Source organism: Phragmites australis, chromosome 7 (genome assembly GCF_958298935.1).
Source record: "Phragmites australis chromosome 7, lpPhrAust1.1, whole genome shotgun sequence".
NCBI classification, from domain to species: Eukaryota; Viridiplantae; Streptophyta; class Magnoliopsida; order Poales; family Poaceae; genus Phragmites; species Phragmites australis.
Window position 1 is genome coordinate 24,580,222 of NC_084927.1, and position 69,095 is coordinate 24,649,316.

A 69,095-nucleotide genomic window follows, 5' to 3' on the forward strand; every position below is an offset into this window, starting at 1 on the left:
TAGTGAATATTCTTAGGTTAATTAATTTGCATGCTGTTCGCAGCCCCCCCCCCCCGGGCCATATGTGGTGGTTGCAGCCTTGACCTCCCTCTCTAATCTTGATAAATTGAGCGTAGATGCTTATATGCGAGTTAAGGAGAGATAATATAGCAATATCAAGCGCCATACAAATGTACTTCTCTCCAATGCTAGCACCTCTTGCATGGGGGCGAAGCTGGTAGCACGTTCTATTAATCAGTGGTAGTTACATGAGTGAGCACCTGTTAATCATTTGCATTCGGATATTATCAGGCGTCGGCGATACAGGACAAGTACGCTCTCCATCTCCTACATGGCAAGAAGAGCAGTTTTCTTTTGTTAAGTGCATGCACTGGAGAAGGCATGTGATCTTCCTTTTTGTTTAATTAGGGTGCTCTGAGGGAAAGAAAATAGCAAATTTTCAGATGCACAGGAATCCAGTTCATTGTGAAAACAGTCCTGAATTAATTTATCAGTAGTGCTACTATGCCTCATATCCAGCTATCCTAGAATAGTAATCCAGGTTAACCATATGAAGATCAAAGGTTTCCATACTTTTGAAAAACGAAAGCAACGGTTGAACCATTTGTGGTAGTAGATTAGGGGGCACAGAGTTCAACTTTTCCAGATGAGCTGACTTGTGTTTATCAGTACTATTTTGGACATGAGAAGCATATCCCTTGTAGATCAGGTGGAGTGCACGGTGTGCCAATCTGGTTTTGTTCAGAAATGACACGATCGACATTCAATTTAGCTACTGGATTCGTGATGTCTTTGACAGAGATAGCCTTAGTATGATGCGTTAACGGTTATGGCATATGCTTTCCGGGCAATAGGAAATAATATACAACTCATGGTTACTCTTTATGCACGTCGTTTGGGTGCTCGATTATCGTTGGAATAGTTTCATATTAATTATGTTGAAATAGTTTATATTAGTTATAGAAGAATAATATCGTTTAATTTAAAAGTGAGGGCCCCTCACCTCATTAGGTAGTTTTTAAAATCGAGAAATACTCTTTCATCCTACAATCATGTACACATTTCACTGCAGCTCTGCCCTCTTACTCCCAAGTCAACAAATATAAGGTGAAATCTGTTTTTTTATCACTAACTTAACTGGAGCTTTGTCCTCTTATTCTCTTTTGCTATTTGATTGAATTATTCATGGTAGGATCCTCCAGTGAGTCGCTAGAGCAACACACAATTGTCCGACGAACTAGGCAAAAAATTTATCCGTTGCGTTTATATATTGTCCTTTCTCTTTATATTCAGCAGTAAAGGATCAAGGTGCTGCAGAAGAAGAGGAAGTACCGGAGAAGATCAAGGCGGCGGCGGCACAATGCATATGACAATCAGGGACAAAAGTAGCCATGGATGGGCGATTGGGGAGTAGGGCTCGAAAATTCGACGGTAATCGAGTAAAAATCGTGATAATCGGCTATCTCGATCCGGCTCGGTTTCAGAAACCGAACGGTAACCAAATTTAACTTTAAAAAATTCAAAAAATCAAAAAAAAATCTTTAAAACAATTATATACAATTCTAAGACCTTCTGTGAAATTTTTTTTTTCAAAAATAATGTCGTTTGCATCATATTCTATAGAGAGGAAGTTTGAAAAAAATGAAAAAAGTTGAAGCATGCGGCTCAGTTATTAACTCATATTAAGAAAAAGTTTAACATGTAAACACATATTTTTATTGTGTATAATGTATCTTAATAGGATCATTAAAATGATTTCGCTTTATTTAGAGTTTTATTAATTTCTCTATGATTTTTACAAAGTTCACAAGCATAAAGTGAATATGTTAAGAAACAGTATTGCAATTAACTTTTTCATATCTACTATTATTTTTCCTACATAAATCATAGTATAAATAAACTAATAAAAGTGGTTTCACTAATTTTTGAGGTGTGATGGATCAGTTATGAATTAATCTAGTCACAACACATTTACATAATCCTGCATGTTACAATAACTAATTCATGAGTTCATATATTTTTAAAAGACATAGGATCATGTAAGAAGACTAAAAAAACTAGTTTCATGATTTTTGGATTAGCAAAGAGTAAACTATGCATTTAACTTGGTTTAAAAAATACATTTTCTCACAGAAAATTTTGAAATTTTTTATGAGTATAAATACTTTTATCATGTAGATCATATTACAAGAAAACCAACAAAATTTGTTTCATTTGATTTGAAGATCAGATGAATTAGTTATTGATTTTACAAGATTGAGATGATTTTTAAATGTTTTTTTTGTTGAACTTCACTTAAAATCAAGAAAACCGCTCGATAAATCGAGAAAGCCAAGTGGTTACCGATAAAACTGAGCGGTTACCGACAATACGGAAAATTAAAAAACCCGCTCGGTAACTGGTCCAATTCGACCGGTTACTCGCAATTTTTTCCTCAAATTTCAAATTTATTCAAATAAATTTTGTTTGATTTTTTTGAAAATTCGAGCGGTTACCGTGGTAATCGCGCTTTTTCGGTTACATCCGGAGCTCAATAACGTAAACCTTATTGGGGAGACATGGAGAGAGAGGGAGAGGGGATGAATCACCCTCGAAAGACGCTGATGATCCTCCTCTTCCACCCGTAAAAATGGCAGCGTTTTCACAATCTGGGTCCGTTTATACAAATATTTTTGCAAAAAACTGACTGGAACTGATTAGCGTGACGTATCAAGGTTGCTGGTAATTTTCAGATGTTAAGTTGGCACTCGGCAATCTGCATTTTTTTTTTTTTGTTGATGATCGTTGAATCGTCAATTTTATGAATTTATAAAGTAAAAAAAATGTCTTGAGTAGACAAACCATAGGAGAATATAAAAATATTTTATATAGGTTTAGGTCTTCTGAGGATAATAACTATACGTCATATTTATCTTATATTGAGTTGAGCATGTTACAAAGAGTGTGTGTGACTAGTTTAGATAAATCTAAATCTAGTCCATGATTTTTTTCTCGGCTTCAGTTATCTTTTAGCTTGTAATGATTTGTTCAACTTGTACAATGTCTAATGGTTTGTTCTAGTTGTTCATGCTTGTTCTTTACAGGGGCTCTATGCTCTGTATATATAAGGAGACTTGTATGTTCTTTGGAGTCTTCATTTTCATTATTGGAGATAAATTTTTCTATTTACAAAATACCATGTGTATCTACGGATAGTTTTCTTTTATTTAAAAAATTATCTTTCTAGAAATAGAGATATGTCTCAAGAATTGCAAAAAATCCTAGGATGTTCGAATATGGTAGCTATCCAGTAGTATATTCCATAAATCTAGAGAGAAGACAAGACATCCGTTGATAGCGTCTTGCTTGGTTCCAGTAGCCTTGGATATTTTTCCCACGGGAGTCAGGGATCGGTCTTGATTTGATCGATGTCAGGACGTCCCCCGATAGGATTGTCGAGGGGTAGACAAAGCCCCTTTGGAGGTCCTCGACCGTCTTCGTCGACCACAATGACCTCACGCAAGTTGTTGATCGGATGACATTTGGTTAGCGAGGCTTGACAACGGTTATTCGTCGGATTGTCATCCCGACAAGCCTTGTTCTAGAGGCTACGCCTCTCTGAGTCTGATACATTATATGATGGGGATTACATGATCTACCCTGGTTAGTGCTGTTTCCGGCTAGGGCTAGATGAGAATTTTTGACCTGGATGATGATCTCTTTCGTCAAGTCGGTCACTGAGTTCATCCAATCCTTATCGGCTGGGGTCACCAGATTTGTGGTCGGAGGACACCTGAGGGCCTCTTGTAGAAGAAGGATCCTCTTAGCGGTCGCAGATATGAGGCATCAGCCCCCTGCTGATGCTAGTGAGATGGTCAAACTGGTGCTCCATTAAGGTTCTAGGGAGGTGTACTCATCAGGTGCTGACCATCACCCACACCCGGAGCCGGAGGACCTTGTCCGTTTGTAGGATCATTGTCATAATTACCTATACCATCACTCCTGTCTCCGATGGCGAAGACTTCTTAGAGGTAATCTTCACTAGAGGAAGTATCCAGACCCATCATGAATTTTTCATTGGATTGCTTCAGCTTGATGTTTTGACAATCCATATTGTCAGAAGTTATGGGTGTAGATCTCGACTTGTTGTGAATTGGGCATTCACGATTGTTTTGGCAGCCGAGTAGTTCAGACTCAATGTCGTAATTTTTGGTGTATTGATCCATAAAACAACTTACCTCATTGCTTGAATCATCATCGGAAGGTTCTTCATCAAAATTCCCCCAATCGATCACCGGCTCGCTGGGAAGAGGGGTAAAGTTGTCATAGAACCCCTCATCCAAGAAACCGGTTCTCAACGAAGGCTTGTTCCCGTTGTTCGTGCTTGTCCTCCGTAGGGCCCCCAGGCTCCGTATATATATAAGGGCATCATACGTCCTTTAGAGTCTTCTTTCTCATTCTTAAAGATAAACTTCTCTATTTATGGGATACCTTAGGTACCTACATATATTTTTCTTTCATTCAAGGATCCTCCTCACGAAAATAGAGATATGATCTAAGAATTACGAAAAACTCTGAAATGTTCGGATATGATAATTATCCAATAGTGATCGTCACTTTGCTACTCTAACTTTACTCTATAAGTATTCTGTTTATTGAGGGCCACCCTGTAATGGCACATGAGCTAGACCACAACTGGTGTGTGTAAACACAAGAATCGATACTTCAACTAATCAAATTTAGTCGATGTGTTTTCTAAAATTTACATGCTGGTTAGCCCAACGAACAAATGTGCAAAGCTCCCAATGGCCCAACTCAACGCATATGCATATGACTCCTAATGGCCTAACGCCCAAACCCAGACTCCTAGAGACGTAAAGGCGCACATATAAGTCACAACGCTCAGTGGAGTGGAGGCGACGCTCAATGGTCGGGCAGAGGGCAACGACGCGGCCGTGACGAGGCACGACTGCAAGACTGAGACGGGTTAGTGTGGCACGACCGAGGTGGCACGGGACGGGACGAGGCTGCATGACTACAGTGAGCATCAGTTTCTCGACACAATAGTCCGATTGCTCACTGCTTAGTATCTTGAATGCATGTTTTCCTCTGGAAAATGAGTGTTATGCAAATTGTAAAATCTCATAAATCAAGAGAAAGACTATTGATTCCGAAAGACGATGAACTGATTGTAAGAGCAACTTCACAGTTGAGCTAGCTGCTAGCTCTTATTTTATCATCTTATCACCACATCATCCAAAAGATAGTATAAAAGACCATTACTCTAACAGTTTAGCTCATACACTCTCCAAAATAAATGTTAGCCCCACATGGTTAGATTTTATTAATCCTCCTCCTCTCTCTTCCACATCCCACAGCTAGGACTCACGAGCTTGCCGCGGTATGACTGAGTCTAGCTCTTCAAGAGCTAGCACACTCTCCGTCCGCTAGCTAAAAAACCAACGTGGAGTTGCTATCGCTAGCTGAGGTGGCTTCGTTGGAGCTGCTCTAAGTTCGATTCTTGTTTTATAGTTCCTTTATATTGAGTGTTGAAATTGTTATAAAAAAATTGTACTTCAAATCTTTTCATTGTTATCAAACAATTTTTCAATTATATACGCCAATTGTTAAAATGATAGCACGCCACTGCCTGCGCGGAAGTCTCTGCTCGGCAGCTCCGCCTCCTTTCCGCCCCACGCATAGCACGCATGCAACACATGTGCGCGGTGCGGCCGAGCCGAGCCGAGCCGAGCTCAGCTCAGCTCGTTGGTGGTGGGCGCGGCTATATATGGTGCTGCTCCCACTGCGAGAAAGGTAGCGGGCGCAAGCAGAGACCGGTCCAAGAACCGGAGGGAGTGAGAACAATCGTTTCCACCATCCCGCGAGAGCGAGCTGTTTTGACCCGGATTTCTTCTTCTTCTTTTGGTCCTGCGCCAATTTTAACTGCTACGATCGATTCGAGGGGAAGATTCCAATTCTGGTCATGGCGTCGTCGATGGAGCTGCTGGGGAGATCTTTCTTGCCGGGCTCTGCAGGCGTGGCGGCGGCGGTTCGGGAGCGGGGAGGCGGGCTCTGCTTCGCCGCGGTTGGGAGACAGGGGAGGAGGAGGCAGCTGAGGTCGACGGCGCCGGTGGGGGCCCTGGCCGAGCGGGCCGTCGTGACTCCGGCGCCGGCGGAGAGGCCCGGGGCCGCGCCGCCGGAGTCGCACCCGCAGAGCGTGGCGGCGCGGGCCGTGGTGACGGTGCGGCGGAGGCGGAAGGAGGACGCCAAGCAGCGGGTCGTCGAGCAACTGGACGCGTACGCCGACAGGGTCGGCCGGAGCGTCCTCCTCGAGCTCGTCAGCACGGAGACCGACCCAAGTAAGGCTTCCACCATCCCATCCCCGCCGCCGACGCGCGAAGCTTCACGACGCCTTGGACTTCCATGGCTACCGCGTCGCGCCGCATCTTTGAATTGTACTAGCACGATTTACTCCTCTTTTTCTTCCCTTTTTCTCCTCTCCTCGCTTTCCGACCGCTGCTTCAGCTTCATGGAGAATATTCCAGGTGGTGCGGTGCGTCTTGGCCTCGGGGCCTTGTCTCCGACTCATCTTTTCCAAATGGACCATCACGTGGAGCACCCACCATCTCTGTCTCTTGATCTTGATTTGTTTCAGCTGCGATTTTTACTCTCTCCATCTGTATTGTACGGATGCATCGAAATCAAATCGAATGATGCAAAAGCAGAGCATTTAGCTGACTGAATCTTTGCCGGCGTGTTGGCAGGAAAAGGGGGCCCCAAGAAGAGCAAGCGGTCCCGGCTGGTGGGCTGGTTCGAGAAGAAGGACGTCAAGGCGGAGCGGGTGGTATACACGGCTGAGTTCTCCATCGACGCGTCCTTCGGCGAGCCGGGCGCGGTGACCGTGCTCAACCGGCACACGCGCGAGTTCTTCATCGAGAGCATCGTCGTCGAGGGCTTCCCGTCCGGGCCCGCGCAATTCACCTGCAACTCGTGGGTCCAGCCCACCCGCGTGGACCGCAACCCGCGCGTGTTCTTCACCAACAAGCCGTACCTGCCGTCCGAGACGCCGCCGGGGCTGCAGGGGCTCCGGCGGCAGGAGCTCACCGACCTGAGGGGCGACGGCACCGGCGAGCGCAGGACCACAGACCGGGTGTACGACTACGACGTGTACAACGACCTCGGCCACCCGGACAAGGGCGCAGAGTTCGCCCGTCCCGTCCTCGGCGGCGAGCTACTGCCGTACCCGCGGCGGATGCGGACGGGCCGGCCCAGCACCGCCACAGGCAAGCTTCGCTTTCCCTCTCACTTGTCGCCACCATCGTCTACTGTCAAATAAATTCCCCGACAGTAACAGTGGCCTCCCTGACATGGCGGGAGGGCGCCATCGCCGTCGCGCGTAGCTTTCGTATCCAAACCAGCCGATCGCGCCGACGTTGACCGTCGCTAACGTTTCGCGACCGCTGCGACTTGTGTGCAGACGAGCGCGCGGAGAGCAGGGTGGAGTACCCGGAGCCCATCTACGTGTCGCGGGACGAGGAGTTCGAGGAAGGCAAGAACGAGATGCTGTCGGAGGGCGCGCTCAAGGCGCTGCTCCACAACTTCATGCCGCTGCTGGTGAGCTCCGTCTCGCCGGACATCCAGGACTTCGCCGGCTTCCACGACGTGGACAACCTCTTCAAGGAGGGCCTCCGGATGAAGCAGGCGCTGCAGGACCAGCTGTTCCAGAAGATCCCCTTCGTGCGCAAGATCCAGGAGAACAGCGAGGGCCTCCTCCGCTACGACACCCCCGACATCATCAAGAGTAAGCGAGCAAACCATGCATTAACGCTACGTCGATGATTCATGTCGTGTAGATTCGACACGGTAAGATACGGTGCACGGCGTTGTGTTGTACTGACGCTGTCGTTCGTTTTTCTCCCCCTTTCCGTGTGGCAGAGGACAAGTTTGCGTGGCTGCGCGACGACGAGTTCGCGCGTCAGGCGCTGGCTGGCATCAACCCCGTCAACATCGAGCGTCTTCGGGTAACCTGTCCCTGTCACTGCCGAACCCCAGAGCTCAGCGGCCCCTGTCCGTGAAGCGGAGACGAAAGACGCACCGGTGCTTACTCGTTCGATTTCATGTGTCGTCCAGGCATTCCCGCTGGTGAGCAAGCTGGACCCGGTCGTGTACGGCCCGCCGGAGTCAGCCATCACGGAGGAGCACATCATCGGGCAGCTTGACGGAATGTCTGTGCAGCAGGCGCTGCAGGACAACAGGCTCTACATGCTGGACTTCCACGACATCTTCCTCCCGTTCCTGGATCAGATCAACGCGCAGGACGGGCGGAAGGCCTACGGCACGCGCACGCTCTTCTTCCTGACGGCCTCGGGCACGCTGAAGCCCATCGCGATCGAGCTGTGCCTGCCGCCGATGACCGACGCCTGCAAGCGCGCCAAGCGGGTGTTCACGCCCCCCGCCGACGCCACCAGCAACTGGCTGTGGCAGCTTGCCAAGGCGCACGTGTGCTCCAACGACGCCGGCGTTCACCAGCTCGTCAACCACTGGTACGCCTCCGAACACGACGACCCTGTCAGTCCTGTACGCGCCTGCATTTCCATAAGCTGCTGTTGGTGCATAGGAACTCAGCTGTTCGATCGATGTGCTGCTACACAGGCTGAGGACGCACGCGTGCATGGAGCCGTTCATCATCGCGGCGCACCGGCAGATGAGCGCGATGCACCCGATCTTCAAGCTGCTCAAGCCGCACATGCGGTACACGCTCAAGATCAACGCACTGGCGCGGCAGATCCTCATCAATGGCGACGGCGTCATCGAGTCGGGGTTCACCCCCGGCCGCTACTGCATGGAGATGAGCGCGTTCGCGTACCGGGAGCTCTGGCGGTTCGACCAGGAGGGACTCCCCGCCGATCTCCTCAGAAGGTAAGCACATTAAACTGTTCAGTGCATCACCTGAGAGTGAAATGTCTCTGTTATTGCCACTTGCAGTATCTGCAACAGAAATGGGCTGGGTTCCTTAATTCATTTGGTTTTTTTGGTTGTCACAGAGGCATGGCCGTGGAGGACCCGACCCAGCCGCACGGCCTCCGGCTGCTCATCGAGGACTACCCGTACGCCACGGACGGGCTGCTCCTCTGGTCGGCCATCTCGCGGTGGTGCGACACGTACGTGGCGTTCTACTACCCGTCCGACGAGGCCGTGCAGAGCGACAACGAGCTGCAGTCGTGGTACGCCGAGGCCGTGCAGACGGGGCACGAGGACAAGCGCGACGCGCCGTGGTGGCCGCGCCTGTCGACGCCCTCCGACCTCGCGTCCCTGCTCACCACTCTGCTGTGGCTCACCTCGGCGCAGCACGCGGCGCTCAACTTCGGGCAGTACCCGCTGGGCGGGTACATCCCGAACCGGCCGCCGCTGATGCGCCGGCTGGTTCCCGCGGCGGGCGACCCGGAGTACGCGCACCTGGTCGCGGACCCGCACCGGTTCTTCCTGTCGGCGCTGCCCAGCCTGACGCAGACGACCACGTTCATGACGGTCATCGACACGCTGTCCACGCACTCCGCCGACGAGGAGTACCTCGGGGAGCGCCCCGACGAGGCGTGGACGGCGGACCCGGCCGCGCTGGCGGCGGCTCGTGAGTTCGCGGCCGACGTGGGCCAGGCTGAGGAGGAGATCGAGCGGCGCAACGCCGACACCGCCAGGCGCAACCGGTGCGGCGCCGGCGTGCTGCCGTATGAGCTCATGGCGCCGTCGTCCGAGCCGGGCATCACCTGCCGTGGCATACCCAACAGCGTCACCATTTAGTCTCAGCCCAGCCATGGCCAGATAACGAGATGATTTATACGGGAATTTTTCCTGACATTTCACTCGGGCTTAGAGAAATATAGGCAGAAACAAAAAAACAAAAAATCTGCTTTGGTCCTCCACCATAGCCAAATTGCCATTGATTTGGGTCCGAATTGGAGGAACTTGGATTTTTGACAAGGGGAGGAAGGAATCGTACTGTAGAATGGGTGTGAATAACTTGTTTATAGAAAAGCAATTAATGGAGCATTATCATTGAGTATAATCATACTGTAGAAAGGTGTATAATCGTATACAGTTCTCTAGAGATCATGTGTTAAGCATCTTTAAACGGAAGCAGCGTTTAATCTTTTAAACTGCCGGCATGCTTATGATGATGAAGCTCGAACTGTTGTAGACAATCTGTGGCATTCTTGTGTGAAATAGAACAATTTTGTTATGTTGGCATGGTTAGTTACTCATTTGATGGTATTATATCAGCAGATACAGTTTATCAAGAACTGAAGATCGAACAGAGCACCAGCGGGTACTGGTCCCAGACGCCCTCATAGGAGCTGCGTTTGGTGCAGCAGCACATTATTTCCAGTTTTCACCGTTCTTCTCCCTCCAGTTTCAGCAGTCAGTCCACAAGACAGATTCTTGCTGTCTTGAGTAAAAATACGAATTTGTACAATATATATGTGAACGTATTTAATAAAATAAATACTTTTTATATTTATAATTTTAGTATCGGTATTCAACGCAAAGTGGGTTAAAAATAATTTTTTAACACAGTGTAAAAAAAAGTTATTTTTAACACACCGTAAATCAAAGTACCAAAAATTATGTATATTCGGCATACAATATGCCAAAATACGCTTTTTCTATTCGCAGCATGTCGACCAACGTATTTAAAAAAATAGATAGTAAATACACTCAGATATACTATACAAATTCATATTTTTGCTTGTCTTGTAGCAGAACTTGCAACCTTGTTAATTGGCATTATGAACCTGTTGATACTGTTAAGTAACAGATTTCTGCTGTTTTGCGAAGCATAAAGTTCTGGACAAGAATCAACGGCGAAAAAACGAAAGCGAACAGAACCAGGAAACAGAAATATAAATCTGAAGCGAATACGGGAAGAGAAGATGCGTCTTCAGAGGAAAAGACGACGGAAATAGCAGATGAGAGAACTGTGTGGACAAGCTGAATGCGACAAGCCATACAAGAGGATGGCAAGCGCCAGAATCTTAGCCCGATCACTCTCGGCAACGTACAGCGCTGAAAACGCTACTGAAAGAAGCGCATCAGAGACTCTAATTTATTGCCACAAAACTAGAAACCCAGAAACAAAAAAGAGGGAAGACACAAAAACCAGACCGATGACTGGACGAGATTGCACTAGACTCAAGAAAGCTTCGTGCGATCAACACAGGGCATGATTGATTCAGAGTTTGGTGCTCTGAATCAAAGGACCGAAGAAGCTAGATCCAATGAACAGAAAACCCAGGCGAGGAAAGCAGCCGCGGCATTTGAAGCAGGCGGAAAAGAAGGGCGGCGGCAGGCGATGAACTAGAGTGACAGGCGCGCGCTTTATAGAGAGCGGCTACCGCCGGGGGCTTCGAGCCCTAGCGACTGTGAATTTACTAGTTTGCCCTTGCGGATTGGGTCGCGAGTTCCGCCGCTGCGGGTTCGGCTTCCCTGCTGCCATCGCGACCCTTTTGGGTCGTTGGATCGAAGTCGAACGTTCCGATCCGTTTCTAACTTTTCTGGATTTTTATATTTTTTCAAAAATTGTAAAACTATGCAGCTATTTAAATTACACAAATAAACTACTGTGGCTTGTTGAATGAACGATAGAAAAAATATCACTCCCTAATTAGTGATGATAGGCTATTAATGCAATTTTTAAAAATAGTTATGTACTTTTGCAAATATTAAAAAATAAAAATATAAAAAACTCTAATTTTTCGGCTGTGCACGCAACAAAGAAAGGCCCACTAGGCAGCCACCCGCCTTTTAGACCAGCCCACCGGCACCACCTGACCCCCAAGTAGTGGGCCCCAGATCTGGTGGAACACACCAATAGAGTACCAGCTGAGGCCCATGCCGACTCGTGGACCGCGGGCCGCGAGTATGCCGTGATCTCGTTCAGCTCGTGGCTGCGCGTGCGATTTTTTTTATTTTTATATTTCTTAAGTTGAAAATTATAAAAATAGGAGTCAGTTTTGAAAAATCGAAATATAGACTCATTGCGTGACTTTTGAGTTGAATTTGTTTTAAAGAGCTAGATTATAGCATGCTCTGCACCAAATGTTTTTTTAAGAATTTTTCGTGATTATTTCGATAGCGTTTTGAATGTTGAGAGTATTAAAATGGTGTATCTTTATTTTATTTTTAACTTCGTCTGTTGGAAGTATGATAGGAGCCTATATGTTTAATTTTTTAAAATAGACATATAATTTTTATTTAATAAATACAAAAAATAAAAAGCTACGAGACCACTGCCGTTTATCTTTGAGACCCATGCCGAAGTATTCAGGTGACAGCCAACGACATGGAAGCCTTCTCGTCAGTGCGACCGTGCGCCTCTAGCTCCGGGACACCGTTCCTAAACCCAGAGGTCGCCAAGCACTGTTTGACCGGCACCATGGAGAACATGAGCACTAGTGATCGCTCCCTCAATTAGATGGGTAGTAGGTATATAAGCGTGTATCTAATAGTTAGTTTTGGTTATTGGTTAGTTTTTTCTAATTTAATTAGGGGAGAATAAAACTCTAATTTATTTTTTAAGTTTTGGATCGATCTAAAATATATATAACTTGCATCCTAATGGGTGGACAACCAAAATTTCTCTTTCGATTTCAGTCCCGCGGTTTCTAATCTAAACTGCTGACGCGTTATTAACGAAATTTCGTCAATTGGCACGATCAACCGCGCACAAATTTAACCAGACAAAACCAGAGCTCAAATTAAATCACACATACAAAAAAAGGAAGAAGAACAGAGCTCATGAATTATTCCTGCGCCGTGCTTCCGTACGTCACGTATCAGCAGACGAGGTTGCTCTTCTTCTTGGCGACCATCCTCCGCCAGAAGTTGGTCACCTCCTTCTCGATCTCGCGCGCCGTCTTCTTGGCCGGCTCCCCCATCCTCTTGGCGGCGTGCGCCTCCATCTCCGCCATCGTCTTGCCGAGGTCGGCGATGAGCCGCTCGGCCAGGCTGCGGCTGAAGTCCTCGCGGATGCCCACGCGCATGACGGCGACGTGCTCGGCGTCGGCGGGCATGGTGTAGGCCGGCACGATCCAGCCGAAGCGGCGCAGGCTCTCGGCCACCTCGAACACCGTGTACCGGGACGAGTCCCTGAGGGAGAAGGCCACCAGTGGCACGCCCGCGTCCTTGGACACCACGTCGAAGTAGCCCATCTTCTCGATGCCCTCGCGCAGCACCGCCGCGTTGTCGCGGCAGTTCTGCATCACGTCCTTGTAGCCCTGCGCACGCGCCAACACCGCGTCATCGATTGCAGGTTCAACAGCCAGCACAAATCAATCCTTCGTCAGTTTATCCGACGGTGCAAGCAATGTTTTGATCGATTACTTAAAATTTACTAATTTATATGGTGTCCTGATTTGTTCACGGATCACAAATAAAATCTTGTACATGTGCATACTCCAGTGTTGCTTTTTTCAGATGATGAGCCGACATGAAGTTGATAGCTAGTACGTGAAGAACATTCGGATGGCATGAGGAGGTTACGGACAGAATCCCAACAGACAACACAACCACCTGAAACGCATGAGTTGCGTGCTCGTTTACTTGCAGATACAAGCAACACACGTGTTTATATGCTCCTTGCAAAGGCAAGCAACAAACAAACCCCAGGAGATGTCAGTCAGAGACTACATGCACAGACATTCGTCGGTGACTTGGAAGAGCACCGCCACCGCAGCACTTGGAAAATGAAAGACCAAGTGCAACGACGGTAGAACTAGAGTTAGCATCATAAAAGGGATGCAAATTGCAATTACCTCGAATCCGAGACGGATGAGCTGGTAATACTGTGCAATGATCTGGCTGGAACCTATCCAAGAGTGCAGACGGATGAGCTGAGTGTTACCGGAAGTCTGAAGCAAATGAAACAAGAGCAGCAGGGGTGGGCGCGTGCCTTTGGAGAAGTTGAGCGTGAAGGTGGGCTGGTCGGCGCCGAGGTAGTTGATGTGGAAGATGAGCTCGTCGGGGAGGTCCTCCTTGCTCCTCCAGATCACCCATCCGACGCCGGCGTAGACGAGGCCGTACTTGTGCCCGCTGACGTTGATGCTCTTCACCAGCGGCAGCCGGAAGTCCCACTCCAGCTCCGGGTACAGGAACGGCGCGATGAACCCGCCGCTCGCCGCGTCCACGTGGATCGAGGTGTCCCACCTGGCAAAGACCAAACCCAGATCGGCCAAATCTTCATTACGCCGCGGCGCATGCCGGCCTCAATTGCTGTACGCTACGCACCCTGTCTCGGTGTTCTTGGCCGTGAGCAGATCGTTGAGGCGCTTGACGTCCTGGAACTCGCCGTTGAGAGTGGAGCCGAGGATGGCGGCGACGCAGATGGTGTTCTCGTCGACCATCTCCGCGGCCTTCTCGGGGTCCATCACGTAGCACCCTTCTGTGAGCTTCACCTCCTTCAGCTCCACCTCGAAGTACCGGGCGAATTTCTCCCAGCAAACCTACGCACGCACGCACGCGAGAGCAAGAAATCATTCCTAGCGCACGCGTAGTGTGATGTAAGGCGGGCATGAGTGCATGGCTCGTGGCCGACGCGGTGCAACATGCCTGAACGTTTGCACCGGTGACGATGTTGGGTTTGTCGCAGGGCTTGCCCTCTCCTTTCATCTTGTTCTGCCACTTCCTCTTGAACGCCAGCCCGGCCAGCATGATGGCCTCCGAGGAGCCGACGGTCCCCACCCCGACCGCCGTCTCGTCCTCGCCGATCGGGGCGTTGAAGAGATGCGCGATCATGTTCACGCACCGGTTCTGTTCCACGTACACATCAATGGATGGATCATGTTGTCAGGCAATGCTCGCGGTCACACATCGATACGATACGAGCCAGACCAGAAATGATCCCGCGTACCTGGAGCTCGGTGGTGACTGGGTACTCGTCCATGTCGACGTAGTTCTTGTTGATGGAGGCCTGGATGAGCTTGTCGCACTCGGGCTCCATCCACGTCGTCACGAACGACGCCAGGTTCAGCCGCGGGTTCCCGTCAAGCATCAGCTCGTCGTTGATGATCTGGTACGCCGCCTCCTTCGGGATCGACTGATCCGGGATCTTGAACCTACACAGGCGCGATCGCGACGACGGATCGATCAGCTACCAGCGACGTGGTCGGGGCGCCATGGTTCTTGCCGAGAGGAGCGTCGCGTTGCGGCCATCCGCTAGTACGCCGGGCCGGGCGCACGGCTTTCGGTGCTGGACACGGCTGGGTCTCGCCCCGATCTGGTAAAAATCGGTCATGTTCCGGGCACCCCGTGTTGCCAGGTCCGCTCGTTCTGCATCTGAATTTGGGAAAGTTTTATATTGGAGGAGGTATTCATCTTGTGTTCGAATCATTTTTTACCTACAAGAGCATGAAAGCAGGTGATGCAACACATACTTGACAAGCGCAATACCATAAGGGCACTCAATGAGTCCTAACTTTTTTTTTTACCCTTTGCACCACCTCCTCATAAGCGCAGTATCATATGGTCTAGTTTGAATTTTGAATTGATAAGAGAGAATCAGGACGTGTGTGTCAGACACTCATGTTTTTTAATACTTACTCCACAACTCTTTTTTAAGTGTAATGTACAACACATGTTATAGGTTTGAAATTTAAATTTTTGGGCACTTGTGAGATCTTTCGTACAGAATCTTGTGTTTGAAAATGTACTAATGATGTGTGCGGATATAATTTCTGGATGCAAGGGATTTTTTATTCTCAACTGTGTAGTGTACATGTGCTCTTTCTTTGTGTTTATTTGTCAAAATACATGTGAGTATTTTGTGTATGTACGCACATGTAATTGTCAAAATACATATGTTTAATACATTCAAATATGTCATGACGATCATTGGTTTACAAATCCTATATATACTATACATTGTAATACTCATTCAAGTATACGTTATATTTATTTTCATGCATTTTGTGATACTCATTTCCACGTATATGGAAGTGTCAACTAAATTTAGAAACTCTTAATTACTTATGATCTATGGACCGTTAAAATATTAGAATTATGATAAAAAAAAATTGAACATTTTATCAATGAAAATGTCCATGGAAATGAAATTGTCCACGTAGCATCAACATGTTGAGCTTAGTTTTATTCTCTGCCTTTCCATGTAAGTTTTTTAACTACGATTTATGTTCTAATGGTACATGGGTGATACATTGACGTGGTTCACATGTACGCTCATGAAACTGATGAAGGCTTTGAAAATAATTATTTAACTACTATTTATCTTCCAATGTGACATGGTGATATATGGGTAACACATTAATATGGTTTCACACGTACATGGTACATGGTGTATGAAGACTTTCAATATATAATATTTATATGTCTTGCATTATTAAAATTTGAAGAAATAAGATAGGTACCCCTATTGATATTTAAAGAAATGGGTGATGTACCATCTATGTACCAATTCCACCTAGGTGCCCCTCTATCTATATTTATAAAAAATACAAAAACTCATTAAATCAGTAAATATCGGGGACTTATACCACCTATGTACCATTAGGAACAAGATACACCTAACCCAATTGAGCACTAACATGAAGAGAAGAAAATGAGACACACATATATTGATCATAATCATAACAAACAAGACTGTACATATAACGAAGTTAGCTGAACCTAAATGCTCAAAAGTGGAACAAACACAATTTGTACCACTAGAAAACTAAAAGCCTCGTTATTTCCATTAACACATAACCCACTATTAACCTTTTTTGTCATTTGAGTTTTTAAGTTTAAGTCATTCTGGTACATGATTATCGGGTCCACCAACTCCGACGGTCAAAAATTTAGCACACCCCGATGGCCAAAAACCCTAACGTACCTTGACGGCCAGAAACCTGAGCTCCACGACTGTACCTCCGCCTTAGCTGCACCAGTACCATCGGGTACACCAGGCCAGCAGTCGGCGGTGAAGGTTTTTCACTTGTCGTATGCCTATACACAATTTATTTACTTTTACGAGCTTTATAGTATTCAAACTTTCTCTAGAAAACCAGAGAGATTTGAATGTGAAAACGAGTAAACATTTGTACTATCACAGACCATGATCAAGTAGCATCGCCATAGTGTGCCGATTTGGGACACATCAGGAAAAAAAATTATTGACTATGAATCGTTGCACATGAGCACACATGAACATATCAACATCCACGAAAAATAAAAGAACAGAAAAGTACATAAGATCTGATCAGTAACATATGTAGTGTCATTCCCATCCTTGGCCATGGTGGAGAGAGCTTTGGGAGCTGTCCGTGGAGACCAAGAACACTACATCTTTACCGACCTCCCTTGCTTCCGCTCCAAGCCGCTATCAACAGCTCACCACCATGCCACTGGCCACCATGCCGCTAGACGAGGCACCGTAGACGATGGTCGTCAAGGAGCTCGACGCCATCAAGCGCATGCTGGACACCAACGAGCTATCGGGGTTCGTTTCGGATTGGCTGCTCGCGCCGCTCGTGCTAGACGCCATCACCAAATGAAGCAGGCACAGAGAACTTAGAGCAACATATTTCACATATCTTTTCTCCTGAAGTACTTGTACCAATGGTTAACTTTCCCTCCCCAAGTGGCATCAGCGTGATGCCGCCCACCACGATGTAGTACCCGTCCTGTTGCGCCTTGAGCTCATCAATCAAGTACCGACAGCAGCACCTGTAACCAGTGTCGGTAGAAATCGCTCTTGCTCTCAGTTTGTGATTTTTTCAGATGATGAACAGTAACCTGACGAAACTGAACTTCTAAAAGAAAAAACAGAGAACAAAAGACAGTGGTTGCGCTGTGTTCAATTCGTAGCCTTTTCGATCTTTCTCATCTATTTATTCCCTCCACAATCTGGAGTTTGTTACATGCAAAACGTGACCACGTAAGCACTAGATCCGCTAATTGTGCCATCCCACAATTAGCTTCAAAAATGGGCCACTAACTCTTGAAAATAAGTTAAACAGCGCTACTTCTATTTGCCGTCAGAAGCGTTCATCTCCGATCATCCGGCTCCTATATGCAATGCAATAACAGAAAACGAAAATTGTGCACAAGATTACTAAACATAGCTATCAAATCTCCCCCTAATCTTGATGTGCCTGAACCTAAATCAAACCCAACTTCTTTTCTCAGCTCATGAAACCGAACCCTGCCCAGTGTCTTTGTCAAAATATCAGGTAGCTGGTCCTCTGAACAAATGTATTCCACTTTCATTTTCCTTCCTTCAACACACTCCCTGATGAAGTGAAACCATGTGTCGATGTGTTTTCTTATGTCGTGGAGCACAGGGTTTTTGCAGAGATTGATTGCAGATTTGTTATCAACCTTTAGAACAGCACAACTAGGATCTTCGAGTATCAATTCTCCCAGCAACCTACTGAGCCATATTCCTTGACAGGAAGCAGTAGTAGCAGCAGTATATTCAGCCTCACACGATGATAAGGCCACCACCTTCTATTTTTGAGACTGCCAACTGATCAAATTGTTCCCTAACATGAACAAGACACCTGTTGTGCCCTTTTTGTCACTGATATCTCCAGCCATATCACTGTCACTGAAACCAGTTAGCTGAAGACCTCCTCCATTCTTGTCATACTTGCAGCCAAGCTTTAGTGTTCCACTCACGTATCTTAATATGTGTTTGACTGTAGCCCAATGTTCAGTTGTGGGAGCCTCCATGAACCTGCTCACATATCCCACTGAAAATGCCAAATCTGGCCTTGTGAACACCAAGTATCTGAGACTTCCTACTACACTTCTGTAGAGTGTAGCATCAATAGGCTGACTTGATCCTTCTTTGCTCAGTTTCAGCCTGCAGTCCATGAGGACTTGAGCAGAGTTGCATCCTTCCATGCCAACCCTACCGACAATCTTCTCTGCATAAGCTGCTTGAGAAATAGTTGCATGTTCCTTAGTCTGACAGACTTCTATCCCCAGATAATAGCTCAACAGCCCAAGGTCACTCATGCTGAACATTTTCTGCATTTGCTTCTTGAACCTGTCAATTTCAAGCACATTTGCTCCCGTGATTATCAAATCATCAACATAGACTCCCACAATTAGCCTTGATTCTCCCTTTCCTCTTGTATACACAACATGTTCAGTTGCCGATCTGACAAAATGCAGTGAATTCAGGCTTTCGTCCAATTTTGCATTCCAAGCGTGTGGAGCTTGCTTGAGGCCATACAATGCCTTCTTGAGCTTTAGCACCTTTGCTGGGTTGTCATCATCAACAAAGCCGGGGGGCTGGACAACATAAACCTCCTCTTCAAGTTCTCCATTCAGGAAAGCCGACTTGACATCCATGTGGTGAATTTTCCATCCACCTTGAGCTGCTAGTGCAATCAATAGCCCCACAGTTTCCATCCTTGCAATAGGTGTGAAAACTTCATAGACTCCATGTTGTTGAACATAGCCCTTTGCAACGAGCCTGGCTTTGTACTTTGAGACAGCTCCATTTGCATCACGTTTTATCTTGAACACCCATTTTAGACCAATCGGCCTAACTCCTGGCGGCAAGTCAGTGAGTGTCCAAGTTTTGTTACCTTCAATCAAGTTCATCTCCTCGACCATTGCCTTCCTCCAGCAGCTCTGCTTTTCTGCTTCTGCGAAGCTTGCTGGTTCCTCCATCGCCAACAGGCATTCATCTCCGTAGTCGAAGTCGAGGATCAGCATCATCGTGGTGAGCGTGTTCGCCACCGTTCGGTAACGGCGTGGCGCCTCGTCGATCCCAGCGCAAGCGTCAGTCAGAGGAGTGCAAAACTCAACTCTGGCCGAGGCACTCGATGTAGGCATCGCCGGGATCATTGACGACGCTGAGGACCCTGCCATGGGCACGACCACCATGCCCAGTGGTGAGTCACCTTCCGTCTCATTGCCCGCTTCTCGCATCATGTCAGAAGTGATACTCCCGGCCACTAGAGCAACGTAATACTCCACGGTGAAATCTTCTTCGTTGCCCCCATCATCTTCATGAATGCCCAATCCCAGAATGCCGCCTCATCGAAGAAGACATCGCGTGACACGCAAACACGCCGCGCCACGGGACCGTACATGCGGTAGGCCTTTGAGCCCTGCTCGTAGCCAATGAAGACCATCCTTGTGCCACGATCATCCAGCTTTCTTAGGTTTGGTTTCGCTGCCTTCACGTAGCCCACACACTCGAAAACGCGAAGGTGTTCGATCGAGGGATGGTGTTCGTTCCACGCTTCATAGGGCGTCACCCCATCAAGACTTTTTGTCGGTGATCTATCCAGCACATATACCGTCGCCACCATTGCTTCACCCTAGAAATACGCCGGCATTCCAGCTGCCTTTAACATGGACCGCACTGTGGCGACCACAGTTTGGTTTCGTTGCTCGACGACGCCATTCTGCTACTGCGTGTAGGGTGCGGTGAGTTGTCGTCTCACCCCGCGGTCAGCACAGTATTCCATGAAGTCCACGGAGGTGAACTCTCCCCTTGATCAGTGCAGAGAGCCATCAGCTTGCGGCTGGTTTCAACCTCAACACCAACCTGAAATTGCTTTATCGTCGCAGCCGCTTCGTGCCTGCCAGAGAGAAGTCGAATCCACATGTGTCGGCTCATATCGTCGATGAGCAGCAGGAAATACTTCCTGCCACCCGGCGTGGCCGGTGTGATCGGGCCACACAGGTCCCCATGCACCAGCTCGAGCGCCGTCTGCGCCTTGTACTTGGCTTCCTCTGGGAGCGGCACATGCCGCTGCTTACCCACGAGGCACCCGTGGCACAACTGATCAATGTAATCAATTCTCGGGAGCCCGCGGACCATCTCGCCTTGAGCTAGCCTCTGGAGCGCTTGAAAGTTAAGGTGGCCGAAATGAGCATGCCGCCGCCATGCCGCCTCGGTGCCGCTCGCCGCCAGACACACGGGCTTTTCCATATTCAATCGTAAAACATACAGGCGGTTTGGAGAGCGTTGTACCTTAGCAAACAGGAGATCGTTGGGGTCCCGCAACGTGAGGACACCTCGGCAGATGTGGATGTCGTAGTCGCATTCGTCGAGGTGGCCGACGCTCATGATATTGTTGCGGAGCTTGGGTATATAGTACACCCCCTCCAGCGCCCGATGTTCCCCATTTTTGCAATGAAATAGCACGGTGCCACGCCCCCGGATGTCCACCACGGACTCATCACAGAACTTCACCGAGCCCATGACGCCGGTGTCGAGCTCGGCAAACGCGGTGCGCGCACTGGTCATGTGGTTTGTGGCTCCTATGTCCAGGAACCACACTTCGGTGGTGACCTCGTCAACCCTGTCACCTAGCTCCACAGCTTTGGCCTTCTCTTCACTGAGATACACCTCCTGGGTGCTGGGTGTTCGATCGAGGGTCGTCTGGGCAGCGAGAGACTCCCCCATGGCATGAGCCATGAGCAAGGTCGGCTCTTCTTCTGCCTGAACCATATTCACTTCCCCTCTGCGCTGGAGACACGGCTTGTGACATTGCTTCGAGTAATGACCATATTCATTGCAATTGAAGCACTTTACCTTTGATATGTCGCGGTCGTCGTTGCCGCCGATGGCGCCCTCCTTGCCTTTTGGCGATCCGGAGTTCTTGCCCCAGCGCCCTTGGCCACCAAAACCACCTCGGTTCTTGTCGCTGCCGCTGGAGCCATCCTGCTCCTGCTGCTTCAAATGGGCCAGCCACTGTTCCTCGGTGAGGAACAGTTTCCCGCCCGATGCCTCTCCCTCGTCGTCACTGTGATCATCAACAGAGGAGAGCCTCCATGGGCATGGGCATGGTCTTTATGTCGAGGAGCTGCTCGATCGAGATCGCCACCTACTTGTATTTCTTGGGGACGACACACAACAGCTTTTTGTTCACATACTGGTCCTTGACGTTGCCTCCCATGTCGCGTATATTAGCGACAACGGCGGTGAGCCACATCGCTAATTCCTCCGGCTTCTCTCCTTCCTTGAATCGCAGGAACCCAAATTGTTGCCGGAAAGCTTGTTCATTCGCCTCTCGCACACGATCGACGCCGATCCGCATGGTCTTGATGGCGTCCCATGCCGCCTTGGCGGTGTCATGCTGCGCTAGTGCGTGCAACATCTCTCATGGCACAACCTGGAGTATTGCCGAGAGCGCCGAGCAATCCTCTCGATACTCAGCGTAGCCGGGGTCGATCGCCGTCCATAGCCCTTGCGCCTGCAAATTGACGTGCATAAGCAGTGCCCAGTCAGGGTAGTTGGTCCTCGTCAGAGTTGGAAGCCTCGCACCAGCGCCGGCCTCCTGAGACAGCGGCACCAATGGGAGTTGGGCGCCGTCTGCGCCGCCATCGCTCGATTGCCTGTTTCCGCTGCCTCCCGTGCCGCCGCGTCTCGGTGGCGGGGTATAACGACCACCTCCATCCGTCGACATCGTTGTTGGATCACAGTCATAGCTCTGGTACCAATTGTCAGTAGAAATCGCTCTCGCTCTCAGTTTGTGATTTTTTCAGACGATGAACAGTAACCTAACGAAACTGAACTTCTGAAAGAAAAAACAGAGAACAAAAGATAGTGGTTGCGCTGCGTTCAATTCGTAGCTTTTTCGATCTTTCTCATCTATTTATTCCCTCCACAATCTAGAGTTTGTTACATGCAAAACGTGACCACATATGCACTAGATCCGCTAATTGTGCCATCCCACAACTAGCTTCAAAAATGGGCCACTAACTCCTGAAAACAAGCTAAACAGCGCTGCTTCTATTTGCCGTCAGAAGCGGTCATCTCCGATCATCCGGCTCCTATATGCAATGCAATAACAGAAAACGAAATTGCGTACAAGATTACTAAAGATAGCTATCAACCAGCACACGAAGGATGCTCGAGATCTGGTCAAACAACACCAGGCAAGCAGCGCCTGAGACCAAGAGCAATCAAGAATACACCTTGGCCTTGTACTTGCCGTAGAGGTCGTAGTGCTCGGGTCGGAGGCCGAGCTTGGCGGCGACGTTGGTGATGGGGAGCGGCTCGACGAAGTTGGTGATGTTGATGTATGCCGGCACCAGTGAGGCCACGCCCAGCCTTCAAATCATGGGGCTCAGCATCTCTGGCAGTAGCAACGGTGGCGACGACGTGATGATGATGCTAGATCTTGCAACAACTCAGTTGAGGTCGCTCAGGGGTGAGATGCTTAGTTCAGGTCTCTTGGCGAAGGTGCTCTTGTACACGTACAACGGAGAGATGCTTAGGTCTCCGTACACCACCCTAGGCCCCGGTACGCTAGCAGTAGCGTCGTCCGCCATGGTTACCTCTACAAACAATGAAACCACATGGATCTGATGCAAGGGAGGTGGATCGGGCCACCGGCAACCTTGACAATGCCGGGAACCACATTAATCCTCCATTAGGGTGACGGATCAGGCCATATCTGGAGAGGAAGTCGATGGATCCAGTGGCGATAAGCCTAGATCAGCTTGTTCCTCCACGCCACCATCAGTTCATCGCCCGCCTTTGTACAGCACTGTCGCCGGGTGTACCTCCCTACCCGCTACTATATAGCACGGCCACCACCGCTGGGGTCGCTCCGGCGACCCATCTCGGCACAGATCCATGCTCTCGCCAGTCGGAGTCGGGTACGACTACATCTGTCCTGTCGGAGTTAGGTACGGCTGGTTCTGGGCGGTCGGAGTCCACAACCTCGCCAGAGGTCGTCGGTGGGGGAGGAGAGAGAGAGGGGCGGGAGAGGAGAGGGACAACAACACTATGTGAAAAACAGATAAAAGAGACACGAAATTAATGACGATCGTAATATGACCCGTCACTTATGATAATAATGATATGTTATAGTTATGACTGTCACTTATTACCAATTATAAGTGATAGTCTATCCTACACCAGTCATAAGTAACATGTCATCTTTGATCAGTCATAAGTAACAGATCAAGTTATGACCCATCACTTATTATCAATGATAAGTCACATATCATCCTTGGTCAGTCATAAGTGATGGGTAAAATTGTAACCTATTACTAATAATCAACTCATTAGTGATGAGTCATGCTAGAAAGTCATTAGTGAAGGATCAAGTTGTGATCCATCACTAATGACTAGTTTGATAAAACAGAGCAGGTAAAGGAATTTTAATCAATAAATCATTAGATGTATTGGTCAATCAGTTTCCTATCATAACTTACTTAATTTTGTTGTTTATATAGTAAATATGTGCATAGCATGTTGCTATATTTTTTTTATTTTTCTCTTATTTTTTCTCACCTCAGTAGCACTAGAATATAAACTATTGTATATTTCTGTTCAAGTTTGATATAAGAGATGGCAGCTATGGACACAAACATACATTTCAAAAATGGTGCAGAAACATCATAGGGCAAGAACTCAATCTTCTAGACCGTTTTTGGCCTTGAAAAATTTGGCAAAGTGGGAGGGAAGCGGATGTATTTTTTTTTAATGTCCGTTGAGTAAAAAAACATTAAAATCAGAGTCTGTATGCAAAAGTTATACCTATTTTACCGACGTTCATTCTTGGTTATATATCCAATTACAATCCGGCAAAAAATAGTTATAAGTGACGGGTCATAATTATGATAGTCATAAGTGACGTCACGGTTATGACCCGTCACTTATAACCTTGTTAAAAAATATTAAAAGGATAAAATATCTGGCTTCCTTCAAAACACACGTGATAGTGAGCTCCATCGCTAGACTTGTTTGGAAAACTATTTGGTGTGTATTGAGCTGCATCCCCAGACCATCCGGTGGGTTGAACTCCACCTAGAACCAAAAAATATCTTCATAAAAAATGCTCCGGTGTTCACATCTCCTAAACACCGGACCATCCAGTGCACAGTCCAAGTTTTGCATCTATATAGAAAAAACTCCGGTATATATTGACTCTGAGCACCGGACTATCTATTGTGTATAATTTCCTACATATCCGACCATCCGCTGAGTACAATTTCTATAGACTCAAAGACAAAAACACAAACTCCATTTCCTTTTCACCTTTAGTCCGACATAATTATATTTGCAACATATAGACATGCTCATACAAACTAAAACTCATCAAACCAAGACTACAATATTATAAATCACTCATCACAAATTAAGTAAGGCACATTTCCACTTGTTTTTTCACATTTGTATCTAAGGAAGTCCCATCATATTATCATAGGTGAATCAGTCAAATGCTTGTAGCATCTTGAATTTTTCATAACATGGTGTTAGCTTAAATGATCCTATGCATGCTGATCATGCTTCTTTGATCGTATTTTTCTACTCAAGTTTAAGCACAGGTTGAGAATGCATACCAATATTTGGTACAGATTGTCTGCAGTGCTGGCAGGTGGCACGCCTCTGCGTGATGAGCACAAAATGAACTATCCTTTTGCTTTTCACTCTTTCTTATTCATATGCGCCGACTCTAGAGCTGCTCAAATCTTCCTCTAGGCAATATGAGATTCAATCCTAATTATGACGAAGACATTTGCAAAGTTCTGTTGCATATTCTTTTGTTAACCTCGAAGGTCGAGGACCTGACACACTCATCATATTGTCCAGACATTCATATTCGCTTGGGTTTTCATCTGACAACAGCCTGCTTGCTGGTAAATTAGTATATTCTATTTTAATTTTAAGTATTGTATTTAAAAAAACTACAAATTTTAATGCACTCCTAGATGAAACATTTCAGTGGCTGACTTCCTTTTTTTCAGCTCATTCATATTGGCGATTTCAATGGCACCCCTTAGGCATGTATCTAATTCATCCTTGTCTCTTTTCCCAGTACCAAATATTTCGACTTCAAAGAAACAAGGGATTTGATCAATGGGCCTGTAGTGGTACTGATGTCTTGATTAGTTGATTTCTGACACATGTGGTTGCTGAACTAAAGAGCGATAAAGAAAATGAAGACTGCAACCGTGACTTTGTGCTTATAGGTATAATTCTGCATCTCTATGCCTATGATTTGCAGTATGTCTTTGCTGGATTCAAGAGTGACATTGCTTCGATATTAGTTGTTGCCCATGCAACTGGTGGCTTTAGATTGCTGAATAATGTTGAATGCATGGCTTAAATGGTAGCCTGAACTACTTACTGTCTGTTAAACAATGATTTGCAACTATTGCTTCATATAAGAGTTTTGTACTGCATGTTTTTGGCCAATATATAGGTGGGAAAGTGAACTTTTGAACAAAACAAAGAGTCGGGATTATGCAAAAGGTGCAATCTGGTCAATAGGCTGCTGACTATGCGATATTTGCCGTAAACTACTCACACAATGACTTACAGCTACATAGATTTATAACAGGTTATAGTCTTCTGTGTATTCATCCTATTTGATATCCTTTCTACAGTTATCATCACCACTCTTTTTGCACTCTGTTGTCTTTGCTTCTCCAAACTCACATCACAAGATTTTTTTTCTTGTAAATCATTTCTTAATTTCTTTGTTTGCATTGTAGGGTGCAGGATTTTCATCAAGGCTACCAAACACCAAGCACATGCACACTTGTACTGTTTAGTTCTGCAAAAAGATGATTTAATGTTTCAAGGAACTTGGTTGTATGGGAGATGGTGTATCAACAAATAATTGATACCTGTTTGGATGGGGTGCATCTGAATTTATTTTCTGAAACTATGGTAATGCTTGTCTGCCATGTGAATGTCTTCTCTTCCCACTGTAAAGCATCCAGGATTATGTCCTTTCTTGTGATCAATTGAGTGGAATGAGTAATATATTTATTGTTGGTATAGAGCAAGATTTTATTTTCATTGCCTTGTCGCATGCCTTGCGCATCCAATGCCTTTATGAATCAAGATCACCCAACCAACTATATTATCTTCTGAAAAAAAAACTCCCATTACCTTGTACAGGCATTTAATTAGTGTAGAGAGAAAAATTTCAGTAGATAGGCGGTTCTAGTCGAGATGAGGAGAAGAGTTGGGCGAAGAAAAGGGCTTTACTGGCTGTTGGGCCAGCACATCACCCATTCCATCCTTTCTCAGCTTCTCTGTCTCTGAACGGCTTTCTTCCCCAACCGCATCAACAACCGAGCAAGAGCAACCCTAGCAAGCGAGTAGCAGCGGCGGCCGGCTATACACGAGCACGGGGCATCAAACAGGCGGGTGGGCGACACCTGAAAGCTGGTGCATGGCAGTGCCGCACCAATAAGCAGCTGCGGCAATCGGACGGCGCCGCGGCAGCACCGGCTCAAAGTGAGCACCGAGCATTCGAGCAAGTATATACTCCACCGACCCACCAATTTTGATAAGTTTTGCCTTCTGAGTCTGATGCGTAATTGCAGCGACACTAAATGAAGAATTGAGGCAACTTTGATTAGTTACTACTCTACATCCGTTCGGGCTAGCTTCTTATATGGCTAATTCTTATCTTTTAAAATGGGATATGCTTTACTGAAGTACATGAACTGACTGTTCCGCTGTTTTTCTATAAAATGGAGAACAATTCCAGGCTCTACATCTTGAGATGTACACAGCTGACAGCCCTGCTGTTCCGCTGTGGAACAAATTGAAGTTTCCCCATCGTCCTATTCGTATTGATAAACTCTGACGATTGATTATTCATGTGTAGTTTGGTGGGAGATATTTAGAGGCATTAATAATGGAAAAATTATTTATAAATTTTGTTTGAACAATGAAGTTTATGTAGGTTCCACATGCGTATCCCAAATTTTTGTCCTGCATACGCTATCTACACCTCACCTGCCACGCCAGACAAGCACAGAGAAACACGCAGACAACAGGCCATGGCATCACCACCAGCCAGGAGCAGCACCCGTCACTCCAAGATCCCAGAGTTCTCGGTGGGCCCTATCGGGCAGCCGATGCCGGCAGTGGGGCTCGGCACGGCGTCACACCCGTTCGTGGCGGAAGACGTCAGGGCCGCTGTGCTCATCGCGCTGGAGCTCGGCTACCGCCATATCGACACCGCCGCGCTCTATGCCTCTGAGCGGGTCGTTGGCGAGGCCATGGCTGAGGCAGCTCAGCAAGGGATTGTGGCGTCCACGGAGGAGCTGTTTGTGACATCCAAGGTGTGGTGCACGCAGTGCCACCCCCAACTCGTGCTCCCATCCCTCAGGGAGAGCTTGTTGTAAGTTTCTTGAGTTTGATTTTGCTTCCCCCTTTTCTATAATATAATAGTGTTTGCTGTCAAATGTTCGGTTCTTTGAACCAGTTTCTCGCTTAGGTGAGAATGTGATATATTGGTGCTGTGAATTTGTACGCGACGCCTATCTAACTGTTAGCTGTGTTGCAGGCTCTCAGCTAACCAATATTATTTTAAATTAAAACCAAATTTCAAAATATCATGGAATCTGAAAGGTGGAAACAGTTCACAACTAGAAGTTGAAATCAACTTGAATTCAATCCAATCAAGTATTCAAGTTACTGGGTTTAAGGTTATTGTGTAAAGCTTTTAACAATTTCAACCGTGAATTCTGTTTGAAATCAAAATACTGCACATCGAACTTTTACAGTTTATACAAGCTAATACATGCAACTTCGAATGTTAGTTCATACATCTCGCAACATAAAAGTTAGTTCAGAAATAATACTATCTTTAGAAGTGTAAACGGATTTGACATTAGAAATAAGTTTTTGTATTTTAACCAAATCTGCAGTAGCTGGCATTACCAATATAATACTATAATAGAATTAATGTGCTTTGGTGGTAAGCAGGTACTTATCTCTTCATCTGTAGGAACCTTCAAATGGAATATGTTGATTTGTACCTGGTTCATTGGCCCATGGCTGTAAAGCCTAGCAAGCCCCACTTCCCAATGAAAAGGGAGGACATTGTGCCCATGGACCTGAGTGGCGTATGGCAAGCAATGGAGGAATGCCATCGGCTTGGCCTTGCTAAAATGATTGGTGTTAGCAATTTCACAACAAAGAAGCTGCAGGAGCTGCTTGCCATTGCAAAAATTCCCCCAGCAGTAAATCAGGTTTGTGTTGATCAACTGGATAATCACTGATGGAAATAACCTTCTGTACTATATTGAATTTTATGTCCAATCACTGATTATCAGTCTTTTATCACTGATGGATAATCAGTCTTTTTTTCAAGTTTTTGTGTCCGTTTCTTTTATGGCTACCAATCTATATATATACCTCATAAAAGAAAACCAAAATATTTTACTATATTGAATTTGAAGCCGATTTGATGAAAGCTCATTTTTATAAGGTTGTCTCGGGTATACCCTCAATTCTACTATATCATCTCAAACGTTACATCTGTGGTATTCATGCATGTGATAACATCTGCAGGTTGAATTGAATCCGACTTGGCAGCAGAAAAAACTAATCGAGTTCTGCAAAGATAAGGGTATTCATGTGGCTGCTTATTCTCCCCTGGGAGGCCAAAGAATATCTAAAATGAATCCAGTACGACAGTCTGAGGTTCTGGAAGAGATTGGAAAGGCTAGAGGGAAGTCAGTGGCTCAGGTATGAACTGTATTCTCTCAATGCATCTTAATCTTAGTATAGCAATTCACTTGATTTCTCATCAAAATTCAAGATCTTCGAAGGCTCTCACATATATATTGAATTAGTTTAGTACTGTTGATGACTTATGAGTGTTGTGCAGTATGTCTTTGCTAAAAAAGCTTTGTGCAGTTTGGCAGAGCACCTAATATGCTCAAATTCAAGAAATTTGTGTTTGGGCGAGCATAGAAGACTTGAGCAAAACAGTAAACTTTTACACAACAGCACAACAGAACAATATAATATATGATCAAACAAAAAGTGACAGAATTCTGAATTCAGTACTGGCAATCTGTCTCATTCTTTTGCTAACATTATGTGATTTTAGCTGCACAACTGATTTCCCAATTGCCCCCAGATTTCACTGAGGTGGATCTACGAGCAAGGCGCAAGCATGGCGGTGAAGAGCTTAAAAAGGGAGAGGCTTAAGGAGAACATCGAAATCTTTGGTTGGGAATTGAGCGACGAAGACCGGTTTAAGATTGGTGAGATACCGCAGCACAAGTTGGTCACAGTGCAGAGTCTCCTATGCCCTGAAGGCATCTCCAATGTGGATATTTCAGATGTTGATGTTCTTGAAATGTAGCTGTGATCTCCATTTTCAGTCTCCATTTATTTCAGCGTGTTTGATATGGCAGAGGCAGTTAAGCCATCTTTTGTTCTCGTGACCCCATTTTTTCTCCACTACAAGTTACATGACTTTGCTCTGCATAATTTGTGATAAGATTAAATTACACATTTTACCCTAGCATATGTACCATCCAAAATAATTTTTATATGGAAATATGTTTTAGAGGTCATCATTGGATCTAAGACTGCTTAATGATGTAGCCGTTTCTTTTGTTGGCCTCATCAGGTTGCTCTTTTCCGGGATTTCATGTCACCAGTAAACAGTTCTATTATTTGGTTCTAACTATGGGAGTTGGACTTGCTCTTGGATTTTGATATCTACCAACACAGCAACTTTTCCGCACTTAGATGTTCAGCTCATTGAGCATTTTCACTGGAAGCTCATGAGCTGGATCTTCACACACCTGAACGGTGAAAGTGATTTTCCTTGGGGAAAATGTGAGAACTGTAAAATGATGAAATCCATAGTCAAGAGTGTCTTTGCGCTGCTGGTGTGGCTTCGTCCAACTGATAGCGGCCTCGGTGTCGGAGAATTTGTTCCGGTAAAATGCTTCCGTTGGTATCCTTTCTGTAGCCTCGCGCATGTAGTTCCATGGTAGTCGCATCAAGAAATGTTCAGTAGTTCTACCAAGGCCCCAAACTGCTGTTGTGTAGTCGTCACCAACTTGTGGTTGATCATTTCTTCCCTTTGTTCGAGCAGCTTCAGGAGAATGAAACCTGGTAAGCATTTAGTCCTCAACAACTTTCCATTATCACTGCTAAAAAACTACTCAGCAAAGACCTTTCCTGAATCAACTACCGAGTTCCCGAGTGCTTGACGTCACGCGTTACGCCAGCAGCAGGCCAAAAAGTTTCATTTTTTGTTTTCTTGTACGAGAGAAAAAGAAAAATTTGGCAAGCGTAAGCGTAACGCGTCACGTCAGCAGTCTAGCTAGACTCCGGTGGAGTAGCACCCTACCGTATTCACACTGCTGAGGAGGTATAATGTATTATTTTTCTGTGTTCTATAATAAGAGTTTTACCTCTATATTTATAGTGCATAACTCTTAAAAGATAGAATTAAATCTTTAAAAGATAAAGACTCATTTTGATAAAGCCAAACTCTAAAAGATCCGGGCTTATATTCTGTTGTAAAACTACAAGCTTTCTAACACTCATGTGAGGAACGGTGACATCTTAAGAGTGCTAAGAGGTCAAAATGGACTTACATTCTGTTGTAGAACTCTAGATTTCCTAACACTCATATGAGGAACAATGACGTCCTAAGAGGAGAGTGTGTGAATTAGAACACTTAAAAATTAATGACTCTAAAAACGTTACAAGATAAACTTATATCAATTTCTATCTAAATGTGTTCTAAATTTATTATCTACTCTACCATTTAAGAGGTTTGCAAGTTACTATAGGGAGGTAAATTGTAAGTATGTAAATGCAAAAACGTAAATAAGGTAGAGAGAGCAAACTCGGTATAAAGAATTCCGTGGTATCGATAGCACATAAGTCACCCCTAATCCACGTTGGAGATCTACAAAATATATGCTCCCGATCGCCAAGACTCTTCCGATCACGACTTTTGAGCCACTAAGTCACCAAGGAAGGCCTCAAGCACGATAAGCCACCAAGTCAATGTCTCATCACTAACATCTCTTTCAGTCACTTGTACACCATCTTCACTTCGAAGTTTTAGCCACCAAGGCAAGAGCCTTCGTGTCCCCATACATGCCTCTTGCCGTCGCTCCACACCAAGTCGAAGGGTTAACAAGCTTGAGCCACCAAGGCCCAAGTTGTTGGTAAGTCACCAAGACTCCAAGACGCCAGCGTACATCTCAGTACAATGTTGGATCGCTCCTTGATCCAGTCTCTAGGTTGCAACACCTAATAACACTCTTCTCTAGGCTATAAGTACTAATCACTTTCTAATCTTGTGCTTAATCAACTTGAATGATCACTTTTAGTATTTTGATGGCTTGGATGTCTTCTCAGGTATATATGGGCTTCTTTAGACTCCAGCACATTCAAATGGTTGAGTGGTGGATATTTATAGCCTCAAACACGTCAACTAGTTATTGCTCCAACGGCTCAACTTTACTATAAATATCGGACATTCCGACGCTAACAGTGGTACAAGCACCGAAACATCCAGCGTGTACAACCTCAGAAACTAGCCGTTAGAACCCCACACAGAATCATTGTGAGCACCGGACATTCCGGTGTAACTGCAACTTCATCATCGGACTATCCGGTGAGTTGTCTTGAGCCAACCGAACCACTTCTCTTCTTCCCTGCAAAAATAATCTGGTGTTTTCAATTCAAAGCACTGGACCTTCCGGTGTGTTGATCTTCAACTCCCTTGAAAAAATATAGTATTCTATTAAATGCTCTGGTGTGCTTACTCTTCTAACACCGGACCATCCGGTAAGGTGATTCTCACTCTCTATTAGAAATACTCCGGTGTGTTCACTGGAGCATCACTGGACCTTCCGATGAGCGCAACTTCACTAAACTCCACTAACAGAATACTCCGACATTGCCAAAGTTTTATCACCGGACCATCTGGTGAGTTCAACTTCCTCTGTATAAAATACTCCAATGAATGCAAACTCCTCTGCACCGAACTATCTGGTGAGAATAATTTTTCTGGGACTTCTCCAATTCAATCAAACATTGTTCTGACTTCGGTGGCTTTTTTATGTATTGCATCCATGAGACTTGCTAGACATATACTTGACAAATATGTTAGTTCTATTGACTATGTTGTCATTAATCACCAAAATCAAATGCATGCCCTAATAGGACCATGTCCGGCTGTTCGCTACAATCTCCCTCTTTTTTATGATTGATGATAACCCAACCAAAGAAAAAGACAAATGATACTTATTAAGATATTGCATGATGCCAAAAAGTTCACAGAGCAATACCTATTTGCTTAGATGCATGTTCTTACTTATGTTGTCCCCTTTTTTGTTGTGCCTCCCCTTCCTCCATCGCATTATCTCCCTTGATTGACACATGCAAGAGCCCCCTCTTATCCACTTTTGTTAACGTTGATATCCCTAGACATCTTGCTTATTTGTTTGTTCTCCCCTAGGTATGCTATCTTGCAACTTGCTTCTTGCTTTGGTTATTAAAATTCTCTCCATTTGTCAACAATTTCAAAAAGGCTACAAACACATGTTGAACTCAAGGAAAAGCATTAGAGCACATGAGAGAGAGCTTCATAAATCATGATCTATATAAATGGTACCACTTGACATATGAAAGAGTTATGTGGACACCAATTGAAAAATATTATGAGGTATTGATACCAATAGAAAACGAAAAACAAAGATCACAATTCATGAAACTCATATGATATAATCTAAACTCTCCATATATATGTGTATACATATGTCTATCACATTCAGGTGGAAAGTATAAAGAGTCTTCTAAATTTTCTTCTCTTCCGTGATCTCTTTTCCACAGAGACACAGGAGTGTGCAAATACGATGCAGCGTGAAATTGTACTCTCTGACATGCTTGTAGTCACATAAACAAAGCCAAACCCATTCTTGCTCTACAAGAGGCTTGATGATATACTTAAGGTGCTCAAAACACTCATATAGTGCGTCCCATAGTGCCTTAGCGCTAGTCATGACCATGTATTCATTCTTCAAAGTCGGGGAGAGATGGTGTTAGAGAAAATGAAGTGTCTGGTCATTCTCATCCTTTATGGGAACTATTGCACTACTTGTCCTAGGCTAATGGTAGCGAGGACCTTTTACGCTTTAAGTACAATTCGAACATCCGACGCCCAAATGAGATAGTTGCGGTCATCTGCACTCAGCTCAACGAGCTCCTTATTCGTAATGCCAGTCATCTACATATTTAAATGATACAAGTATTACCACTAGTAAAGTTTCATCATGTTGCTAATTACTACAATTTTTTCGACATTTTCCCTACTATTATATGAATTTTTACTAAATTTAAACTCATAACAGGCAATTTAAACAATAATAATAATAATAAATAGCATAGAAACAATAATAATAGAATTAAATATTGTATAAATGCTAAAACGGATGTAAAATTCAAATTCTAGAGGTACTTTTATACAATAAAAAATATTTTTAGGGTTTTCTAGAGCCTAGCCTCTGGATAATTTTATAAACAATCAGGGCCTAAATGCAAGAAACAGAGACTGCGCTCAATTAATAGAAAAAATGAGGGGCCAAACATAAAAATTCAGATTTTTTTTCTTTTATTTCCATTGGTTTTTTCTATTATTGAGCTGGTATGCTAACATTGGGTCGATCTAGCCCATCTGGCACGTGCGCCTCATATAAATTGGGGGTGACTAGGGTTTAAGAACCCTAGCTGCCACCCAGACCAGCGACCAACCTGGAGGTTCGGCTTCCGAGAGCCGGAGGCGGCGTGACGACCATTGGCCAACAGCCGTCGCATGGCGTCCAGGCGCAAATGCACTCTAGCATAGCCCACGGCCGGTGCTCTAGTGCGGTGAGCACCGACGGGCAATGATGGTCGACCGCGGCAGCTACTGCTCCTCACCCTCAAGACAGCCGACACAGCTTGGCGATCACTGAGCCGAAGGCCGATGCGGTGGCCATCAGCCAGTCGAGCGCTGCAACGCGCCAACTAGCTGGCACGGCGGCCATCAACGGCACGGGGCGGGCGCACGGCCGGCGCTGGCTTGACTGCTTGCGAGCGGTTAGGCACTCAACAGGTGCTGCGGCGGCATGCCTTCAAAACCGGTGGCACGGGGCGCCCATTCAAGGGCGGTCCAGTGGTGGAGGTGAGTGGCAGTGCGGCAAGCACCGGCACGAAAGGATGTCGCCTTCCATGCCAGTGGTGTGCCATGCTGCATCTTTTTTCTTTCTTTTTCAATATGTGGTGGTGACCTTTGATCCACTGCATTCTTATGCAGAGGGCAATCGTAGGTTTCTGAACGATAGCGTGATGGCAACTACGGGCCCCACCAGATCATCTACTGTTCATTGTTGTGCTATTCATGTTGCTAAGGATGCCACCATTCATTGTGATGTATATATCTGACGCAAAAGATAGTAGTTGCAAGGATATTGTTGGAGGATGAACTCCTCAAGCGGGGATCCGGAGGGACCCCCTTTGAGATTCGGCCAGGAGATGATTCTAATCCGCTTCGTAGGTGAAATAAATGAGAGTAAATGAGATGCAGGTGGAGTGGAACGATCAGATGCAGGAAAGAGTAAATGCTCAGGGGATTTTTAGACAGGTTCGGGCCGCGCTGAGCGTAACACCCTACTCCTATGTGTATGCTATAAATGCTCTGAGAATGTCTCTCTGAGTATCTGCTGGGTTACATGAATATTTGTCTAGTCTAGAGCTTCGTGCTCCTTTTTCTTCGGTGCTCGTTGTTCGTTGTCTTGATCTCAACTGAACTCCGACTTGAACTTAGTTTGTACTGAACTTGTTTTTCTCCGGGGAGCCCGCCCCACTTAAATATCCGCCGGGGCGGTAGCATGCCCAGAAAGGATGGCGCGAGTTCCAAGGTGCCATAAATGTAAAGCAATCATCATGGGCTGCTGCGCGAGGTGACGGGGAGGGTTGAAAACATGCCCCCGTCTGGTCTTGTTCGTCATCATGCCGTTTTTCAACGGGCGCCGCGGGGAGGGCCCACCGGACAGCCACCGAGTAGCCCGGCGTGCCCGCACGGTCAGAGCAGGCCTAACACAGCAGGGCGGCAGGCGGGGCGCCTTGAGCTCTGCGACATTATCCCAAGGCGCGCCTGTCGGAGGGTGAACTCCTAAAGCAGGGATCCGGAGGGACCCCCTTTGAGATTCGGCCGGGGGGATGATTCTGAATCTGTTTGCAGGTGAAGTAAATAGGCGTAAATGCGATGGCAGGTGGAATAGAATGATCTAATGCAGAATGCAGTAAATGCACTGGAGAGGTTTTTAGACAGGTTCGGGCCGCACTGAGCGTAATACCCTACTCCTGTGTGGATGCTATAAATACCCTGAGAATGTCTGTCAGGGATGTTGCTGGTTACAAGAATGTTTGTCTATCCTAGAGCTCCGGACTCCTTGTTCTTCGGTGGTCTCAGCTTCTGTGTTTGTACTGAACCTTTGTCTTGGATTTTCATCCGAGAGAGAGAGAGTCAGAGAGCTGGATCTTTTTTGCCTCTGTTCGAATCTTAGCATTCGTCTTTGTCCGTGCCACCGGCTCTCTTAAATACTCGCTGGCGGTAGCGTGCCCCGAAAGGGAGGGCACGAGTTCCAAGACGCCATAAATGGAAAAGCAGCCATCATGGGATGCTGCGCGAAGTGACAGGAGGGTTGAAAAATGCGCCCCCCGCCCGATCTCGGTCGTCATGATGCGCTCTACAACGGGCGCTGCGAAGAGGGCCCACCGGGCAGCCACAGAGCAGCCCGGCATGCCCGCCCGGTCTTGTTCGCCTGACACAGCAAGGCGGTAGGCGGGGCGCCTTGGTCTCGCGATGCTATCCCGAGGCGCGCCGGATGACGCGGGATGGGACCCGTGCATTAAATGTCCCCACACCCTCCTGCCAGGATGTGGCAGGAACTGACACCGAGCGTGGCAGGAGCAGTTGGAAGTGACAGGCCACACCCCCTCTTAAATGCGGCATCGGGCCTTTCACTGGCTGACACCTCACCGTTGGACCCCTGTGGGGGCCACCGACGAAGGACTTCTTGGGCCGTCGGGGAACCGAATGCTCGGGGGTCACTATTCACATCCCCGTGCACTCTCTCCCGGAAACACTCTTTCTTGGTCCTTGGGGAACCGAGTGCTTGGGGGCCACTGTTCACGGCACCGAGCACTCTCTCCTGGAATTGACTGTTCAGATCCTCGGGGAACCGAGTGCTCGGGGGCCGCTATTCGCAGCCCCGAGCACTCTCTCCTGGAACTACCTTCCTCGGGTCCTCGGGGTACTCGGGTGCTTGGGAGCTACTGTTCGCAGCCCCGAGCACACCCTTCCTGGTACTCGGCTTTTCTAGTCGTCGGAGGACTTGGGTGCTCGGGGGCCACTGTTCATAACCCTGAGCACTCTCTTGTCGGCACTTGGTCTTCGCGGATCATCAGGGAACTCGGGTACTTGGGAACCACTGTTCATGGCCCCGAGCACCCCCTCCCGGCACTTAGTCTTTACATACTTCGCGGAGATGACCCCTGCGGGAGGGCGCCACGTGGCAAACTGCTGACCTGGCCTCGGGATTCGGGGACCCCTGGTTCCTTATTCACTGACAGCGCCGGAGGACGCGCGATGGGACCCGTGCATTAAATGTCTCCATACATCCCTACCAGGCCGTGGTAGGGACTAACAGCAAGCGTGGGGGGAGCAGTTGGAAGTAACAGGCCACGCGCCCTCTTAAATGCAACATCAGGCCTTTCACCAGTTGACACCTCACCGCTGGGCCTCTGTGGGGACCACTGGCGAAGGACTTCTCAGGCCCTCGGGGAACCGAGTGCTCGGATGCCACTGGCGCAGCCCCGAGCACTCTCTCCCGGATATACCCTTTCTTGGTCCTCGGGGATCCGAATGCTCGGGGGGCCACTGTTTACGGCCCCGAGCACTCTCTCCCGGAACTGGTTTTTTGTCCTCGGGGAACCGAGTGCTCGGGGGCTACTGTTCACGGCCCCGAGCACTCTCTCCCAGAACTGACTGTTGGGTACTCGGGGAACCGAGTGCTCGGGGGCCACTGTTCATGGCCCCGAGCACTCTCTCCCAGCACTTGGTTTTTCTTATTATCGAGGAACTTGGGTCCTCGGGGGCCACTGTTCGCAGCCCTGAGCACTCTGTTCTCGGTACTTGGTCTTCTCGGATCATCGGAGAACTCGGGTACTTAGGGGCTACTATTTATGGCCCCGAGCACCCTTTTTGGAACTTGATCTTCTCGGACCTCGAGGAGATAACCCCTGAGGAAAGGCGTCACATGGCACTCTGCTGTTCTAACCTCGAGACTCGAGGATCCCAGGTTCCTGTGTCACCGACAGATACATACCAAAACAATAATACCTTTCAATTGTTGTGAGTGAGATGGTTTGACCAAACTCTAAAAGATCAGGAAAGTCCATTCTATCTTAAAACTCTAAATTTCCTTGCACACACTTCTACAGCAACAACTCTCTTCTAGAAACGAACCGGCAGCTCCAAACAACACAAGAACGGAACATTCACGTCACTTAGCCCATAAAGCTGGTTGTCACGGCACCATCCGGGACGCGCACCTGCTCTGTACCCACGCGTAAGTGCAACGCAACGCAGCTAACCCCTGCAGGGACGCATGGCGGCGGTGCCGGAGGTGGCGCTGCGGTCCGGCAACGCGAGGCCGATGCCGGCGGTGGGCATGGGCACGGCGGCGTTCCCCGTCGTGCACGAGGCCACCAAGAACGCTGTGCTGGCGGCCATCGAGGTGGGCTTCCGCCACTTCGACACCGCCGCCTTGTACCGCACCGAGAGGCCGCTCAGCGACGCCGTGGCCGAGGCGGTGCGGTGTGGGCTCGTCCAGTCCCGGGAGGAGGTGTTCGTCACGTCCAAGCTGTGGTGCACGCAGTGCCATCCGGACCTCGTGCTCCCGTCGCTCCGTGAAACCCTACAGTAATAGTCCTTAACTACATAAGACTAAGTCTTATAAATTTTTTTTCCTTCCATCAGGAAACGGATCACATTAAAAACTATATTCAATCCATAGTGTGACATGTGATATTTTACTTCTTTCTTTGTTTTTCCATCTATGATTTTTCTAATTTATTTATATGTTTTATGGCAACTTATATCACATGTAAATATAAAATTAGATCTAACCTTTAAATATATGAGATTAGATATTATAAGATTATTTTCCTGTTGTAAAATTATAGTATTTATAGAAAGTATGCAGCATGCATGCACAGATTGTTCTTGATATCGCTTGCCTAATACGTATCTTCTTGCCTGGTGTCGTGTCATGTGAGAGCAGGAACCTGCAGATGGAGTACGTTGACCTGTACCTGATCCACTGGCCGGTGTGCATGAAGCCCGGGCCGGCAGTGTTCCCGGCCAAGAGGGAGGACGCCATGCCATTCGACTTCGAGGGCGTGTGGCGGGCGATGGAGGAGTGCCAGCGGCTCGGGCTCGCCAAGGCGATCGGCGTCAGCAACTTCACGACCAAGCACCTCGACAAGGTCCTGGCCGTCGCCACGATCCCGCCTGCGGTGAACCAGGTTGAGCTGAACCCGGTCTGGCAGCAGAGGACGCTGAGGGGTTACTGCGCCGAGAAGGGCATCCACGTCGCGGCGTACTCGCCGCTGGGCGGCCAGAACTGGTCCGGGGAAGGCAACGCCGTGCTGGAGTCCGAGGTGCTCGCCGAGATAGCCAAGGCAAGAGGGAAAACTGTCGCACAGGTGCGTGGAGTACTGCAGTAGAATAGTAAACTGGATTTTGCACATCGCATCGAGTTCACCTCGTTACTAACGTAAGTTTTTTAAATAATAGAAAACAAATTTTCGGCCCGACTTAATACAAATACAATCATTATTACTACAGTATTATTATAATACCCATAATACTTGAAATAGTTAAGTAGGGAATAAATTACCGAGGATAGTGCTGCTGACTTCGAGAGCAACGTTTGTGGTTCGGTCCATGCATGTTCCGTCTTCAGCTTTGATTTTTCGAGACGCCGCTGTCGAGGAGTGTGGAATCCCGGTTACTCGGGTGACCGGGGCCGCCACCGCTTGTCCAACGTCGTTGCCTCATGACGTGTAGGCGTAGCTTAGCTCATTGCAGCTTCCAGAAGCGGACTTTGGTGTGTATGTAGCTTAGCTCATTGCAGCTTCCAGAAGTGAACGTTAATGGGCGTACATGTGGCTCTCTCTTGTTGTTCTATATATGCCTTTGATGCTTAGATCGGCATTGCCCTTGTGTCCCTTCAGGTGTCACTGCGATGGATATACGAGCAGGGAGTGACGTCCATCGTCAAGAGCTACAACAAGGAGAGGCTCAAGCAAAACCTCGAGATCTTCGACTGGGAGCTGACCGACGAGGACCGGCGCAAGATCAGCCAGATCCCACAGAAGAAGACCGTCGAAGGTAAAGGCTTGTTCGTGCCAGAGGGCGAGTTCACGTCGGTCGATCCTGCCGACCTGGACATCGTGGAGGAATAGGCACCCAGAATGCCCCTGCCTGCCTCGGCGTTGCTCGCTGTACAAGTACGTGCGTTTGAATAAGGCGGCGTTCACCGCTCATTGCTCTTGCTGTGTGATGTACCATTTCAGTAAAGATTGTAATCGCCATCTCAAGACCTTGTTTTGGAAGTGTAATGTGATCTTATCATAACTCCGTATGGAATGCTAGTTTCTTCAAATGATCGGTGATCATCGGTGCCGGCATTTCGTTTCTTTCAGAGATGGCGCCGTGTTTGTCCGAGCAACGGCACAGAATATCCGGGGAAAGAAAAGAATGCACATGCTTTAGGCCCACTGCTCGTTTAAGGCCCGAACCAGCCCAACTTTAAGAGCGATCTGGGCCTAATCCGAACATGTTTCTGAAATCGAATCATGCCAAAACACTGACTAGTTCATAATAGTCTTTCTTTCTAAAAAAAAGCTCGTAATAGTCTCGTCTATTGAAAAGGAATAATCTTTATAAAAAAATAGTCAGTAATGGCCCATGCGTGTTGCATTTGTTGTATGTCAGTATGTGCATTCTCTGTCATCTCATGGCAATAATAAGGGTATCTTCGATTGCTATAGATAGTTACTATCTTTAATTGAAAGAGCATATTTTTTAAAAATTATGTAAATCCAACTGTTTATAATTTTTCATACCTCACAGAGATGAGAGGTGTTGAGATGACTGGTAAGTACTTAGCTTTTTATCTCTTCTCTTCAAAGGTAGTACTTACTTCGTTCTCTTCTATGTGAGGTATGAAGAATTGTGTCAATCACAATATTAAAAATATGCTCTTTTAGTTAAGATATAGCAGATATCTCGAACCATTGGAGATGTCCTAATCGAATAATTAAGCAGGACCAGGAAGTAAGTGAGGCTTACAAGTAAAGCAGCAGCAGCAAGCAAGCAAGGATTGTTAACGTGGGAGCGAAGCAGAGTCACGAGGCAGCAAAACACATGGGACAAGCAAAGCACAAGTGACATCGCTCAAGTTTCCTTCCTCCTGCAGTATATATGCGCACAGATCATAGGGCAAATTGAAAAGCAATATTTTCTTCTTAGAAGGAGAAGAAGCCTGACAGGGAGATATGGTTCTGACACATGTTCACAAGATCGACGAGGACGCGGCAGCTTCGGCCGTCGTCTTCGCCTCGAGATACGTGCAGGACCCTGTTCCAAGGTTGAACATGTTTTTTGTTGCCGGCTTTCACATTTCGACCAAAAGCGGAGAGCATTCGTTCTTGTGCTGAGCATTTTCGGTGTTCATGCATGTATGCTCGTCTGCAGGTATGAGCTGGGGGAGCAGTCGATCTCGAAGGACGCGGCGTACCAGATCATCCACGACGAGCTGCTGCTGGACAGCAGCCCGCGGCTGAACCTGGCATCGTTCGTGACCACGTGGATGGAGCCCGAGTGCGACAAGCTCATGCTGGAGGCTATCAACAAGAACTACGCCGACATGGACGAGTACCCCGTCACCACCGAGCTCCAGGCAAGCGCGCATCCATATCTTTCTCTTCGTGTTCAGCTGAATCGCGCCTTCGTCTGGAGTTTCCTTGTTACGAGGTGAGGTCATGCATGTGTGCGCAGAACCGGTGCGTGAACATCATAGCGCGGCTGTTCAACGCTCCGGTGGGCGCCGGCGAGACCGCCGTCGGTGTCGGCACGGTCGGGTCCTCGGAGGCGATCATGCTCGCGGGGTTGGCCTTCAAGCGGCGCTGGCAGAACCGGCGGAAGGCGGCGGGGAAGCCGCACGACAAGCCCAACATCGTGACGGGTGCCAACGTGCAGGTAGGCGAAGAACGCAGAGTGCGTCTCCCGTGACAGCGCACGAGGAAGGATCGCCTCTGAAACGCCGCGTTCCCGCAGGTGTGCTGGGAGAAGTTCGCGCGGTACTTCGAGGTGGAGCTCAAGGAGGTGAAGCTGCGGGAAGGGTGCTACGTGATGAATCCCGACGAGGCCGTGCAGATGGTCGACGAGAACACCATCTGCGTCGCCGCCATCCTCGGCTCCACGCTCACCGGCGAGTTCGAGGACGTCAAGCGCCTCAACGACCTCCTCACCGCCAAGAACAAGCGGACAGGGTCGGCTTAATAACTAAACTCCGCATCCATTTGGTCAATTCCTCCTCTGAACAGCAACGGCGTGTGACGCTGTGAGCCATGGGACGCTGACAGGTGGGACACCCCGATCCACGTGGACGCGGCGAGCGGCGGGTTCATCGCGCCGTTCTTGTACCCGGAGCTGGAGTGGGACTTCCGGCTGCCGCTGGTGAAGAGCATCAATGTCAGCGGGCACAAGTACGGCCTCGTCTACGCCGGCGTCGGATGGGTGATCTGGAGGAGCAAGGAGGACCTCCCCGACGAGCTCATCTTCCACATCAACTACCTCGGCGCCGACCAGCCCACCTTCACGCTCAACTTCTCCAAAGGCACGACGGCACGATCATGCATGCATGGCACACATTAGCATTTCGTTTCGAAGATGTGAATTTCGCTAGCTTGTTCCTTGTGACTTACTGAAATGTTTAATTTTGCGCAGGGTCTAGCCAAATCATCGCGCAATATTACCAGCTTCTCCGATTAGGATTCGAGGTGCACGTCACGAATAATATAATTCTACAGCGTGTGATCGATGTCTTGTCAGTGGATAACGCATGGTGCCACTGTGTTTGAAGGGGTACCGCAACGTGATGGAAAACTGCATGGAGAGCGCGAGGACGCTGCGCGAGGGGCTCCAGCGCATGGACCGGTTCACCATTATCTCCAAGGAGCAGGGCGTGCCGCTGGTGGCCTTCACGTTCAAGGAGGGCAAGGACGCCTCGCTCGCCTTCAAGCTGTCGTCGGGGCTGCGGCGGTTCGGGTGGATCGTGCCGGCGTACACGATGCCGGCGAACCTGGAGCACATGACCGTGCTCCGCGTCGTGGTGCGGGAGGACTTCGGCCGGTGCCTGGCGGAGCGGTTCCTGTCCCACCTGCGGATGGCGCTGGCCGAGCTCGACGACGAGGCGAAGGGCGGGCCTGTACCGGGGATGAGGCTCACCATCGAGCTGGGCCCCGCCAGGAGCGCCGGCGAGGAGGCGTCGGCCAGGGTCGTGAAGAGGGAGGCCGTCGTGCCGGCGCACAGGAGCGTGTCGCTCGCCGGTGGGAAGACCAAGGGTGTATGCTAGGCCGACCGTGAGAAGGAGAGAGGCCTCCTCGGTTAGCCAGGGTCGCGAAGAGGGAGGCCGTAGTGAATAAATAAGGGTGTTGCTATACTTCGCTGTCGGCTCGTCTTATTTTCTTCCTTGCGGTCGCACAACTGTTCCTCTTCTCCGATCAACAGTGCAGTGCTCCCTCAGCTGGTCCAGCCGTCGCCCCAACCTCCCTCTAATTCCTGAAGTCACCGGTGATCTACGAACCTTAACCCCCTCAGCCCTAACCACGGTGGCGGTCGCACGTTCACACTCACACCCATCGTCGAATACCTCAACTTAGGGTGCATTTAGTAGGGATCTAGATTCTCCTAAAAATATTTCAGTTTCAGATTCTTTTTAACATTTCTATGGTGAATCAAAATCATCTCTAGAAAATCGTTTATCTAGCTATCTGAATTCAATTTATTGAAAGAGAAAATAATGATGCAATTGATCATTTTGTCCTTGTGTTGAAATGATGTTTGTTTTTTAATAACAACATTAGAAATGGTGCAATTAACCACTTTATTTTACAAAATTTAATTATCTTCAGATCAGTTCTATGCAGTAGGCAGTAGTATCTAATGTGATTTAGTTATTAAAAGGCGTAATATTGACCACTTTATTTTTTTAAAAAAAATCCAATGATCTACTAGCCAGATCGACAAAAAATATATCTCCCTAAGCACACGGGGTTCTCTTCCTCTTATCTCTCTCTCCATTATCCTTATCTCTCTCGCCAGAGCAACTGGCGGCTCAGGCAGCTTACAGGTGGGCGGTGGGGCAGAGCAACCGGTGGCTCGAGCGGCTTGCAAGCGAGCGGCATGGGCAATGGGGTGAAGCTCAACGGTGGGCATGGGGGCAGACTCAGCAAGAAACAGGAGAAACGATTCCTTGGCCATTTCACCGATTCAAGAAACGATCTGTCAAAAAACGATTCTCACTCAAGTGTTTGGCTGCTAAATTCGTTGAAACAGTCGAGAATCCAAAACAATTTCAGGAGCCAAACAGGGCCTTACGATGCGTGAATAAATAAAGGGAAAAGTTCATATTGCCTCCTTTAACTATTGTTCGAGTCTATTCCTCCCTTCCTCGAACCGCAAAATCAGATATCACACCTCCTCCAACTATTTAAACAAGTGCAATTTACCTTTTTAATTGGTTTTGATTGTGGTTTCATCCTACGTGACGATAACTCAGCCTGCTAACTTAGCCAAAGAGTTAAATGGTTTTGATGACGTCAAAGGCCACCGCAACATCAAGAACACGGACACAGACACGAAGTCGCCGAATCCAAGCTGATATCATCGGTCATGTCGTCGTTCCCGCCGAACTCGTAGCCGAAGACAAGTGGCATCCAGATCGAGCAATAGCAAGAGGCTCACGGTGGCAGCTCGCTTGGGACTGGCGCAGGTGAAGGAGTCGATGGCTACGGCATCAGTGGACAACTGTGGAGCTCATGGAGCTGACGAATCGGATGGAGCACCAACAAGACGGCGGGGCAACGGTAGCCCAAACGGCTGAAGCAGGGGAGGCCACCGTGGGTAGACTTCCACGGCACGTTGCGACGGCGACGAGCTGCATGGCCGGCTTCCTGACCTCACGAAGATGGTGTCAGAGTGAGGAATCAGGGAGTGATGGCTCCTATCGACGACGTGAGAGCGAGCAGCGATAGTCGAAGCAAGGTAATGGTGATAGCTTCGCCTTGCGGTCGCTGCCATATAAGGGACATCGGGGAGCTTCGTCGCATCCTAAAGATCGTGCAAGCGTGGTAAATCAGCCGGAGATGCACTCGGATCGGCGGGACATCAAAGAGGGGCAGCGACAGAAGTAAGGCGTTGGTGTTAGAGAAGATGGGCCTGGTTCCACTGAAATTGAGCATGGCAGCAGGCACATGAGCATCACTTCGACATGAGGAGTTGGTTTCTAAAGCTAGCTGGTGACAAAGTGGCTCGGTGGAGCTACCCATGATGGACGGAGGGGAGAGATAAGGTGCTACGCGGCGGTGGCGCTACCGTGCATTCCCAGTCAAACTGAAGGGTGCTCGAGCATCGCCTCGATGCGAGGAGTGAATCTCCTCATTGAGATGAGCCAAAGTTTGCCCTGGTTGGGCTGTCCATAGACACCCCGAACTTGAGCACGAGTAGCGCCAGGCCATCCGTATTCAGTGATGCTGCCGCGCAAGCTCCACGGCCTTGATGCGGCCCTCGTCGCCATCGGCGCAGGAGACACCAGACCAGCTGTACGGGTCGGTGTTGACGTCCCTCCACAACGCGAGCGCGCCACCAGGGTCGTCGTACACCCTGAACTTGAGCGCAAGCAGCGTCAGGTCATCCATGTTCAACGCCGCTACCGCCAGCTGGAGGAGCTGCTTTGCGCATTTGCCTATGCCATTGGCTGTGCGTGCCACCCCTACACGCCGAAACGCGATGGTTGCAGCTGTTGCACGACCCTACGACGCCTCAACAGCACCCCGAAACGAGGGATTAAGAAGAGGATGATATGTTATATGACATGTGGGGTCCACTATCACATATGACTCACATCGGATAAAACTACTATCCAAACCCATTCAGAAAATAAAAATAAACAATTTTAATTATAAATAAAGCATGTGTGACTGGTTTTCTGATTAAGAGAGTAAAATCAGATTGAGACAAAAGTTGAAGGAGTCTGCAAGTTCGACCGGTTCGTGGCGTCCGGGCTTTGCATCTGCGAACATTCCTAGGATAGATTCAGGCCAGCCCAATATGTAGCACATTTTATTTGAGCCGCCAGAGCTATCCGAGGCCAACCAGTGAGAAGGCCGGACTATGTTGGGCTGGACCGGATATCCAGTGTCATCCGTAAATCAGAGAGCTATCGATCTTGATTCAAAGGTGGGGATAAGTGAGACTACATGTAGAAAAGCAAGGGATAAAGCATCACTAGTTTAGCCACACTCAGCCTACCGCTTAATTATGTTCCTCCCTTTTCCGATCGAAATCCGCGCCCTAATCATAAATATATCATGAAAATGAAACGTGTCAAGCTCTTCCGAGCTCTTTTTCTAGCTTGTATGAATAAAAATAGCACGTTTCCTACTCTTTAGATGCCTAAAATCATATGCACACTTGATTTTAGGTGCATGTGTGAGCACCGATGAATTTAGAGAAGGGGTTTCGAAGTTCACCGGTGCCTCCAGGGATTAGAGGAAGGCTGAGGTGGCGGTCGGACAGACGGTTGGCTAAGATGTGGCGATGCAGCGAGGCGGTGGTGGCACCATCAGAGATGCGGGTGGCAGGCGAGCGGTGGCACCACCGGTTGGCGCCGTGGGAGCTCGAAAATAGATTGGTTAGCGTGACGACAGGGACGCTATCATAGATAGGAGTTGAGCGGCGCGAGGGTGGAGCTGATGAGTCAAAGTAAGAAGAAAAACAGTGCATTGGAAATGAAAGGTAGAAGAAAATATGTGAACTGTCGGATTGATATTGGATAGCTCAGATTTGTTGCCAAAAAAAAAAGGGAAAAAAAAGAGACGACAGACAAATAGCACCCAACTAAAAACAGCCGTTTTCGTTCTTTTGATTCAAAATGAGTGTTTTGCTTATAATAATGTCTGTCAGTCTAATTCGTTGGGTGTGCCGTTCCTGCCTAGCAAATTGTGATCGACCAAGTCTCTCCAATAGTTCACTCCCTCCGTTTTTTTATGTACAATATTCCATGTCGTTAGACTTCATAAATTTTGATCTTTCACAAAAGTATTTATTTGTATTAGCATCATCTTCCAGTAAACTATATTATCTCGTAAAAAAAGTTAACTCATGTTGCAACGCTTAAATTACAAAATTACGTTAGACTCAACCATAAAAGCATCGAGGAAGATAGGATTGTATGGAAATGAGATAAATATTGATAAGTACTAAATTACATAATAGATAAGTATTGATGCTTTAGTGTACTTATTGTGCCCAAGTGGACTCTACATTCTAACCCAAAAAAGATTTAATTCAACGGATGTACGGATTCTAATTAGCACAACCCAATATGTACATGGCAAATTGCACAAAAGACGGGTACATCAACACTTAGCTTACTATGGCAACATTCTTTCGACAAAGTAGAGGGGGAAAGAAATGCATTTGTCACACTATATAACAATACAATCACACTTTCGTAGCGCTTAGAACGATTGGCCAATCAAGGGTGGACCCAGGAGAGGTTCAAAGAGGACATATGCCCCATTTAAATTCTTGTTTTTCAGTTGATTTCAGTGAATTGGGATTTTTTTTAAGTTGTAAAGATCCACGTAACTAGTATGGCCTACTTAATTTTTGGACCGGTCCGCTCATCTGACCAATCACATGCATGCATGGCAGGCAAATCACCAAGCTAATTGAGCTTAGTCAACCCAGCCTGCAAGAGAAGAGGCCGGAGCAAACCTCGTGGAAGGCCTCGAGGATGGCGGCGCGATGCTCGCGCGCGTTCACCGAGACGTAGCAGTTGAGCAGCGCCCGCAATTCTGCCGGCTCGGCCATCCGCTTCGCCGCGATCACCTCCGCGATGGATCGCCGGAACTCCTCCCGCGGGTCGTGCGTCCTCCTGTCCTCTGCGAGCACCACGATGCACGTCCTCCTGGCCACCTCGCGGCCGCTCCGGCCGCTCATCTCGTAGCAGCCTCCGCCGCCGCGGGCCCACGCGCACGGGCCGCGGCGCCGGCCGGCGAGGTCCGGCGCCCGCCTCGCCGACGCCCGGCGCCCAGCCTCCGTGGCGTCGATCATGGACTGGAGCCTCGCCTGGACCATCCCGTGCGCGAGCTTGGACAGGCCGCGCGGCTGCGGCTCCGGCGCCGCGTCGGCGGACGAGCACGACGCCGACGAGGACACGCTGAGCCGGGACGCGCCGCAGCACAGCGCGCGGCACTTGCCGCCCTTGTGCCGCGCTCTCGACGCCTCCTTCGCCTGCTGTTGGCACTTCCCGCCGCCTCCGCCACCGTAGCTGCTCTTGTGCTCCTTGCTCCGGCCCGAGAAAACCTGCATGGCTGCTCTCCCTGCGCCGCGTGCTGCTCCGGTGTCCGGCTATGCAGCTGCGGCACGCGAGGCAGCGAGAGGGCAGAAGTAGCAGCTAGCCAGCTACTACCAATTCGCGAGTTGATGCAGATGGAGCATGCCCTGCACTAGAAGAGGACAGCGCACTATCGTAAAGCGATCGAAGGCAGACGCCGCCCTTTAGGTGCGTTTAGGTTAAGCGAATTAATTTTCAAGTCTCGGGAAAGAGATCGTGGCTAGCTCGCTTTAGGGATGTAGCCGGATCATGCTGTCTCCTTACAAGCAGCAACTCGGCATCTCCAGTATGCTGCCTTTTCTCTCTTAATGCTGAATTGGTGAATGTCAATTAGGATAGGCTAGCTTGTCAAATTATAAACGTGATTGGGTGCATATTAAAATCATAGGCGTCAATCATCGTTCGTAGTCGCCATTACGGAAGACGAACATATCATAATTACAGCGACACGCGGGTGAGCACTTTAATCCAGCGGCGGATTCAGAGGGGTTTCTAGCTCCCCCTACTGGCTGCACTGTATTGGAAAGTAGGGGTTGTTAGGATTTAGGAATAGATTGGATGCGAGGGGGTATGAATTTAATGTAGACGAAAAATCATAGGAGACAGGTATATTTTATGATGATATATGATATAAGTTATAAGGGTGGTTTATATTTATAGATGTTCAGAGTTCTATTTAACTCGGACTCTAAGATTTATTTAAGACATATTACCCAACATGAATGATGAAGGAGGAAAGTGGAGAAGATGAAGAAATGGGAGAGGCGGCGGAGGAGAGTGGAGAAGATGAAGAAGTGGGAGAGGTGGCGGAGGAGGAGGGAAAAAGCTCCCTACATTTAGAGATTGCCTTCGTATCACTGCTTTGATATCAAGCTTGGGTTTCAAAGAAAGACATATCTAAACTTGGATCAACTCATTATAATCGGGCCTTGTTTGAAATTAGCTGCCATTAGTACCTTTGATCCAGTAACTCAGCTTCCTGAGATCAGCATTGCAGCATGCCTTTCAAATTCACCTAGCTAAACACTAGTTATTTTGATCGCAGTGGTCGAGCTTAAAATGAATTGTAGGGGAGGCCAATTAATTACATGTTTGTAGCCTTAAATAAGCTTAAAATGAGAGAAATAACTTAGTACTTAGGTTGTATAATAATCATTTACTTGAGAACTTAGGGGTCATAGCCGCTGTTAGCCATAGAGAAGCTCTGTTGTAACAAACCTCCATACGCAAATCGCTCAACAAATGAGGAGTGCTGGATACAGGGATACACTAGTAGGTAATTTGGAGAAGAGTAAGGGTTCAGGGGATAGCAAGAAAGGCCGGGGCAGAAACAGAAGGCAAGCCGAGAAAGAAGAACATGTCGATGTCTTCTGTTCTCTTCGATCCCCCTCCAAAAGTTGCTTTCCTTTATATTGTTGACAACTTCTCGGTTGCTTAGGCCAAAGGCCAACCAATCAAGCCTAATCACTAAGCGAATCTTGAGCTCAACAGCCAACAAAACCACTTACATGACATCCGCACCTGACTGACCGATCATGTGTAGCTTAGGGCACCCGTAGTGTGTGCAAAACGGATCGTAAGCTAAAAAGGTATCTTAAGATCTGATATTACAAGAGCAAAATTTAAATTCTACATTATTATATTCGATCTTTAAGTTTAAGGCTAAGCCTCAATTAACAAAATATTGTTTTTATATTGATTATCCTATATCCCTCCACACCTGCCAACTACCACCAACGGCAGCCCTCTTGAAGATTTATTTATTTATTTATTTTTAAGTGGGATCTACCTTAGAGTCCAATATAAAGCTATCTAAATAGGTCATATCTACTGTGCTTGCCCGAGATATGTCACTGGAGGTATGATCCAAATACGGCACGACCCAAGCTTAGTTGGGTCAGCATGACATGAGGCATCATGTCGTGCTTGGGTCAAGCATGTGGCACGCCGTGCCGACACGGCACGGGCACGACCCACCTGGAGTGCTCGGCCGTCTCACCCCCGCTCCATCCTGTCGCTCTGCCGCTCAGCTGCCCTGCCCCACCCTCGCCCGGCACGACCTATGTAACGAAAATGATCTTGTTAGACCATAATTGTAATTTTGGTGATTAATGATAATATAGTTATTGGGGCTAATATATGTGCCAAGTATATGCTTTAGTATGTCTCATAGATGTAATATATGAAGAAGTCACCACAGTCAGGACAAAGTTTGATTGAATTGGAGAAGTCACATGAGATTTATTCTCACTGGATGGTTCGGTGTACTGAAGGTAGTACTCACTGGAGTATATTCAACAAAGTAGAAAGACCTCACCGAATAGTCCGGTGCTGAGACTCGAGTACTCACTGGAGTGTTTCTGCTCAGAAGGCAAAATAGAATAACCCACCGGATGGTCCGGTGATCAGAGAATGATACACACCGGAGCATTTCTACCAGAGAAGGTTACAACCATTGAAGATTGAAGATCAACTCATTGGATAGTTTAGTGATCACAGAGATAGTTGCACCGGAGCATTTACAGGGAAAAGAAAAGAAAGTTCAACTCACCGAATGGTCCGATGTGAATGAGATGCATACTGGATGCTTCCACCGGAGCATTTTACATAGAGAGGCTGAAAAGACACGGATTGGCTTAGGATAACTAACCAGATAGTCCGGTGATGGAGATGCAGTATACATCGGAGTATCCAGTGTTCACATTGACTTTGAGTGAGAGTCCAACGACTAGTTTTTACTGGTGTACACACTGGATGGTCCGGTACTGGTACCACTGTTATCACTGAATCATCCGGTGTTAACAGTAAAGTTGAGTTATTAGTGTAGCGGCTAGTTGGCGGGTTTGAGCCTATAAATACCCCTCCACTCGGTCATTTAAAGGGGTTAGAGTCCAGAGAAACACATAGACACTTGAGAAGACATCTAAGCCACCAAAGTGCTTAATGTGATCATTTAAAGTAATTAAGCATATGTTTAATGAGTGATTAGTGCTTATAGGTATAGAGAAAGTGTTGCTGGATGATTGCTGCCTAGGGAGTGGATTAAGGAGTGATCTTAATTTGCACCGGGTGGTACATCAGTACCTTGTAGTCTTGGTGACTTGTCGGCACTTTAAGCCATAGTTGCTCAAGCTTATTGACCTTCTACCTTGGTGTGGAACGACGGCAAGACATGTGTATGGGGACGCAAAGATTCTTACCTTGGTGGCTCAAGCTCCGATATGAAGACAACGACAAGTGACTGGGAGAGAGGCTAGTTGTGAGATCTTGTCTTTGTGGCTTGATGGCTCATTCGGGTTGAAATCTTGTCTTTGTGACTTGGTGACTCAAGAGCAGTGACCAGAAGAGTCTTAGCGACCGGGAGCATATCTTTGGTGGAGTTTTAACGTACTATAGGTGACATTCACGTTATCGATACAACAAGATAAAAATCTCTTGTGTCGAGTTTGTTTTCTTTACCATCTTTACACTTTCACATTTACATTCTTACAATCTATCTTTGTCCATTTACTTTCCTAGAGTAGTTTGCTAGAATTGGCTATAGGTTACAAACCTTTTGAGCAGTAAAATAGATACACTAGATAAACTAGTGTACATTTAGATAAAATTAATATATGTTTGACTTGTGAAGTTTTTAAAGCTAATTAGGTTAGTTTTTAAATATTCTAATTCACCAACCTCTTAGAACGTCGCCGTTCTTTCAGCCTGCCGTGTCGCACTGTGTTTCACGGAACGTGCCGTGGGCCACCCCTCCGGCGCACAGGATGGCACGACATGGGCCGGTTAGTTAGCCAGACCAACTGAGCCATGCCTAAATGGGCTTGGACTGTGCCAGGTGGCGCATTTGACTAGGTATGGTCCAATATGGATCTCAAACTTAACACAAATAGAGCTTAAACGAAACAAATACATATAGGACCAATCTTAAGACTCACTAAAACCTTAAACACTAGCGATACCTCCTAGTGAGTTCAGACCTGCACTTTATAAGCAAGTGTTCTTGGGAGAGAGAAAAATATTTCATCCCAAAAGGGGAGACAGAGAAAAATAAAGAAGCAAAAGCTGAAACAGACTTCTTGCTGGTGTAGTGGCCGTCATGTGGCTATCATCAAGCTTGGCCATGGTCAACAGCTTTAGCGAGTTCTTCTCGTGGTACATTTCTTTTCCTGTTTCCTTTTCGGCAAGCTGGTTAGCAGTGTGCCGCCAACCATGCCTAATCAAATCTGCAGTAGGTGCATATGCACCCAACTATTGGTTTTTTAAGCATTTGTTCACTTTGAAAAAAAAAATCTGACAAAAATCATCAAAATTTACATGATAGAAAATATTCACTTGGATAACAATGAAATAAATTTATTATCATATATGTACTGTGCAAAGGGCAAATGCTATGGAAAAGCAAAGGAAGGTAAACTTTGTATACATCCTTTGTAATCTAATTAAGTTTGTTTCTTTTATCTTCGTTATGCCACACATATATATGTGATCATATATTTTTTCTCATTTTTTTTCATAAGTGCATGACCTGACATGTTGTGCATTTATAAAAGAATGGATTTGTTTCATGTGCGCAAGCGTACGAACTCAGTTACATATGCACCTCAGTGCCCAAAAGGAGAAGAAAAACGCTTCCCGGCAAGTGAACGTGGCAGCAGGTATCTCAGTGCTCCATATATACCTGCGTCATGTGTACACTAGGTGAATGGCTTTGGACGCACTGCCAATGTAGTAGACAATAACCAGTGAGCGGCAGGGTCTCTCTCCTGTGATTTCTCTCGTGATATTTGCCCGGCATGCTACTGTGCAGGAACTCCTGCAGCAGTTTCGTATCGTTTGCGCATGACATGCGACGTCATTAGCTATCACTGTTATAGAAATAATTTAGTGGGATGTTCTTGTATAGACAATTATGTGGAGATGTTTCTGCAAAGATGACGAGACGCGTCTGAAAGTGGTGGGACATTTTTAGTACATATGATTTTAATTTAGAACCGTATGTAATGTTAATATAGACAGATCATATTTGGAGCTGTCCGTGATAAAATAAATATCACAGATGACTTCAAATATGAATAGTTTGATAAAATGGTCAAGAGAGGTGAGACACTTTACATTAGTACAATCTACAAACGGTTGTCCGCTCCCTTGCTCCTGATTAGCCCGCTGCGTCCTTCCACAGATCACACCCCCAAAATCCAATCCCCACCGTTAGCTTAGCATCAAATCAAATAGCCACCACCCCACATCACGTGGGACCACTCCCCTGAAACCATATAAATGAAGCTCATCCAAATCAAATTGCAAAAAAAAAAAAAACCAATGTAATACCTCCTCCACCTCCAAATCCTCTCGGATCCCACGAGATGGATGGCGCCTGTGGCAAGCTGAAGAAGGCGGCGATGGCAAGGAGGAAGCTGTCGTGGTCCATGAAGGCTGGGCTCCGGTTCCCCATCGGCTGCATCGGGCATTACCTCAAGAATGAGGTTGGTATGCACAGCGCGTGGGCACCGACGCCCCTGTCTACCTCGCCACTGTTCTCGAGTATCTTGCCGCCGTCCTCGAGTACAAGGCGCCCAAAAAGGTCGCCACAAGTCACCCAAGAAGTAGCAAGTGGTGATATGATCTGATTAGTCATGTGGTGGTGGTGTTCTTGTCTTCTGTGTATCTAGTGTTGTGTCATGTATGATGTGGTTAGATTTGGGTAGGGTCTAGTCTAATTCTAGCTGTAGTTGTTGGTGCTGGGATTTTCGTGATCTGATGATTTAATGAGAAGAAGGGCAAGTGCCTCGCTTTTTTTTTTTCTTATTTATGAATCTGATCTTGCAGTCTTACTTTGCTTGCGTAAGTGTCTCGCTTATTGTATCTCAGATTGATTTGTGCTGTGAGATGCAGATTATCAAATGAGGATGACTTTCAATGAGCTGAATTTTTATTTTAGACGGCTCAGATAACGAGCCGTCTGTACTTATTACGCTAGTTTAGATGGCTCTCATATCGAGTCGTCTGTATTATTTCACTAGTTCATATGGCTTAATCGTCGAGCTGTTTGTACTAATTATATGTATAGTGTTTTAAAAAACGTATATTGTACAGATTCTTTTCTATAGACGGTTAAAAAAAATCTCGTATAAGTTTTTTAAGCTGTCTGTACAAAGATTTCTACGATAATATATGCACTGCATCGTAGCATGTTTCAGTACTGAAAATGGAAAGCAGAGAACAGCTAGAGATGCTGCTTTCATATCGGTAAAGAAATCACGACGGTTGAAGAGAGAAGGGCTAGCTAGTCCTGAAACTCTATCGGAAATTTTATAGTAACTCATTCGAAAAAATTCAGTTTGATTCTCGTAGGATGGAAAGAAATTTCAGCGTTCCAAACGGACCTCAACAGTTTACTTGGACAACCATGAAATCTGGGGAAGCAGGTCGTCGCTGACTTACGCAGAGTTACCTCACGTATGAGCGACCATATTATAGTACAGTTATGTGAGAGTATCTCCTTCGAAAATCTGGATAGTTGAAAGCTCCTGACTGTGCTGTCCGACATTAATGGAAGTTAGAACTAACTGGAAAGAAAGAGGGGAAATATCATAGGCGTATGATGCATGCCAAATTCACAGCTACAAACATGTCCAAATTCTGAGATTTGAGACAGGTCGTCAGCTCGTCGCAGCTAACAACAGCCAACAAGATACATCGTTTGCGGAATCTCTCGCCGTCCATAAATCTCCCCAGCTCATCACGCGCATGCATTACCATCCCTGAACACCAGGGCGACCAGTAAAACGAAAGCTATTGAGGAAAAGGAGAAAGAGCAAGAACGAGCACGAGTGCGCGCGAAGAAACCGTGCCGCAGGGATGGCGGACGCGTCGTCGCCGTCGCTGAAGGCGGCCGCAGAGCCGGGGACCGTGTCGACGCCGCTGCTGCGGCGGAGGGGCTCGTACACGCGGTGCATGTCGCACGCGCGCGACGAGCTCCGCAGCTTCCGCGCCTGCCTCCGGTGGATGTGCGTCGACCACTCCGACGGGGCAAGCGCCGCGGCGTCGTGGTCCGTATTTGCGCTCCTCGCCGTGGCCGTCCCCGCGGCCGCGAGCGTCGCCCTGCCGCGCCGCGCCTACGACACGCAGGTGCAGGCCTCGCTCACGCTCTCTGCCGCGCTCGCCTACGTCACGCTCTTCACCCTCGTCCGCCGCCGCGGCCTGCGCCGCCTCCTCTACCTCGACCGCCTCCGCCACGACTCCCAGGACGTCCGCGCCGGGTACATCGTCCAGCTCGCCGGCTCCTTCCGCCTCCTCGCTTGCTTCGTGCTCCCATGCTTCCTCGCCGACGCCGCGTACAAGATCTTCTGGTACTGCGCGAACCGGCCCTTCCCGGCGTGGTGGTCGGCCGCGGCGTGCGCCCTCGAGATGGCGTCGTGGATATACCGCACGGCCATGTTCTTCATGGCGTGCGTGCTGTTCCGTATCATATGCTACCTGCAGATCCTGCGCATGACGGGGTTCGCGCGGGACTTCGGCCAGTGCGCCGACGTCGCCGCCGTGCTGAGCCAGCACCGCCGCATCCGAGTCCATCTCCGTCGGATCAGCCACCGCTACCGAAATTTCATACTGTCCTGCCTCATCCTCGTCACGGCAAGCCAGTTCTCCGCTCTGCTCGCCGCCACGAGGCCCCACGCGCAAGTCAACATCGCCACCGCCGGCGAGCTCGCGGTGAGTCCCATGCGCCCCGGCCGTTGCTGACGTGCTGTTCTGGGTTATATTATTTGTCCGATTCCTAACATCTTCTTGTGCATGCATGCATGCGCTTGGTACAGCTGTGCTCCATGAGCCTCGTCACGGGCCTGCTCATCTGCCTCCACAGCGCGGCCAAGATCACACACAAGACGCAGTCGATCACCAGCGTCGCCGCGGCATGGCACGCCGACGCCACCATCAACAGCGTGGACCGTGACCAGGAGAACCCCAGGACGCCCAGCAAGGGGTACCTGCAGGCGCCCACGAGCCCCTTCCCGGTGACGAACACCTCGTCCGGCGACGAGTCCGACGACGACGAGTCCCGTAGCGAGGACAGCCTCGAAACGTCAAGGTTCACGTCTTTCCACGTCACCAACATCTCCTTCCAGAAGAGGCAGGCGCTAGGTGAGCATTTCGCATATTCTGTGATTTTGTCAAGTGTTGCAACCCTCGTGCTCCGCGCTAACTGTAGCTGGTCATGGAGTTTCAGTGACGTACTTGGAGAACAACCGAGGGGGCATCACGGTGTTCGGCTTCGTCGTCGACCGGACATGGCTGCACGCTCTGTTCATGATCGAGTTCTCACTAGTGATGTGGCTGCTAGGGAAGACGGTTGGAATCTCTTGAGGCCAGGCTGTACACCTGTGTATGATATCAAGAATTTATCGCTCCTGTGTTGGTCATATACTGTAATGTTCCTTGTAGTCTGTTGTTCTGAATGTATAAAATTGAGTTCAGATAGCAGAGTAAGGCCCTGTTTGTTTTTTTTATCCGATTATAGATTTTAGCCTCAAAAGCAAAACAAAACAAACAATCACAATATAAGAACTGATTTTCACAATACACAAGTCAAGTTATACTACAAAATTTCACAATCTAGTTGAAAATAGATTACATGGATTCTACAGACCGGATTGGATTCAAATACACAAGCCTGCGCTAATTTTTCTTTTCTTTTCTGAATGCAGTCTTGACCTAGCAACATAAAAAATGTGTGACAAACAATTTTCATGGTAGCAAACTAGAGTAGCAAAAAGCACAGCGCGTCAGTCAGTTCATAGAGAACACTGAACAGTTCAAAAACCTTTCAATTTAAGACAAGCAATATGCCCACTGGACAATTGGAAACATGCAGTGACCGTTTAACTTCAAAGATGACTGAGATTAAGATATTTACAGGGTTGTTTTTGTTCTCTGACATAATGACGATGATTTGACCAGACTTTTGCCATAAACACAACCTATTCCTAATTTACTTTGAAGGAAAAAAGAGAAATGCCAACCAGATGATCATTCACACATGCAGCGCTGCTTTCATCCTAATATGCATAAGGGCACATCAGAGATAGGAAGATGGCCCACCAAAACTGACAAAACTCCTTTAAATCTCACCCTCTGTTGCCAGATCAGCAGATGAACAAAATAAAGCAATTTCATATCATCAGCATCAGCTTCGTAACTGTCTGAGGATAAAACCAACCTGTGGTGCCCTTCGAGAGCTGGTTGAACCACTACGGTGAAGGCCATAATAAGATCATTTATCATGGCTACTTAATGATGTCTCGGAGTCAGTGCTATAATCAAAATAAGAGCTATAGCTGTAAGAGTCGCTGCTATCGCCATTTGGATCAATGATATAGTCCCCCATGATAACAAATCCTGGATTCAAGGCACTGACAATGCTGATTGCATCTTGCCTCTCCTTTTCACTTTCAAACTCCTCCCACTCAGCTAAACGTGCAGGGTCAACTTCACAAGGCTATGATGAACGATGGTTGGACTTCGCATGCTTTATGAGTTTCTTATATGTCCCGACAAATGAGCAATCCTCATGCATACAGGTTCTCCTTTTGCGGTTTAGAAATCACCGCGCTGGTTTGACCACTGGCCGCCCTTTTACTTCCCCGCGGCAGATAGGGCATGCAAGCAGCATTGCCTTTGGCTTGTTGTTAGCTGGTGCCACTTTGGTTGAGACTTTGCATGCCGGTTTCTCCCTTGAATAAGCATTTTTAAACAGTTCAAGATAATTAGAGTGGTTATAATTGGTACCACACATGTATGGACGGCAACCTTTGTTATAAGAAGAACAAAGGAGCAGGACATCATCTTATGGACGCTCCAAGCATATTGAGCAAGTGGCATGTTGCTTGTCTGCCTTTTTTGCTTTCCTGTAGTTGTGAGTTACAGCATGGGAGTCTGACCTAAGATGTTGAGCTGTCAGGTTATGTTTTCTTGGACTTCTTGCCATGTCTTCAGCGCACTAGGAAAACAGACCTGGGAGAATGTCATACAAAAAATACAGTTACATTAAGTTAGAGATCGTAAGGACAAGAAAAGTTTTATTTACATTCTCATGAAACATGTAGGATTGACTGGTACGAATTTGCTACGCAAATCAAATCATACAACAAGTGGAGCAATACTTCAAATGCTTTTGGATTTTCCATGAGCTATGGTAGTCTTGCTATCTTGTAGCTGTATGTGAGAAGCATGAAGGCAAACAAATTATTTTGCAAGGTTCCAGGTTTGTATGTGACAAACGTGAAAGTAAGCAAATTGTTTTGCAAGCTTCAAGGTTTTGTTCCATCACCTTTTATTAGCTTATGTATACCTTTGAAATCATGTGATGTCTAAGAGGATATTGATTGTTTACCAGAGCATATTTCAAGCATAAGTTAATATTTACATAGCATGGCAAAAGTGAACCGCAAACACCAAGTGTCCAGTACAGTTTTATCTGCTGTAGGATTTCTTCCCCTAGTTTTGAATGTACCAGTTAGTTAAAGCATCTTTTCTGAAGACGCTTATCAGCAAAATCTTACTGGAACTAGTAAAGACTTTGTAGCATAGCACAACAACCGCAAACAGGTCATTAATAAGTACTTAAGTAGAGAAAGGAACCTGTGAACTATTGGGGCAAAAGCATCAGAATCTTAAATTTAAATAAAACACCTAAAATTAAAAGCGTGCATATCACAATAGCTATGGAATCCACAGAAGGGGCTTCCCCTACTGTATTTCCCTCAAAACAATAGCTATGGAATACAGTTTCAGTACAAGATAAAGCTATGATACATAAGCATCAAAAGTGTGGTACATCGAGTAGGCAAATGCTAATAGAATGGCTCATTCCTCAGTAAAGCAAACAGTATTAGACAGCCAGACAAGTTAACTATGGATCTATGGTCCAGCACAACTCGGCAAGAACAGCATGTGGCAGCTAATAACATCTTCACATACACGAAGATTGTATCAGACACTGACAAATTTCTCTGATTTCCATTGGATGTTACACAACAGTTAAAATGTCTCACGCATATCTGCAACTAAGAATAGATTATCCAAATTCAACACATTAATTCTAAAGGTGCAGGACGGATGGAGGGTGTTCTTTTCAAAGAAAAATACACTGCAGCCAATTTTTTAGTACATCTTAAATACAAAGACCAGCATGCAAGCAGCAAGCCATTGGAATTTTGAAGTGACTTAGTAACTGCTAGTCGCTTAGGAGAGTTTAGCTAAGAGTTACAACTCCTCGACACTTTCATTGTTTTAATTATATCCAACAAGGTAGAATGTGTTTCGATCCATGTAAGAGAATTATTTTCTGTGTAATCATGCAGAGGAAGCTAACAACACTAGCCAAAGTAGATATGAAGAATGTGGTTTATTCCAAAAGCTAACCTCACCAGATTTGCATTCTCCTGTTTAAGGGGAGTTCTCATCCAATAGACCCCCTATCCTACAAAACAAACTGTTAAGCCCTACATTACTCAGAGAGAAGTATTTTTTGTCTCCATACACGGATACATAAACCTTTGGATGGGAGTGTGAGCATGGGACATGTATGCAATATTAAACAAGGTGATATGGTGCTTTTCAAGTGATGTGGCACCCACGAAGCACGGCGATAATCTTCCAGAAATGCCTACTTCGCATGGTTGCATATGCTGTGGTTCGAAAGTGATGATCTAGACTTAACGAGATAATAACAGTTCACAATCTAGCCTATCCCATGGCGGACTTAACGAGATAATAACAGTTCACGATCTAGTCTAACCCCATACTTCTTGAAACTTGCCCCGCAAAAGAAGACACTAATTGATCCGAACCAGAACCAGCAATGAATAGACAGACTAAATCGGTGCTCCAAAATGCAGCAAAGTAAACCACTACAAACTGATTGAAAAGGATGCTTTGGAATTGATTGATGTACCATCACAAAACTCATCTACTCTTAGAAAAATTCATCCAATCAAGTTAGGACTCCTTACCAATCAGTCCCAAGTCCGGATGGATCTCCACTCCACGCTAATCCAGTACCAGCGGATAAAGTAGGAGGAGGAGGGACCAAGAGTTCCTTCTGGGTGCTAGGTGTTCTTCGGTGGATGGAGGAGGTTGGAGGCCGGTTCGGCGGCGGAGAAGAGGGCGACGAATTGATGCGAGCGATCCTTCGAGGTCTAGCGCTGGGCCGGGCCGGGCCTGATTTTGGCGCCATGCAGGCCGACGAGGTTATGCACACGGCCCGAAATAACTAATATTTTTCTTTCGTCTAAAAAATATTAATATTTTTTCCTCTTACTTCGAAAAAAAACTGATAATTTTCTTCCTCTAAAAATCAAATATTTTCTTCCTCATAACGAAAGAAACTAAAATTTTCTCCTCTGAAAAATAATGTTCTTCAACGTTGTAGACAAAATAATCAATTTGGGCAATTCCACATGGGCAATAACATTGGAACCCTAACAGCAGTGAGAAGCCTCACCACATGAATCCACTGCCGACCCCCTCCCTTCCTCACACATGAGTTGGAAGAACCGTCTCACCACCGAAAAAGATCCCATGAACTCCGGTATTATTATCATCAACTAGAACATGGGGAAAATATGTTAATACGGACTCATCTAATTAAGTGAACTTTGTAAATGAATCCTCTCATCATTTTCTCTAGTTTCAGATGGACCGAGGATATAATTGATCTGTACATTCTTTTTACGATGCTCTATATTGTTGCAAAAAGGTGGCTAATGATAAGGAAAGGCAAAGGATACGCTTCCATTGCTTAGCTGAGTTACAATGAAATTCCTCTAAACAGGTTGAGCATATATTTTTAATTTCACAAAAATATGTATTCCGGGTAGCTACATCATAAATATTGATGAATACCATGAGTATGACTCGTTTAGATGGTTCAAATTATCGGAACTTCGTTGGCAGTGAAACTAATTATGTCACGTCTTATCGACACTTTTTCCTCCCCGCAATTGCCACCATGTTCTTTCGTCGTATACCCATTTTTTTTAATCCTTTTCTCCTGCTACCAAAGCACTTAATACCCAAAATCCAACACCACTCTTGGTTTGTTGTCCGTTTCCCGCTAGATTTGTTGAGAAATTGTTGCTATCAGGTGTGGTTCAGCGATTTTTTGAGAGAATGATTATAAAAGAAAGATATAATATAGGAAAAAATTATTTATCATTTATTAATCTATGTTTATAATGATTTTTGTTTATAATGAGTGGTGCTGCTCTGTATATATAGTGCTAAAAATCTCTAAGAGATAAAAACTTATTTCAAGAAGATCAAATCTTTAGAGATCAAGACGAGCCTAAATTCTATTGTAAAACTCTAGATTAACTAATACTCCCCTTCGACACTTCTCGTGAAATACATATGTCTCATCAAAACGGTCAGGACACGTCCAAATTAAATTCGAATTAATCACTGAGACAATCATTTGACAAGATAAGAGCTAGCCCACGTATTTCTTTCGACCCACCGCGTGCTAATCCACATCTAATCACAAAAATCAAATCACCGATGATTAAAGTGTATACAATTCCGGCAGTCTCGGATGTGTGTATTGGTAACTCTTAAGAAAAGCTATTACCCACACATACATTTAACAATATAAATATCACAACAACAAAGAATTTACAAGATTACAAGCTTTCAAGTTGACACATAAAAGAAGTGATAAGATTTTAACTAGCCTTGACTTACAAACATCGCGACGTAAAACAAAATAACAATCTAAGAAACAAAATGAGTAATCGGGACCTAACAGTCACCTAAAAAGAAAATAAGCGGCGTGAATACGAAGGTACTCGTAGAACTTAATCTATATTTGGTACATATAAATAGCTCGGCTCCAAAGATTATGCATTTGAATATTAGGAAGAAAGCGGCCACATGGTTAAGTAACTTTATAAAGCAAATTTTGATATAAACATGTGAGCATCTACACTAGAATAACTAAACCAAAACTATCATGTAATCGACAACTTGAACATAAATATAACTAGAACCAATATAAACATAAGTGTAAGACAGAACCATATCCTCCATGCCCCAACATACCAAATGACCTCATATCATCCTATATTCGTGACTCTACGACCGATACAAATGGACAGAAGTGTGCTCGATAACCGAGAGCGCGATAATTCAAATTGATTTTACACCCTGCAGGGGGTACTCCTAGACCCACACGACTCAAGGATCATTAGGCTTACGCGACCCGCTAAAGTCCACACAAAGAGGTACTCGTGTCAACCTTTCCCAATAAGCTTCAACCGTTTGGTCATGCGCCGATAGGTGTGGGGTCATCCAGAACTACTCCCAGAGCAAACTGGATACCACAATCGGCCTCTCATGCCCGACACCATCAACTCGCACGCCAAAAAACCATAGGTACAAAGGTATTCGGCTCACCCGTCCCATATCCGGGTATGTGGCAAGCACGGAAAAGTGTTTAAGGTAACTACACTGACGGACAGTGCTTAAACGATGCAAGCAGTTTATGACATCCGGGCTTCTCTCCCGAACTACCCCGAGTAACTCCTCTGAGGCATATGATACTCCTAAGACCGTCCACATTTCGTCTCAATATCATAACTCATCCAACCAACATCATCAACCCAATTTTGTGATTATTGTGAAAGTAATTAATGCCTATGCTCGCAAACGATGAAACATTTCATCGCTCAACTTCTATCGGTGACCTATGCATTGCTAAACATCACGGGCAACTTTTAAGTTAGACAACGTCATATTAAACCTAGGTTACAAGAATACAGATGATCAACAATTCAAGGCAGGGGATAATGCATTAAAATAGGCTCTACCCATGAAACTCGACATCGACTCACTAACATGCAAATATACATAAAGTATAATTTATCAACTGAGACGATACATGATCCAAAATAATAGGTGCAGTATGCTTAGATGCTTGCCTTACTACTTTTCTTTAATTCAGGATCAACGACAAACCTCATCGTGATAGCCTGCTACTCTCTAGTTCGACGATCGCTAAAGAAAATAATGCATCACAATAAGCATGATGAAATGCTACAAAATATGTTTTATAATACATGAAAACTTCTTTCCTAGTTAGAACAAGTTCTAAGAAAACTAGCAAAATTAGTTTCACCAATTTTAGACAAGTAAAGAATTAAGGGTGAATTAATGAAGCCTTAACCTAATTAATTTATCTCAAAATTTTAATGAACTATTTTATGGTTTGTGACATTTTTAATATGTAGAGTAGGTTATTATGAAAAAAAATTGGTTTCATAATTTTTGGACCTACAGATAATTTATTATGAATTTTATAAGTTTCAATAAATAGTGAACTGCACTGAAACGGTTCTGTCGGTGTATTTAGAACCAGGGGTCCCTAAGTCCCGAGGCCAGACCGGCCGTCCACCACATATCACCACCCTGCAAGATAGGTAGAAACAGAGTGCTCGGGAGAGAGTGCTCGGGGCTGCACGTGGCAGCCCCCGAGGACTCGGTGCCCCGAAGGTCCCGCTGAAGTGCTCGGGAGAGAGTGCTCGGGGCTGCACGTGGCAGCCCCCGAGGACTCGGTGCCCCGAAGGTCCCGCTGAAGTGCTCGGGAGAGAGTGCTCGGGGCTGCACGTGGCAGCCCCCGAGGACTCGGTGCCCCGAAGGTCCCGCTGAAGTGCTCGGGAGAGAGTGCTCGGGGCTGCACGTGGCAGCCCCCGAGGACTCGGTGCCCCGAAGGCCCCGCTGAAGTGCTCGGGAGAGAGTGCTCGGGGCTGCACGTGGCAGCCCCCGAGGACTCGGTGCCCCGAAGGTCCCGCTAAAGTGCTCGGGAGAGAGTGCTCGGGGCTGCACGTGGCAGCCCCCGAGGACTCGGTGCCCCGAAGGTCCCGCTGAAGTGCTCGGGAGAGAGTGCTCGGGGCTGCACGTGGCAGCCCCCGAGGACTCGGTGCCCCGAAGGCCCCGCTGAAGTGCTCGGGAGAGAGTGCTCGGGGCTGCACGTGGCAGCCCCCGAGGACTCGGTCCCCCGAAGGTTCGCGCAAGCTCGTTCAAAGACTCGAAGGGCCCCGTCGTCAGGGTGTCATCCAGTCAAGGGCCCAATGCCGCATTTAATAGGCACGCGTGGCCTGGCATTCTGACATCCTGACATTCTCGGCTGCCCACGCCCCAGTGTCAGACCCTGCCATGCAATGGCAGGGGGGCGTGGGTCCATTAAATGCACGGGTCCCGTCCCGTTTTCGCCTGCGCGCCTCGGGATAACGTCACCAGAATCGAAGCGCTCGGCCTGCCACCCTGCCCTGGCAGGAGAACAAGACAGGGTGGGCGCACCGGGCACCTCTGAGGCTGTCCGGTGGGCCCTTTTCAGAGCACCCCGAAGCTTCCGCAGCGGCTGGTGGTCGAATGCACGCCGCCTTCCTCCACCGCCCCTGTCACTTCGCCAAAATGAAATGATTACGCCTTTCTCCGTGGCACCTGGGCATTTGCGTCCCCTCTTTCCCATTCAGGATATGTCGAGGTCGGCGCATCTATAAAAGGAAAGGATGGAGGACACCAAAAAAGGGGAGAAAGAGAGAGGGAGAGGAGAGTCAGTCGAAGAACAAGAAAACAACAGCCCCCGATCGCAAGACGATCAAGAGACCAGCTAGCTAGAACATAAGAGCCTCCAGCTCTTTGTAAACAGCTCTCCTTGGAGAACCAGATATATCCTTGAAGGATCCCCTTCAAGGATAGATATAACACTCATACAGGAGTAGGGTGTTACGCCCCCGCGCGGCCCGAACCTGTTCAAAAACCCGGTGTACCCGCAAGCCAACGCATTTACTTCCGTTCCCGCTTTTTTCCCGTACAAGCTTTTCTAGGATCATCCCCCCGGCCGAATCTCTAAAGAGGGGTCTCTCGGGATCCCTGCGACAGGAGTTCACTCTCCGACAGCTGGCGCGCCAGGTAGGGGGGAATATCCCTAGATTGTTTGTTTCCCTTTTTTTTTTCTCCACAGGAAAAGATGGCCGGTGGGCACCGTCTCCAGCGTTCCGGCTCCACTTCCAGTAACGGAACGCCGCCCCACGACCAAGAGGTTTTTCCCGCCCAAGGGGATCAGGGCGCTGGGCCCATCAGCGCCGCCGCTGCCGGCGTGCTCTCCGACCCCCAGCAGATGGTCGGGGCCCCGGCCGCTAGGTCCGCCTCTGGATCACGTCGAGCGCCGCCCCGGCGCAGGCTAGCTTTTAGTGAGGCCAGCCCAGGGAGCGCCTTGCTTGCAGCGCAAGCCCTCCTCAGGCACCCTCCCATTCGGGCCACGCCAAACACTCCGGAATGCCGGTGGGTGCAAGATATCGCCGCTTTGGTCGGCACCGCTCGTCGCCAGGTGCAGGTCGAGAGCCCTCGCGCCACTTTTCAGCGCGGTGCCGCCAGAGTCGGCTCCTCAGCGGGCAACACCCGCACGGGCGGAGGGGCCTCCAGGCGGAGCGCCATCCCCCAGGACGTATCCGAGGCCCGGGACCTCCGTTTGCGTCTCGACGAGCGAAGGGGCCACGAGGATGCCCGGGTCACTCTCGAGCGCCAGCGGGAGACCCGGCAGGTGGTTGGGGCAGAGGACCAAGCTTCCTCTCTCCCGGTCCACGACCACCGGGGATCCCCGGCTCGCCGTTCCTCTCCACCAAGAACCCCCGCTCGTGCTGCGGGGTACGGCACCGGTTGCCGTGCCTTCACCACCGAGCTCCGTCGGGTGAGGTGGCCTTCCAAGTTCCGCCCCGAGCTGCCGGAGAAGTACGACGGGTCCATCGACCCCGTCGAGTTCCTCCAGATCTACACGACGGCCGTCCAAGCGGCCGGAGGCAGCGAAAAGGTGATGGTAAATTATTTTCATGTTGCCTTGAGGGGTTCCGCCCGCTCCTGGCTTATGAACTTACCCCCGGGATCTATCAGCTCCTGGGACGACTTGTGCCACCAATTTGTGGCCAACTTTCAGGGTACGTTCGCACGTCCCGGGCTGGAGTGCGACCTCCACGCCGTCCAACAGCAGGAAGGGGAGACGCTGCGTCGATTCATACAGCGTTTCAGCCAGGTTCGCAACACTATTCCGCGAGTGGCCCCCCATGCTGTTATTGTTGCTTTTCGGCAGGGCGTACGTGATGAGCGGATGCTCGAGAAGCTAGGTACGCACGAGATCGAGACCCCTGCGGAACTTTTCGCACTGGCCGATAAGTGCGCCAAAGCTGCGGAGGCCAGGGCATGGCATGCTCCTCGCCCCGCTTCCGATCGACCAAGTTCTTCCCGCTCTGATAAGCGGGAAAAGAAAAAGAGGAGGAAGCGCGAGGCTGCTCCCGTTGAGCTAGCTCAAATCCCCGCTCACGGGGAGCCACAAGAGCCCGATCGCCGGCAAGAGCGTCGGCCGGATGCCGATCGGCGCCCCGTCAGGGCCCCTGCTCGGGCTCCTTCTCGGGCCTCTGCGCCCGCGAGGGCCCCAGCGCCGGCTAGGGCGTCAGCTCCAGCAAGAGCCCCGGCCCCTGGCCGGGCTCCTATTCCCGCGAGGGTCCCCGCTCCCGCGGGGCCCGAGCCAGGTAAATGGTGTCCCATACACCTGACCAGATGGCACGACCTTACAGAGTGTCGTACGGTCAAGGGACTCGTGGAGCAGCGCCAGAGGGAGCGCGACGAGTCTCGCGGGGGAGGCAATACCGAGGTCATTCCCAACAATGCCGAGCTCGGCTTCCAGGAGCCCGAGCATGCGGTTGCCTTCATCGACGGAGGCGCCTACACACCCTGCTCGCGCCGTGGCATCAAGGTCATGCGGCGCGAAGTATGCTCGGCAACCCCGAGCGAGGAGGCCGCAAGACCCCTGAGGTGGTCGGATGCTCCGATCACGTTCAGCATGGCCGACCACCCCGTCAGTACTGCAGCTGTGGGGCGGCTACCTCTGGTCGTATCTCCCACTGTCTGCAATGTCAAAGTCGGCAGAGTGCTGATCGACGGTGGTGCCGGCCTCAACCTCCTTTCCAAAGAGGTTTTTGAGAAGCTGCAAGTACCTTCCCGACGCCTAAAGCCGTCGCTCCCCTTCTGTGGAGTAACGCCCGGGCACTCCCTGCCCCTCGGGCAGGTTGAGTTGCCTGTCACGTTCGGGAGCCGGGACAACTTTCGTACGGATTGCGTCCTCTTCGATGTCGCGGAGCTCCCTCTCCCCTACAACGCCATCCTCGGGCGTCCGGCGCTCGCCAAATTCATGATGGCCGTGCATTATGCATACCTTACGGTTAAGATGCCCGGCCCCGCAGGCCCTATCTCCGTGATCGCTGACTCCGGTGGCGCTGTCTCCTGCGCCGAACAAACCTACATGGCCCTAGTCTCAGCGCAAGCCGAGGCTGATGGCTCTTCAGGGGGCCCGGGACCCTCTTCATCCAGACCCCGACTCGCCGCCGACACGACTGTTCCAACGAAGGAGGTCAAGGTGGGCGAAGACGCTACCCAGGTTGTCCGTATCGGCAGCGACCTGGGCAGCAAATAGGAAAGCGCGCTCGTCGCCTTCCTCCGGGCTAACGTAGACGTGTTTGCCTGGCAACCGTCCGATATGCCCGGGATCCCTAGGGAGGTGATCGAGCATCACTTGGCCGTGCATCCGGACGCCCGCCCAGTGAAGCAGAAGGTCCGGCGGCAGGCGCCAGAACGCCAGGAGTTTATCCGCGAGCAAGTCCGCAAGCTCCTCGACGCCGGATTTATCCGAGAAGTTCTCCACCCCGACTGGCTAGCAAATCCAGTCATCGTCCCGAAGGCCAACGGCAAGCTTCGCATGTGCGTGGACTACACCGACCTTAACAAGGCTTGTCCTAAAGATCCTTTCCCCTTACCTCGCATTGATCAAATCATAGATTCAACTGCGGGATGTGATCTTTTATGCTTCCTAGATGCAAATTCTGGGTATCACCAGATTCGCATGGCCGTAGGGGACGAGGAAAAAACTGCTTTTACTACCCCGGTGGGGACTTATTGCTACATGTCAATGCCTTTCGGCCTGCGCAACGCTGGATCATCTTTCCAGCGCGCCATTCGTATCACACTTAACTCGCAGGTTGGCCGCAACGTCGAGGCTTACATCGACGATCTCGTGGTCAAAACCCGAGACCGCGCCACCCTGCTCGAGGACCTTGCCGAGACTTTCAACAGTCTCCGCTCTACCCGCCTCAAGCTCAACCCGGAGAAATGTGTCTTCGGGGTCCCGGCGGGCAAGCTCCTTGGTTTCTTGGTCTCTGGCCGAGGAATCGAGGTCAATCCGGAGAAGATCCGGGCCATCGAGCAAATGCGACCCCCGGTTCGACTCAAGGAGGTCCAGCGCCTCGCCGGCTGCATGGCCGCCCTCGGGCGCTTCATCTCTAAGCTCGGGGAGCGGGGGCTCCCCCTCTTCAAGCTTCTGAAGAAATCCGGTCGTTTTGACTGGACGCCGGAGGCCGAGCAGGCCTTCCGCGACTTAAAGAAATACCTTACCTCGCCACCCGTTTTGGTGGCTCCTTCTCAAGGTGAGCCCCTGCTGCTTTACGTTTCGGCCACTCCTCAGGTTGTGAGCGTAGTATTGGTGGTGGAGCGAGACGAGTGTTCAGGGC

The 69,095-nt window shown here is 47.8% G+C and overlaps 7 protein-coding genes and 1 pseudogene across 10 annotated transcripts; 5 read left to right on the forward strand and 3 right to left on the reverse strand.

Moving 5' to 3' along the window:
- Nucleotides 1–5,698: 5,698 nt before the first annotated feature.
- LOC133924305 (putative lipoxygenase 5) lies at nt 5,699–10,216 on the forward strand. The gene is made up of 7 exons (XM_062369777.1): nt 5,699–6,338; nt 6,744–7,262; nt 7,457–7,780; nt 7,915–8,000; nt 8,110–8,522; nt 8,632–8,898; nt 9,024–10,216. Exons 1-7 carry the CDS (start codon nt 5,963–5,965, stop codon nt 9,775–9,777), a joined length of 2,739 nt encoding a protein of 912 aa, XP_062225761.1. The 5' UTR covers nt 5,699–5,962; the 3' UTR covers nt 9,778–10,216.
- A 2,498-nt stretch (nt 10,217–12,714) lies between these two features.
- LOC133924306 (glutamate decarboxylase-like) lies at nt 12,715–15,037 on the reverse strand. Its single transcript, XM_062369778.1, has 6 exons — nt 14,882–15,037; nt 14,581–14,781; nt 14,260–14,474; nt 13,925–14,178; nt 13,788–13,840; nt 12,715–13,250 (listed from the first exon to the last, which is right to left on the reverse strand). Exons 1-6 carry the CDS (start codon nt 15,020–15,022, stop codon nt 12,810–12,812), a joined length of 1,305 nt encoding a protein of 434 aa, XP_062225762.1. The 5' UTR covers nt 15,023–15,037; the 3' UTR covers nt 12,715–12,809.
- An 11,931-nt stretch (nt 15,038–26,968) lies between these two features.
- LOC133924307 (deoxymugineic acid synthase 1-D-like) lies at nt 26,969–30,291 on the forward strand. 4 transcript variants are annotated; one of them, XM_062369782.1, is made up of 6 exons: nt 26,969–27,202; nt 27,292–27,326; nt 27,657–28,097; nt 28,707–28,950; nt 29,273–29,449; nt 29,847–30,291. In XM_062369782.1, exons 3-6 carry the CDS (start codon nt 27,664–27,666, stop codon nt 30,072–30,074), a joined length of 1,083 nt encoding a protein of 360 aa, XP_062225766.1. In that variant the 5' UTR covers nt 26,969–27,202; nt 27,292–27,326; nt 27,657–27,663; the 3' UTR covers nt 30,075–30,291. The 4 variants fall into 4 exon arrangements, with proteins under 4 accessions (XP_062225766.1, XP_062225763.1, XP_062225764.1 ...); XM_062369779.1 differs by having other exon boundaries at nt 27,292–28,097; XM_062369780.1 differs by lacking the exon at nt 27,292–27,326 and having other exon boundaries at nt 27,648–28,097.
- Nucleotides 30,292–38,311: 8,020 nt separating this feature from the next.
- LOC133924308 (deoxymugineic acid synthase 1-B-like) lies at nt 38,312–40,461 on the forward strand. The gene is made up of 3 exons (XM_062369783.1): nt 38,312–38,714; nt 39,076–39,499; nt 40,031–40,461. The coding sequence occupies exons 1-3, from the start codon at nt 38,401–38,403 to the stop codon at nt 40,259–40,261; spliced, it is 969 nt and encodes a 322-aa protein (XP_062225767.1). The 5' UTR covers nt 38,312–38,400; the 3' UTR covers nt 40,262–40,461.
- A 776-nt stretch (nt 40,462–41,237) lies between these two features.
- Nucleotides 41,238–43,711, forward strand: LOC133924309 (glutamate decarboxylase 2-like). Its single transcript, XM_062369784.1, has 7 exons — nt 41,238–41,448; nt 41,556–41,760; nt 41,859–42,059; nt 42,138–42,352; nt 42,446–42,699; nt 42,810–42,862; nt 42,946–43,711. Exons 1-7 carry the CDS (start codon nt 41,357–41,359, stop codon nt 43,435–43,437), a joined length of 1,512 nt encoding a protein of 503 aa, XP_062225768.1. The 5' UTR covers nt 41,238–41,356; the 3' UTR covers nt 43,438–43,711.
- A 3,591-nt stretch (nt 43,712–47,302) lies between these two features.
- On the reverse strand, nt 47,303–48,557 carry LOC133923519 (probable transcription repressor OFP9). The gene has a single exon (XM_062368803.1). It carries the CDS (start codon nt 48,459–48,461, stop codon nt 47,829–47,831), a length of 633 nt encoding a protein of 210 aa, XP_062224787.1. The 5' UTR covers nt 48,462–48,557; the 3' UTR covers nt 47,303–47,828.
- A 6,707-nt stretch (nt 48,558–55,264) lies between these two features.
- Nucleotides 55,265–56,954, forward strand: LOC133923520 (uncharacterized). Its single transcript, XM_062368805.1, has 3 exons — nt 55,265–56,196; nt 56,301–56,625; nt 56,711–56,954. The coding sequence occupies exons 1-3, from the start codon at nt 55,345–55,347 to the stop codon at nt 56,845–56,847; spliced, it is 1,314 nt and encodes a 437-aa protein (XP_062224789.1). The 5' UTR covers nt 55,265–55,344; the 3' UTR covers nt 56,848–56,954.
- Nucleotides 56,955–57,355: 401 nt separating this feature from the next.
- On the reverse strand, nt 57,356–60,629 carry LOC133924311 (uncharacterized; annotated as a pseudogene).
- Between the last annotated feature and the right edge of the window lie 8,466 nt (nt 60,630–69,095).

Excerpts from the sequence above, each read along its gene's own strand:
- LOC133923519 (XM_062368803.1), bottom strand. The coding sequence starts at position 48,461 with ATGCAGGTTTTCTCGGGCCGGAGCAAGGAGCACAAGAGCAGCTACGGT.
- LOC133924306 (XM_062369778.1), bottom strand. The coding sequence starts at position 15,022 with ATGCTTGACGGGAACCCGCGGCTGAACCTGGCGTCGTTCGTGACGACG. Across the intron at positions 14,179-14,259 it reads GCCAAGAACACCGAGACAGG|GTGGGACACCTCGATCCACG; the intron begins GTGCGTAGCGTA and ends GGTCTTTGCCAG. Across the intron at positions 13,251-13,787 it reads TCATCCGTCTCGGATTCGAG|GGCTACAAGGACGTGATGCA; the intron begins GTAATTGCAATT and ends GCGCGTGCGCAG.
- LOC133924307 (XM_062369779.1), top strand. The coding sequence starts at position 27,664 with ATGCGTATCCCAAATTTTTGTCCTGCATACGCTATCTACACCTCACCT. Across the intron at positions 28,951-29,272 it reads TTCCCCCAGCAGTAAATCAG|GTTGAATTGAATCCGACTTG; the intron begins GTTTGTGTTGAT and ends TAACATCTGCAG. Across the intron at positions 29,450-29,846 it reads GAGGGAAGTCAGTGGCTCAG|ATTTCACTGAGGTGGATCTA; the intron begins GTATGAACTGTA and ends AATTGCCCCCAG.
- LOC133924305 (XM_062369777.1), top strand. The coding sequence starts at position 5,963 with ATGGCGTCGTCGATGGAGCTGCTGGGGAGATCTTTCTTGCCGGGCTCT. Across the intron at positions 8,001-8,109 it reads TCAACATCGAGCGTCTTCGG|GCATTCCCGCTGGTGAGCAA; the intron begins GTAACCTGTCCC and ends TGTGTCGTCCAG. Across the intron at positions 8,523-8,631 it reads CACCAGCTCGTCAACCACTG|GCTGAGGACGCACGCGTGCA; the intron begins GTACGCCTCCGA and ends GCTGCTACACAG.
- LOC133923520 (XM_062368805.1), top strand. The coding sequence starts at position 55,345 with ATGGCGGACGCGTCGTCGCCGTCGCTGAAGGCGGCCGCAGAGCCGGGG. Across the intron at positions 56,197-56,300 it reads CCACCGCCGGCGAGCTCGCG|CTGTGCTCCATGAGCCTCGT; the intron begins GTGAGTCCCATG and ends CGCTTGGTACAG. Across the intron at positions 56,626-56,710 it reads CCAGAAGAGGCAGGCGCTAG|TGACGTACTTGGAGAACAAC; the intron begins GTGAGCATTTCG and ends ATGGAGTTTCAG.
- LOC133924309 (XM_062369784.1), top strand. The coding sequence starts at position 41,357 with ATGGTTCTGACACATGTTCACAAGATCGACGAGGACGCGGCAGCTTCG. Across the intron at positions 41,761-41,858 it reads CCGTCACCACCGAGCTCCAG|AACCGGTGCGTGAACATCAT; the intron begins GCAAGCGCGCAT and ends ATGTGTGCGCAG. Across the intron at positions 42,863-42,945 it reads TTCTCCGATTAGGATTCGAG|GGGTACCGCAACGTGATGGA; the intron begins GTGCACGTCACG and ends CTGTGTTTGAAG.
- LOC133924308 (XM_062369783.1), top strand. The coding sequence starts at position 38,401 with ATGGCGGCGGTGCCGGAGGTGGCGCTGCGGTCCGGCAACGCGAGGCCG. Across the intron at positions 38,715-39,075 it reads TCGCTCCGTGAAACCCTACA|GAACCTGCAGATGGAGTACG; the intron begins GTAATAGTCCTT and ends ATGTGAGAGCAG. Across the intron at positions 39,500-40,030 it reads GAGGGAAAACTGTCGCACAG|GTGTCACTGCGATGGATATA; the intron begins GTGCGTGGAGTA and ends GTGTCCCTTCAG.